Genomic DNA, 72089 nt, shown 5'->3' with positions numbered 1-72089 from the left:
GCGGGAAAACAGGCGGGCGGCAGGGAGCAGGTACGAGGCAGCTGGCGGCCGTGTGGTGGCGTGGGGAGCGAGCTGCCTGCGAGCAGGGTCAGAGTTTTGATACGCTTGAATGGCTCTACCTTTTTTCCATTCTAGGGCGCATGGGATTTAGTCCGCTTTTTTTAACCGCATTAAGTTACTGTACTACGGGCCTACGGCACGTGTGCGGGTGAATGGCTTACTGTCCGAACCATGTTTGATATTGCGAGGCACCAGGTAGGGATGCCCGCTGTCCCCTCTACTTTTTACTATCGCTATGGAGCCTCTGGCTGCCCATGTCTGGCAACATCATACCACACGTGGCATAGGATTCAGCTCTCGTAGCCTGCTCATCTCATTATACGCGGACGATGTAACGCTTTACGTAATGAACCCAGAGGAGAATTTAGACCCATTGCTGAGAGAGTTTATCCGGTTTGGTGGGCTCTCAGGAGTCTTTATAAACTGGACTAAGTCTGTGATTTTTCCGCTGACCGATAGCACCCCTCCATTGATGTTGGAATTCCCTTTGCTATGGGAGGCTGATGAAGTTAAATACTTGAGGATATGGATCAGCCGAGAAACACAGGAGGTTTGACAGGCTAAATTATGGTCGAATGATGACATGGCTAGAAGATAAGGTGTGGGTGTGGGATAAATTGCCACTATCATTGGCCGGTAGGATATCGTTGGCTAAAATGGTTATAATTCCAAAGTTCCTATATCTCTTTGTTAACATCCCAGTCCCTCTAACCAGACATTTCTGACACCTGAGATCTCATTTAATCATGTCGGCATGGGCTGGAAGCAGGCCAGGGCCTTGTGGGATCTATTGACTCTCTCTCTGAGGGAGGGGGGGTTGTGGGCCCCGGATATGTGATTATACGCACTGTGTGCACAGGCACAGTTTTACATTACTGGGTGCATCTGACCCCCTTTCAGCCGCCTGTAGCAGTCGAGACTGATGTTATGGCCTAGTTCCATTGAAGGTTGCTCTATATCAGAAGCCACGTAGACCCCGAGGAGACATTGACTCGGCTGGAACCTTGTGCTGGTCATGGGATGAGTTGCGCAAGAGGGCTGGATACCCGCTGCTGTTTTCCCCCTCAATTCCCCTCTCACAGAATCCAATTACGCCCTGCATACGGGATACTATGAGTAAGTCACTGGCCCAGAAGATGAAGCTCCAAACGTAGAGGACCTGTATCCTGGGGACGAATTCAGAACCCCTCCTGCAGCGTCTGAGGGACAAGAGGTGCTCTTCACTGAACTGTTTTTATATCATACAATCCGTACGGCGTGCCGCTTACTCGGGGAGGATTTCCGAAAGCGCCGCCACCATTACATGCACTATAAAACATGCTAAACTTCCCGTCTCCACGTAAGCTTGTCACGCCACTCTATACTCGAATGCAGGACACTGCCCCGATATTAATACCTCCCTCACGCGCTTGAATGAAGAGCTTGATCCACCGCTGACGGACGCGCAGTGGGACTACTGCTGTGAGCAGCTATCGGAGCTTTCTCCGAATTATGAACTAAGGCTGATTCACTTTAAGTATCTGCATAGATACTATAGGACACAGGTGAGTTTGCATCGAATGGGCCTCCATACTGACAGCAACTGTTGGAGATGTGACTTTACTTCGGCTACTTTTCTACATGTGGCGTGGCACTGCCCCAGGCTTGAGGACTTCTGGGTGAAAGTTTTTGTGTCCATTAACAGTATGTTGGGAATGTCGCTAGAGCCATCCCCCATTCTTGGTATATTGGGATATGTAAAAGACACCCCACCCAAATTGCGTAAGCTGCATGCGCTCCTACTCCCATTTGCGAAATGCCAGGTCGCGGTGCACGGGGGTAGAAGACATGTGCCCTCCTTCAACGACTGGGTTAGAGACATTACCTGTGGGCACACGCAACTCACTACTTTGTGGGAACTGATGCCGCTTACCTCTAGGCCATGGAACATTTGGGAGCCGTTCACAGAGCTCCATGTAGACCTGATGTATGTACATTTCCCATTTGCGTGTTGCCACGGAGAATAGGAGGGGCTATGTTTGAAGTGTTGGTTGGGTGGACGGATGTATTCTTGATACTATCGGAGTTAGTATGTGTAATATTGCAAGCCTCTGTAGTAGAATTGATATAGTATGTGTGCATGAGAATGAAAACTTCACAACTTGTTGCATACTTGGAAGGGGGAAGTGAGGTCAAGTCTGTTAAAGCGAATATCTACTGAAATGCAACTATGACTAATAGCTCATTTTGATGGTTTGTATCAGACTGGCTAGTTGGAATGTTCTGACATTGTTTGTTGAAAAATCAATAAAGAAAAAAAATAAAACTATAACTCTACTTCATATTACATCACTTATACCATATGAAATCATAGCATTCTTCACAACATTTATGACATCTCAAATGACAGCATTTGTGAGAACACTGTGCAGAGTGGAGTGCTGACTTATGTTTAATGTAATCTAGCAAGTTGACAGCACTCTGTACGGAGGTGCACAAGTTATAGTAACTTTAACGTGGTGCGTAAATTATACATTTAAGTTATAACTATAACTTTCGAATTCTGAATGTTTGTGTAGTTAAAGTTGACTTTCTATACAATTTTTTTTAGTTTTCCTAAATATAACTTAGCCTTAAAAATAATAACGTTCCTCTGCAAATTATTACATAAGGCCTGGCAAGTTATGCTGGAAACAGCATTTACAACGCAGGCTTAATCACACGTACCATTTCCATGTAAGCGGAACAACACTTGCCTTAACCACACATATGCCTTAACCACGCATGTGCATTGTTTAGGCAGTTAGTGCTCTAGATGAAGAGCGGATGGGCGGGGAGAGGAACCGGGAGGAATGGGACAGGAAGGACCGGGACACAACTGGGTCCAGGGGCTAGAGGGCGGGGTAGTTTTTAGGGCTTGGGGCAGGTTTTAAGGTTCTGGGTGGGGTTGCGGTTGGGATAGTTTTTAGGGATGCAGGTCGAATTTCTGGGTTCAGGTCGGGGGTAGGGCTAGATTTTAGGGCTGGGGTGGGTAGATTGCAGGGCTGGGGCGGAGTATAGGGCTACAGGGCAGGGGGGATGAGATGTAAACTTTACCACACATGTACCTTTGCCAATCATGCCTTTACAACAACATTTCTTGTAAAGGCATGCCTGGTAAAGGCAGGCTTAGTACAGAAACGGTCATTGGTAAGACCGTGTTGTTAAGGCATGACTGGTTTATGGAGTCTTTGTTCCATCATACAAACAAAGTACGCTCATCCCATAGTCAGCAGAAGCCCTATTTTATAAGCTGTGCAATTCACATCACATCACATCACATCCACATTACCCCACACTCACTACACCAATATACCCCTATTGCCAAGTCGTATCTTGCCATTTTATCTTATCAAACAGATCCACTTAGAGTGGAAGAATGATCTCAGTGTTGAGTGCTCAAGTTATCTTCAAATGGATAATTATTATTTTTTTTAAACGGTAAAGTACTTATAGATCATTGGAACAAGGCTAATTTCCTCATCTCATAGCATCTTAAAATAATTACTGGCACCAATGATAGGCTAGTTCCATTCCCACTAATCAGAATAGTTTAAACAGCGCACTCTCTCATTCTCTACTGTTATAAATATTTAAATAAAAATACAGTAAGGTCAAGACAAAATTAAACTGAGGGCCAGATGTATGACCTTTCTACCAGGGCATCACAATTGCGAGTAATTTGCGATTCGCAGTTTGCAAGGCTCTATTTTGCATGTTTAACACTGTTTGCAATTCCCAATTAACTCTCGAAGTGCGAGGCTCATGAATATTAATGAGCTTCTCGGATTTTGCGAGCCCATTGGGAATGACAGGCCCTCCCAGGAATGGTGGCCTTCTGGGCTCAGCAGACCACCATGTCTGGGACTGCTTTTTTAGCAAAGCAGTTTTTTTTAAATGCAGCTCTTTTTCCTTAAAGGAAAACGGGATGCATTTAAAAAAGAAAAATGAAACGTTTCAGTTTCATTTTTTAAGGGAAGGCAGTGGTCCCTCGTATGTATCTGGATTTGTTTTGTTGACCATAACTCTCTGTGCACTATTCCACTGCATGGCAAGTACTAAAGTGTTCGTACTCATTCCCTAATAATGTGGCGTACACCTTATTGGCATATTTAATTTACTTTTAAATCCCTGGTAAAGTGGTATACCATATGCACAGGATCTGTAAATTAAATGCTACTATTGGACTTGTAGCACTTATTGTGCGAACCGATTGAGTAGCCATTTAAAACATGCCTTAGGCATGCCTGCCTTTGCAGCTTTACAGCAGTTTTAAACTGCCAACTTGACTTGGCAATATAGGCCCATTGCCAAATCTTAAACCTCCTTTTTGTTAAATATTTGTCACCCCTAAGCTAAACCCTAAACAGCCCATTGGGCAGGGTACATTATAATTACAAAGGCGGTCATGTACTTTTAAGCTTACCATGTCTTGGTAGTGAAAAACTCACATATTTGTTGTTCACTAATGTGAGGCCGATCTCTCCCATATGATAACATTGAGTTAACTTTTTACCTTTAATAAGTGCTAACTTTTGATTGACAGCAGATTGATAAGTCATGTTTGGTGCATGAGGAATTGTAATGTATAATTCTCTTTAATGGTAGAATCTTATTTTATGTTGAAATTCTGAAAATTCAGCTTTTAGAAAGTTGGCATTTTCTTGTTAAAACCATTTGGTACCTGCAGTTGTTCCTAGTTCACATGATTAGGTCTAGTTGGCAGTTGGCCTTCGTGTGTTCCTCTCAGACAGGATTGCAATGGAGGGTCGGCATGTTGGTAGGATGAGCTTTCTCTGACTTGATAGCAGGGCGGACCTGTCACTACCACACTTGCACTTCAAAGATACCGGCTCAGCTAACACACAACGGACTTCATACACTTTCAAGGGTAAACTTAAAAAGCGTCTCCCACTTTAAAGTAGGCACCAGGTGTAAATATTATATGCACCGTCCTAACAGCCGAGCATACTACCAGCAGCGCGCATCGTGCAGCGCGACCTTGCTAGCAGCTATTTGGGATTTTAAAACTCCCGTTTTTGGTCATTTTGTTTGAATTTTATTTTCATCTTCTACCCTGCTTTTAATTCTGCCGCCCTCGCATACCTGCATCTCAGCCCCCTCTCCCGCACTTTAATTGGATATTTCACCGCATTTTGCGGGTCCTGCTTCCACGTCTCGTTGGCGGCCACCTTTGTTTGGGGGGTAGCTTGCACGCTCTAGTCCTCTCTCTAGGAGGCGAGCAGGGCATAAATTGGGGCTAATTACGCTAGTTTGCTCCTAACAGCCGAGCATACTACCAGCAGCGCGCATCGTGCAGCGCGACCTTGCTAGCAGCTATTTGGGATTTTAAAACTCCCGTTTTTGGTCATTTTGTTTGAATTTTATTTTCATCTTCTACCCTGCTTTTAATTCTGCCGCCCTCGCATACCTGCATCTCAGCCCCCTCTCCCGCACTTTAATTGGATATTTCACCGCATTTTGCGGGTCCTGCTTCCACGTCTCGTTGGCGGCCATCTTTGTTTGGGGGGTAGCTTGCACGCTCTAGTCCTCTCTCTAGGAGGCGAGCAGGGCATAAATTGGAGCTAATTACGCTAGTTTGCTCCTAACAGCCGAGCATACTACCAGCAGCGCGCATCGTGCAGCGCGACCTTGCTAGCAGCTATTTGGGATTTTAAAACTCCCGTTTTTGGTCATTTTGTTTGAATTTTATTTTCATCTTCTACCCTGCTTTTAATTTTGCCGCCCTCGCATACCTGCATCTCAGCCCCCTCTCCAGCACTTTAATTGGATATTTCACCGCATTTTGCGGGTCCTGCTTCCACGTCTCGTTGGCGGCCATCTTTGTTTGGGGGGTAGCTTGCACGCTCTAGTCCTCTCTCTAGGAGGCGAGCAGGACATAAATTACGGCCATGCTTACGCGCAGCGGTGACGCGCTGCGGGGACGCCAGATTGACGCCGGAGTTACGCCCGTCTGCACCTGTCAGCGTCCCGGAGGCTGTCGGGGCGGCGGGTGGGACTCTGGTACCAGGCATGTGCATATCTGGGGTACCTATGTTGCGATATACTTCTGAGGAGCTCTACTCTCTCCGCAATCTAGATAGCGGCTGTTGCACTGTCTTTCCCGGCCATCACAGAGGTAAGTCATGCTGCCCTTGCTGTGGTTGGCGTCCCACCCGCGCTTTATTATCATCCCCCAACAATACCATCATCTGTGCTGGGTTCCTCTGCATGCTGTTAAATACTAGATCTGCGTGCAGACACGCACAAGACATTTTTGAGCTTCTCGATACGGAGAAGCCACTTTGTCTTATGCTTACTGAGACGTGGTGGGGAGAATTGTCTAATCCGGACGTCACTATGGCAATCCCGCCTGATTATAATATCTTTAGGAAGGATAGAGCTAAGGGAAGGGGCGGCGGAGTGGCACTGGTGGTGAAGAAAGGCACGGCATGTGCTATCTTGCCAGTGGATGATATCCGTGGCTGCGAGACCCTTGCTTTTTCTATCACCTTGGCTCCTCACCAATCAGTTAAAGGAGTATTAGTGTATCGACCACCTGGCCCACCCGGAACGTTTTTTGAAGACTTCAATTCTGTTTTGCTGGGACTGGCCTTGAATGCAGAACACTGTATAGTAGCCGGGGATTTTAACTTCCGGATGGATGATCCGTCGGACCCGGCCGCTATGAAGTTGTTAGAGGCTACTTCCCCGCTGGGCCTTATCCCCTACCTTCAGGGGCCCACGCATGATAAGGGACACACTCTTGACCAGGTCTTCTCGACATCCCCTCTTGAGGTGATAGAGATTATCCCGGTGCTATGGTCAGACCATTGGCTTGCTAAATTCGCGATTAGAGGCACAGCTAAATTGTCTATTTCGGTGCCACAGCAGCAGGGCTGAGTGCCTAGGGCTTATCATCGAGTGACCCTTGCGATGTTGGCCCAGGCTGCCCTGGACCACCCATGCCCCCTCTCAGGCGACCTGGAGAAGGATTTGGAGTCTTTGCAAGCATGGCTTTTAGACAGGCTAAACGATCTTGCCCCGGTGCTGGCCCCCCGCTCGACTTCGAAACGGGTCTCGGCTCCCTGGTTTACCGCAGCACTGTCGGCTACGCGGCAGCAGTGTAAGGTAGCCAAAAGAGCTTGGCGGGCACAATACGATGCTGTGGCTCGGCTGACCTATAAGACGGCGGTGAAAGCCTATCACCGTGACATTCGCCTTGGAAAAAAAGCCTATCTTGCAGGGAGGATAGAAGCTGCCTCCAACTCCTGTAAGGAGATTTTCACCATAGTGAGAGAATTCATGGCTCCACGGTCCACTACATCTGTAGAGATGCCCTCTGAATCCTGGGCTTCGGATCTTGCTGTTTTTTTTACTAGCAAGATCAAACTTATACAGGATTCTTTTCCACCGGGGGCTCCTGCAGGGCCGATCAACCCTGAGGTTGATATGTTCCCTCGGGCCTCGCCAGGTGCGACGTTGGCTGTGTTTCCACCTATTTCGACCCCTGCTTCCTTAGCGCTTATGGACAATCTCAAATCTGGGTCGCCTCTGGATCCGTTCCCGGCCAAATTTTGGGCGAAAATCGCGGAGGTGATTAATCCGCTGGCGAACCCTCTCCTGAATCTCTCACTAAGCCAGGGAGTGGTTCCGCTGGCCTGGAAGCAGGCAATGGTCATCCCTCTGCTTAAGAAGCCCGGTCTTGATCCAAAGGCCCCAGTCAACTATAGGCCTATTTCTCTGTTGCCGGCTCTAACGAAAATTTTGGAGAAGCACGTTCAGGTGGTGCTCTCCAATTTTTTAGAGACACACGAGATTCTACATGCCACCCAGTCTGGCTTCCGCCCAAATCTCAGCACAGAGACCGCGCTCCTAGAGGTTTCAGAAACCATTAAAGGGGTTTTGGATACTGGGGGCAAAGCCATGCTGGTGATGCTGGACTTGTCGGCGGCTTTTGACACCGTCCCCATGATGGCCTTCTCGCAAGACTCTATGCGATTGGCCTGCGGGGGACGGTGCTCAGCTGGTTTTCTTCCTTTCTAGTGGGCCGCCGGCAAACGGTCTGGGCCTCCCCGGATTCCGCCGTGATGCCGCCTTTGGGAGTTGGGGTTCCACAGGGCTCTATATTGAGCCCGACCCTTTTCAACATCTTCATGACCCCTTTGGCGGCGTTGGCGGAGTCTTTTGGGGCCCAGATCGTATCCTACGCAGACGACACCCAGCTCCTCTTCTCTTGTAGGAGTGGAGGAGACTTTGATGGGGAGAGTATCCGGGATTGCCTTGGGGCTGTTTTTAGTTGGTTTCAACTGAACGGCCTCAAGTGCAATTCCGATAAGTCCGAGGTACTCTTCTTTGGGTGCGATACGGAGCCAGACTGGCAGGCTTGGTGGCCCATTAATATGTTCCCCCCGTCTTGTTCATCCCAAACTGTTAAGAACTTGGGGGTCAAGATGGACAAGGGGTTAACGCTGAAAGCCCAGATCCTTGGTGTGACGGGTATGTGTTTCGGCCTCCTAAAGATGCTGCGGAGGTTTTTACCCCTTCTGTCTGAGGAGCATAGGAAGCTGACTGTACAGGCTCTGATCGGCTCTAGGTTAGATTATTCGAACGTTCTTTACCTGGGCCTACCAGAGTATCTGTTACAGCGGCTCCAAGTCGTGCAGAACGCTGCTGCGAGGGCCATTTTTGGTCTGAACAGACGAGCTAGTGCTACGGCTTTGCTTTGCTGCAGACGCTGCACTGGCTTCCCATCCGCAAACGGATTGCTTTTAAGGCATTGACTTTGGCCTATAAGGCTCTCCATGCGGCGGGAGCGAAGTACCTCCAAAAGAGACTGGCCTTTTACCATCCGGCTCGTTCTCTGAGGTCAGAATCTTTGTTCCTGGGAGGTCGCTCCTTTGGATTGCTGGCGCCGCAGATGTGGAACTCACTGCCGCTCACACTCCGGGGAGCCACCAGTCTTCTTGTTTTTAGGAAAGGTCTCAAAACCTGGCTGTTCACCCAGTAGGCCGTCCCATTGTTTGCTCTTTCTGTGTTCTTTTCTTCTTTTTTACCGTGTTGTGTTATGGTGCTGCAGCTCTCTTTGCTCAAAGCGCCGGGACACTCTTTTTGAGTAGCCGTGCGCTATACAAGAATAAATATAACATAACATAACATAACATAACATAACATAACATAACATAACATGCTAAGAACCACTCTTCAGATCACTTATGGACCTGTGGAAGACTCAAAAGTTGGACTGTTCTGCTGCTCTGCTGCAAGAAGTACTCCTCTGATGACCTACTGCCATGGTGCCTGAGTGAGGACTGGACCTTGAGCATAGGAACATCAGAGTGACTCCAAGGGCTAGTTAGCTGGCCTCCTCATCAGATTCACAGCCCTCTCAATTGTTGCCTCCTCATCAGAGTCTCAGCTCTCCCAAGTGGTGCCTCTCCTGTCCTATACACTTGAAAGTGGGGAGAAGGTGCTCTGCCAGCCTAGCTGTGGGCCTCATCTGAACCAATGCAGTGTGACCAAATGAATCCCTAACAGCTCCTCATCGGAACCAATGTAGCAAGGCACAGTTGCATTAAGACCCCCGCAACTCCTCATCAGACCTGTCGCAGTGTGATGCAACTCAATGCAGACCTAACATCACTGGCTTTGCAGCTCCTCATTGAAAACGGAATCACGCAACTCAATGCAGAAAGCCGCATCCCTCCTCAGAACCCTCTCTGCGCGGCACAATGTTCCACATCAAGGACATAAGGTACAATTCTCAGAAGGCCTACCCTAGTCCCTGTGTCTGGCCGACACTCCATTGAGGCTTTGCTGAACTTTGTCCTGATCTGGCACTACCAGGTAACCACAGTTAGAACGTTGTGCTTTTGTGTACTATTTTACAAAAATATATAACATTGTATATCACCAGTTCTACTAACTGGATATTCAGTGTTTTGGTGATAAATGTTTTGTTAAATGTAATCTATTTTCTAAATTAGTGTGTGATTTTCAATACGTTTGTTTTCACTTTAACACTGTTGCTGTGCTACATAAATACTTTACACATTGCCTCTAATTTAAGCCTGGCTGCTTTTGTGCCAAGTTACCAAAGGGTTAAACAGAGGATAATTTAGTGATTTTTGTGGGTCACCCTGACAAGGATAGTGGCTGTTGTTCAACAAGGGCTCCAATCCCCCTCAACCAACAACCAATTTCTCAAGAATTGTAACCATGAGTAACATCGCATCAAAGATTATCATGCCCATATGCCCATTATAAATTATAAGTAATGCACTGAACTACCTTTGTAGTGCCTCATTCCTCATGTACTCTTCTTTGCTGATTAACTATTCTCCTGCCCGTGCTGCTATGTACAGTGAATCTAGTAAAAATTGTATGTTTATAATTAATATACTTTTGAAAAATAAGGCACTGTCAGAACATGAAACAAGTAGCATTATTATTATGGTGTATTCGCTAGTAACCATTTGGGTGTACTGCTGGGAATGATTTAGCAGTGCCTACAAATGGAAAACTAGACTACAACCTGTAAGGACCCATACATAACCCAATGAATCTCAGATCACCAATGCAGAAGAAGAGGATAATCTTTTTGATTCTTGCTCAAAAACATTCCTTCTTTGCACAGTGAAGAAAAACTAGCTGAATTGCCCCTGTCATCAGCCTCTATACCTGTTTTCAAAGACAAGCTTTTGTACTCTTAAAGGATAACCAATCAGAAAAGGACACTACTTACTTAGGCATTTATCTGCTACTGATTGCCTGATTGACTTTTCTTCCTGAGGTGCCAGAACCTCAGGAAGGTCTTCAACCTCTATGAGCCAAAAAATGAGTAGAAAATGTACATATGAATCAATGATTTGCATGACGATGGTTTAGAACTTTACCCATTGTGGGGTGCGCTCACAATATTTTCTGCAAGCTGGTTCATTAAAACAAGTCTAGAATAAACCAATATCAGGAAGTTAACAAAAATCACACTTTAACGTGGAGATATCAATCTGTGTGATAGGTTTGTCGTTTTGTGTGACATATCTGTAACTTCCAGAACACTTGTGTAATTTGAAAAAGTGATAGCTTTCTCGGTAAACAGAAAAGTGTAGTTCTGCCCTTTTTGTTTCTCACAAAAGCCGCTGTCCAAGGCAATCATTAACAGGATATCTAAACAAACACAAGCTACTGACTGAACTAACTCAACTCAAACTCAAAATTACTTTATTCGGTTTCAGTTAGGAACCGAATAAAGTAATTTCGAGTTTGACTAAATGAGACACAAGCTACTGACCCAACCCACAGACTCACATCAAGTTTAAGGAAAAACAAAGAAATATTTTCAATAGAGGAATGATTAAAAGAATATCCGACTGTTAATGGATGGCTTCAGCCATCAATAGCTCCTATGTGTGTTTGTAGGTTTTTAGACCAGATGTATGCAGATCAATGTGTGCTTCCACTCCTTGGGGCTTATGTACAAGGGAATTGCACCACGGAACGTCAGTTTTACCAACGCTCTGGTGGTGCAATTCCCTGCTCCATATTAAAAAAGTGGCATTAACACCGCTTTGCAAATACGGTACCCTTTCATGCAGGCATCTGAGTGAAAGGGGCGTGTAATGAATGTTGCTTTGGGCATTTCACCGTGACACCCATCGCTTTTTGAAGCTGCCTCAGATTTTCAAGGCTCTGCAAATCTGAGGCAGCACCAAACACTTACGCCATACAAAAGCAGGCGTTAGATTGGCGCAGCGAGGATAAATACTGTTATAATCACCATTATTGTTTGTTTATGTGCAGAAAGCGACACCTTTCTGCAAATAAACAATCATCCCTGCAGCGTAGGCACCCTTGCACTATGGAACGAGGGTGTCTGTGTTGGCCCGATGCAGCTATTTTTAGCGCCAGCACCATATCCTTGTTTTAGAAATGGCGCAGTGCAGCCCTGCAAAATTTGCTGCAGCACCTCCTCAATTCTCTGTACATATGCCCCCTTGTGTCTAATGTATGAGAAACCCAACTCTGGCATGACTTCCTTTGCCCCACTGAACTGATATGTGCTCCCTATTTTAATCCAAGTCCAGAAAGGAAACATGCCCTCTCCAAGGTACCCCATTGTATAAAATTACATGTACTTCTTGATCAAGGTTGCAGTTTTAACAGGTTCCAGTAAAATGTTTATTTTAGATTTTCATTGTTAACACATTAATTGATTTTCCATTTACATTTTATTAAATCGATTTCCTTGCCTCATAAATTGTAAATCCATAAGCATGCTGTTACTGTTTGTTATAGTCTCTTTCTATTTTTTGATAACTGGTTTATTTAAAAGTGATTTGAACAGTTATACACTATGGGCCTCATTACTAGTGTTGTGGTATGGCAGCAGTGGCAGTCTTCCGACAGCCACGTTACTACATTGGTGGTCGTGCTGCCTCGGGACTGCAGACTTTGCCAGGAAACTGCCGATCCCCGGCGGTGGCACAGCAGTCAAGAGGCATCAAAATGCTTGGTGGGACTGGCACGATCTCACCAAGCATTTTTTTACATTTCCCACCACCATTGATTTCATGGAGGTGTTTCCTCCATTAAAACATTGGCGATGAGGTACCCCATTATGCCTCTCTGCATTTGGATGCACAAGAAGGGCACATCATGTGCCCTCTTTTGTGCATGCACCCCATGTTCCAGCACGGCATAGACTTCACAGTCCATGCTATTTTGGAACTTTGTTTGATATTCCCATCTATTTTGTAGGCACCACTGTGGAAACACCAAGAATCCCGTCAATAACTAAAAAAAGTAATTATATAGTGGGTGATTCTCATGCTGGTTTGGCGGTGTGGCGGAAGGGTGGTCCCACCGCCGCTCTGTCAAATTTGTAAATTGCCCTTTGTGTACTCAATGATGTTGTTGTTTTGAGGGTTTAAAGACGTTTGCTTTCAGTTAAATTTACCAAAGGCTAGTGAATGTTTTTTTATTAAGGAGTTAACCTTTCTGTTACTTCCGGTTTGGGAATTGTAGAAACTCAGTCAATACTCTCTATGAGATTTGGGTCTTTTTCTTTATAGCCTTTCATTGTGACTGTATACAGCAGGTATCAAACAAACTAAAGTGCAAAAGGGGCTGATTCACAGAACTAATCTGTGAGAAAAAACATCCTAAACGTACTACTTTTGGTATCACAGAAGGCATTTAGTAGTAGTAAAGTTAGTATTTTGTCTTAAGTCAGTATTTTGTCTTAAGTTAGGATTTTGCCTTAGGTTAGTATTTTGTCTTAAGTTAAGATTGTGTCTTAAGTTTTGGTTCTGATGTGCCCAAGTCTGTATTTGGTCCTCTGCAGGAGTTCTTCCCGTGTGGGAAGTGTAAGGCCTGCAAGACGAGCAAGAGGGTCCTAACCTATGAAATTCCAACTGTAGGTATACGCAGGAATATCAGGAAGTTTTTAACTTGCACCACTCCTTACACAGTGTATTGTCACACATGTCCGTGCGGCCTACGTTATGTGGGAAGCACAATCCACCCCACTAAAATGAGGATACTTGAGCACATGCGGGCGATAGTAAAGGGAGATAAAGCTTACCCTGTCGCCCAACACGTTGATAAAAAACATCAGCACAGCAGGGATTTGCTCAGTTACTTCAGCCTGGATCATGTACCCAGCAACCCCAGGGGTGGTAACAGGGATCTAAGGCTTCAAAGACTGGAGTCACAGTATATTATCGATCTCCAGACTAAGACTCCATTAGGGTTCAACAGCAGTGAGGAACTAGCCATACATCTGGGGGAATGATGCCCTAGCTATACCTACACCTAGCTGTATCAGGTGCACAGTATATTTACATTGGTTTGGGGGTCAAGACTGTATATTATCTGACAACCTCCTCCCTTTGTATTGTTCCTCTGGTTCTCCTTCACCTCATGAAATTCCTCTCCTATCCCTTAAAATTATCTAATTAATTATATATATTCTTTTTGACTCTTCCTCCCCCCGTTTTTGATTTCTTTCCTGTCATCTTAATAAGATTTTTGTGAGATTTTTTGAGAATTTGTGTTTTTTACACGTGATGTACCGCAGCATAAGCATGCTTGTATGTATGTATATATTGTAACATGTTTGGGGCCATTGAATAGACATGTAGATATGAAGTGTAAATACATGATGAATAGGATTAAACCTGTTACTTTTGGCCCATACAGGGTGTGATTGAGTGAAAATTAACATTCTGTTTCTAGTGCTGATTAGTTTAAAAATAGCCCATTTACAGGCGTGATGGTATTACTAATTTTGTTAAAATTTTTAATTATGTTGGTTCTGCTTCATTATCCTGCTTTAATAATTTGTTTGTTTGTATTATGGACATTCAAAGATAGCATGAGTGATGTAATATGTGACATCATCAGCAGTGCATTGTGGGTGCGCGAGTTATAGTTAGCTGAACTAACTATAACAGGGGAATTTCAAAGGTTTTGTATGAGTGAAATGTCACGCTAACTATAACATGTGTGAAACCTATGGTTTTTTCAGTGAATTTCTAAGGTTTTTTAAATGCTAATTCCTAACTATACGTGTATGAAACCTATGGTTTTTTCAGTGAATTTCAAAGGTTTTGTAAATGATAATTTTTAAATGTATTGTTATATTTTTTATACTGATTTACTACAATATTTTAAATTATTTATTTTTAGATATTTTATTTTTTAAATTACATTACATATTTTTATATAAATTGAAAATTAAATGTTTTTAAAAATCTTGAAATTGTAATATATATATATTTCTTAATCTTTTTTTAATTTATATATATTTTATATAGCAGGCAATGATATCCTATGGAAGGAAATTCAAGTTACTGTAACTACGATTAGAATTACTTTTAAGGATCAGTAGTGGGCTGAAAGATGCATCACTGAGGTCTCTCCTGATAACAGGTGAGTAAATCAGAATTCGTAGTTCGGCTGATTTTTAAGGTATTTTTAAACTTCCAAAACTCCACACACAGAAAAATTTCCAAGTGAAACCAGTCAATGTTAGCCTAAGAAGGAAATTCAAGTTACTGTAAGTATGGTTAAAATTACTTTTCAGGATTGAGGGGGCGTGGCCGGGTAAGATGGCAGAACAGACGTGATCTGTTGCGGCTCCCGGTCCACGCGCTGCGCCTGTGGTGATATCCTGCATTCTCAGCATTGCTCCTACCATGCGGCGGAAGATGCCCTGCACCTGATCGACCGAAAATGGTGTTTGCCTCCCGCTGTTGTCAGAGGTTCCTGCCTTGGGGCCTGTGGAGCACATGGACGGCCGCGACTGACAGGGCGGCGGAACCCCCGGGGAAGCCTCGGCTGCACTACAACATGCCCCAGCGCCTCGGTCGGGGGACAGATTTTACCTCTTCTATGACGGCACGACTGCGGTGAGGTATGGTGGGGGCTGCAGCGGCAGAAAATAACTGATTTGCTGCTCCCCCCTCCCTGCCTGACTTCAAGATGGCGGCAGCCCCGACCTGTAAAGGCGGCGCACCTGGCGGCCTCTAAACGTGTGCTCAGGTCAGTCCACACCTCGGATTGACCCACTGATGGCCACCAGACACCCGCAGAACTAAAGCCCCTAACGTCCCTGTTTGAGGCCCCTCGCACCGTGCGGCTTGCTCCTGGACTTCGGCGCGTTTCACCGGTAAACATCGTTTACAACGCGGTGTTTACACCGCAGTGCTTTTACAACGATGCCATTACAACGCAAGTCGTTACTACGACTTTCGCTGGATGGCGCTGTTGGGCAAGGAATGTTGTAATTTTATATTCCAACACCTTCCCTACTGTTACATGGACTGGTGTTTGAATATGAAATTATAATATTCCAAAATCCGCGCCCTGCAACGCAAGTCGTTGTATCGACTTGCATTGTAATGCCCGCGTTGTCAAGTACCGCGATCTTTTAGATCGCTTGTACTGACATACATTCCTTTCACCTATTGCGCCCTTCGCAGCTGTGCATCACCATCCAGCGGGCCCGTGAGGCTGCACCGTGGAGGCTCTTTTGGGTGCTGAAGAAGGGCCCGCGCATCGAAGCTCTGCATTGTGTGGCGAGATATACCCCTCCCGATTGCTGTGTGCGTCTTGGTTCTCCTGAGTGACCCCCATGTCTATGGCCCCCCATGGAACCCTTTACGGAGCCCTTAGCCATCCACTAGCTCCTTGGTTCCTGTCAGCCTATCTCTTCGCCTCCTTGACACCTCTGCTGGGGGTTCCCACCTGGCCTTGAGGCCTCCCCCCATAGGGCCTCCTGCCATCGGCATCCTGCAGCTGAGCCGCCCTCGGGTACTATTCAGGAGTGGGGACTGGCTTATCAGGCTCTACTGTGAAGTGAGATCCCAGGGCCCACCTGACCTCGGCTTTATCTACCGGGAGACGCCCTATGCCTCCAAAGAAGTCCACTTCCAAGCCCCCTGCCAAGGTTTCAGTCTTTTTCGCATCTGTTGAAAAATGCGCCTCGCTGAGAGGCGACACCACTCAGGCCACCATGGCTCTCACCAAGACCGAGCTCCTCAATATGTTCAAAGACTTTAAGACGGATCTCCGTAAAGATATCACTCAGGACATCAAGTCTTCTATCGACCAGCTTAGATCTGACCTCTCAGACCGCCTCTCCTTCCTACAATAGACTCGGTGGGCACCAGGGTCCTGGACCTGGAAACACAGCACCAGGAGCAACAACGGCTCACCACAGAGATGCAGGACGATGTCCGCTTGCTTCAAGATCAACTTCTCCAGGCCCAGCTTAAGACAGAAGATCTTGAGAACTGCTCCCGAAGGGAGAATCTACGGGTACGGGATTCGGAGGAAGGAGCAGAGGGGCCCGATATTTGTAGTGGGCCTTTTTTCGGAGATCATATCTCCCCAATCCCTCCAGATCAAACTCGATAGAGTTCATAGAGTGGGACCCATGCAGCGAGGCGAGGGGAAACGTCCACGCGACGTTCTGGCCAAATTCCATTAATTTAAAATCAAGGAAGCAGTTGGGCCAGCAGCGAGGTCTAAGTATTCTGTCTCGTTCCAAAACTACTGCTGCACCATTTTTCAAGACGTCGCCCCGCTACCCTCTCCAGGCGGCAAACGCTCCGGCCTATAACCTCCAAGCTACGAGACGAAAAAAATCAGATACAGATGGACCTATCTCTTCGGGCTTAGCTTTGACTTCAAGAACAAAAGACGCCATATCACAAATCTTCAGGAGGGCCTCGACTTGCTGGGCATCCCTTCAAGCTCAGAAAACTCCGCACCGGGGACAAAGGAGAGGCCCGCCGATACAGAGGCTCCACCAACCTCAGCATGGTCTCAGGGGTCGTGACTCTGATTGTCGCCTCTGGGCTCACCTCAGTAGCCCTTAACTCATGCCGGCTGGAACTGCCATGCTGACTACCACTCACTCATCTGCCACTGTACTGCGGTGGGGGCCTGCATCTACCGGGTGAGCCGGGAATGTTGATTCCTCTAGCCCCACTGCGGCCCCTGCACTGATGACACCGGGGCCCACCCCCGGGTAGAGTACCCCGCTCTTTGCTGGTGATCTTCCTGAGTAAGACTGGGGCGGGTGCCTCCAATTTCTTTTGACTTATATTGATCACTCAGTGTAGTATGGGAATTGCCAGACTGTAAGCATGAGGCATGTGATTTTTCATTGTTAAGCTACCACGCAATGGTCCCTCTTCTGTGCCATGGCGCGGTCTCTAAGGCGCCTACCTAGGGGCCCTCTTTAAACAGAGTGTCATGCACACTTCGACGCTGTTCTGATGCTACGATACTAGCCCGCAGGCTTGGACCGGGCCATCGGACCCGAGCCCCTCCATGGTCTCCGTGCGGTTCTTCTGGCCAAATGACGAGACCACTTTTTTAGTTCGCTTTTTTCTTTTATTTTTTTCTATTCATGTTTTTTCTTGGGGTTGTAGGGTGGTTGGGGGGGTTGTTGGGGTGGTGGGATGGTGGCGGCTTTTTAACTTTTCCAATTGTACTTTTAGGGTTTTATGGGCAGATTCTCAGCATGGATTCCACTGTTGTTACTACGTAGAGAGTGCGGAGGGGGGCCTGGTAGGGAGGGACCCTCTGGCTTCAGAATCAATGGATTTATCTTACCGATAGCCACTTGGAATGTTAAGGGCCTGAACTCCCCACAGAAGCGCCTTAAGGTGTGGGAATATATTGTAGACCACCATTTAGATGTAGTTGCCCTACAGGAGACCCACTTAGCTAGGTTGGATGAACTATGCCTAAAACACAAACAGTTTCCGCTTATCTATAGGTCCTCGGCAACCACCAAACACAGGGGGGTGGCTTTACTCTTTCGAGCAGCAATCCAATTCCAACCACTGGGAGTCCAAGGAGACAGGGATGGGCATTGGATCATGGTCAAGGGGCGTTTGCGAGGGAAGATTTGTACGTTTGTTGCCCTATACGCCCCCAACACAGGACTGACACCCTTCTTACACACTCTGCTGGGGAAAATTGCGGACTTTGATGAGATTTCCCTAATCTTACTGGGAGACTTTAATTTAATATGGCAGAAAGACCTTGACATTACACACTCACGGAGATATGATGCTGGCACCTTCTCTGGGGAAACACAACATTTACGAGACCTAGGCCTCCTGGACACATGGCGCACTCTCTTCCCCCAGACTCGTGATTATACCTTCTTCTCCCATGTCCACCACACTTATTCCCGATTGGACTACATGTTTATCAATCAGTCACTCCAGGGTGCCCTCCAAGGCGCGAAAATCTTCCCCATATCAGTCTCAGATCATAGTCTCTACTCAATCTGCCTTCAGTGGCGCAGTCCAGCCCATACTACGCCCAAGTGGTACTTTCCGCCCTCTCTTGTGCGCCATAAATCCTCCTGCACTAAGCTTCGCACCGCCATTAACGATTTCAATGAAAATAACCCCCCAGACGACACCTCGGAGTTCACCACTTGGGACGCGATGAAGGTGGTTATTAGGGGTGAATGCATTGCCCTCAACGCTGCTCTGAATAAACAGCGGGCTTGTGAGCGCGAGACCCTTGAGGCTGGGCTCACCACTGTTGAATGATCCCATAAATCTAACCCCTCGAGGCAAACGCAGCACCAACTCACAGCCCTTAGAGGCAAACTTTGGGCCATATACTCAAACAGGACGGAACATACCCTCGTTAAACTGCGCCATCTTTCGTATTCGCAGGGCAACACAATTGGTAGACATTTAGCCCGCCAACTGAGAGATAAACGGGAGAAAGAATATATAGGCGGTATCCTAGACTCAGCAGGGAGGGTAACACTCAAACATGAAGAAAAGGCGGCCCTTTTCGGGACCTTTTACAGGGACCTCTATACTGGGGACTCGCTTGATGTGGAATCCCAAAGGGACTACCTCAAAACATTGCCCCTGCCTCAGGTCTCCGAAGCCTGGAATGACCTCCTTACTGCCCACATCACTATCGCAGACGTCACCCTGGCCATTAACTCTATACAAGTCAATAAAGCCCCGGGACCGGACGGCTACACGTCCGTCTTTTATAAAACATTCGCCCCCGAGCTCTCTCCCCATCTAGTTTGGCTGTTTAATAAAATGGCAGAGGAAAGAAGGACCTCAGGCACCATGTCCGAGGCTGTCATATCAGTCATTCCTAAACCGGGGAAAGACCCTCAATGTTGTGGATCTTACAGGCCAATAGCCCTTCTCAAACTGGACGCAAAACTTTATTTCACTATAATTGCCAAGCGACTGAATCGCCTTATACCTCTACTAATCCATCCAGACCAATCAGGCTTTATCACTGAGAGGCAAACTCACGACAACACCCGTAGAATCATCCACCTCATTGAAAAAGCTAACAGATGTCACATACCAGCGATTCTAGTTGGGCTCGACGCCGAGAAGGCCTTCGACAGAGTCAACTGGCCTTTCCTCTTCAACACGTTGGAGGCCTTTGGCTTTTCTCCTAAATTTATTGACATGCTGAGAGCGAACTACCGTCTCCCCAACTCTAGAGTGGTGGTAAACGGGGCACGCTCAGATGCCTTCATGCACTCGAGGGGCACCAGGCAGGGCTGCCTCCTCTCCCCTCTACTTTTTGCACTTAGTATTGAACCCTTGGCCCTGGCAATCTATCACAATCCAGACATCAAGGGGATCCCGTTCACTGAGGAATCCCATAAAATGTCGCTCTTCGCAGATGACGTGTTACTGTCCCTCACAGATCCCGAAAATTCTTTACCACAACTGCAAATTGAACTTGAGCGATACGAACGAATTTCCGGATTTAAAATAAATGCCGGGAAATCCTTTATACTTAACCTCACTCTATCACCAGAAACAGTGGCTAACTTTCGTTCAATCACCCCCCTGGCATGGGCTACATCTGCCATCCAATATCTAGGGGTCTATTTGACATCGACTGTACACGGATTATATAACACTAACTTCCCCCCCATCCTCGCCCGCATCAGGGCGGAACTCACAAAATGGAAACCTCTCTTCCTTTCTTGGCTGGGGCGGATCATGCAATAAAGATGACCCTGCTGCCTAAACTGCTCTATTTATTCCAGGCCCTGCCTATTGAATTAGACCCTGACTTTTTCCGACAAATTAAGTCCATGCTATTGCGCTTTATCTGGCAAGGTGGGCGAGCACATTTCTCCTTCTCCCTGCTCCGCCGCACTAGAGGAGATGGAGGGGAGGGACTTCCTGACATTCACCTTTACTACAAGGCGGCCCAACTAAGAGTAATAGTCGAGTGGACCCAGAAAACCTCTGAAAAGCATTGGTTGCATATGGACCGCAGGTAGGACCATTTGGGATTTGATTTGGCGGCCCCGCTCTGATAGACCCCCTAACGCATACATTAGCACACTGACCCGCACCACGCTTAGAGTCTGGGAGACAATCTAGGGTGACGATCGATGGACTACCTTCCCATCCCCCTTTACCCCAATCCACCACACCTCCCTTTTTTTGCCTGCTCTCATCGAAGGCCCCTTTGAGGCGTGGAAAAAGGGGGGCTGTCTCACATTGAGCCATCTATTCCGGGATGACGCACCCCTCACCTTTGATGAATGCAAAGTATAGTTTGACCTCGGGGACGTAGAGCACTATCATCATGCACAGCTTATGCAATGGGTTCTCCATCCCCAACTCTGAGAGGCAGCCACCCGCCCACTTACCAAATTTGAAGCCTTTCTTTGCAAGAACTCCACTATGAAGGGGGTAATTTCCTTCCTTTATACCCTTCTGCTCACGACTACACACTCCCCGAGGCCCAGATATATGAACATGTGGGAAGACCTGATCCAATGCCCTATTGCAGACGAGGAATGGTCTCATCTCTGGCCTGATATTCACAGATTCAATCACTCCATAGCTCTCAGAGAGGCACACCTTAAGACCATGATGGACTGGTATCTCCACCCCTCTAAGCTGCGACAAATATTCCCCGCAACCTCGGACAGATGCTGGAGGGGCTGCGGGCTCTTGGGTGACTTTCGCCACATATGGTGGTACTGCCGATCTATTAGACCCTTCTGGGAAGAAATCCTGGCCCGTATCAAAGAAATGCTGGGCTATCCTGTCCCGACTACCCTGTCGGAGGTCCTCCTGGGGCTTCGTGACCCCTCCTTAGCACACCAGACCCGAGCGGATAAGGCGATTATGTGGCTCTGTATTGGCGCGGCCAAGGTCAGCCTCTCAGATGCCTGGAAGAAGAAGGAAGCCCCAGCTATTTCCCTATGGCATGCTCGGCTCTGGAAGCTGTTGAGCCTTGGGCGTATGGCCGCTATATTCCAAGATGACTACAAAAATTTTTCAATTTTGATCCATGTATTTGAGCCTAGCACTCTTCTACCCTTTCCCTTATCGGGATGCTGCCGCCATCATGGGTGGGTGGGGGGTGGGTTAGGGTGGGTGGGGACGTTTATTTTGTTTTTCTTTTCAATGATGCTTAACTGTACGCCCCATGTTGGGACGCGATATGTTGTACTCGTGTTATTGTAGGTGACATCCTTCAGCGCCTCTGGTGTGACTTCCGGCTGTTGTACGTTTTTATCATCTCTCGAGCCCCACTGGGCCTACTCGTTTCCCGATTAGAACACATGAACTGGCATATTCCTCAGCCGCACTTGGACGTTGGGACTTGCTCCGTACATTCAACAGCTGTACCTCTCCATTAGCTAGTGGACTCTACGAAGGAGCTTCCCCCTTTGCCCATTTGACACCCCTTCTTAGGCGATATGTCAAACTTTTTGCTGTATCTTTTCAGGATCAGTACTGGGCTCAAAGATGCAGCACTGAGGTCTCTCCTGATAACAGGTGAATAAATCGGAATTCGTAGTTCGGCTGATTTTTAAGGAATTTTTTAAACTTCCAAAACTCCACACTTAGAAACATTTCCAAGTGAAACCAGTCAATGTTAGCCTATGGAACAAATCTCAAGTGCCTGTAACTACGATTAGAATTACTTTTCAGGATCAGTAGTGGGCTGAAAGATACAGCACTGAGGTCTCTCCTGATAACAGGTGAGTAAATCGGAATTCGTAGTTCGGCAGATTTTTGAGGAATTTTTTAAATTTCCAAAACTCTACACTTAGAAACATTTCCAAGTGAAACCAGTCAATGTTAGCCTATGGAAGGAAATTCAACTTTCTGTAACTACGATTAGAATCTTTTTTCAGGATCAGTAGTGGGCTGAAAGATGCAGCACTGAGGTCTCTCCTGATAACAGGTGAGTAAATCGCAATTCGTAGTTCGACTGATTGTATAGGAATTTTTTAAAGTTCCAAAACTCCACACTTTGAAGAATTTCCAAGTAAAACATGTCAATGTTAGCCCATGGAAGCAAATTCAAGTTACTGTAACTACGATTAGAATTAGTTTTCAGGATCAGTAGCGTGTTGAAAGATGCAGCACTGAGGTGTCTCGTGATAATAGGTGAGTAAATCGGAATTCGTAGTTCGGCTGATTTTACAAGAATTTTTTTAACTTTCAAAACTCCACACTTTTTTTCCATGTGAAACCAGTCAATGTTTGCCTATGGAAGGAAATTCAAGTTACTGTAAGCATGGTTACATTTACTTTTCAGGGTCGGTCCTGGGCTCAAAGATGCAGCACTGACGTCTCTTGTGATAACAGGTGAGTAAATCGGAATTCGTACTTCGGCTGATTTTAGAGGAATATTTTGCTCAATAGTGAAGGAAGGTGGCGGGGCCTGACGAGACATGTGTGCAAACACGCCCTGTGGCGCGTTTTAGGTTGGGGAATATATTACTCTTCAGTCCTGAGGTCACCTGTGAGCCAACTAGCCCATCAGGTACCTCCAGTTTGCGCCAGGGAGCTGCATTGCAGAGAGGTGTTCAGAGGGCACGCCCCCTTTTTACAACACTCTACAACGCAGCTCCGTGGCACTTACTAGAGGTACCCGTTGGACTAGTTGGCCCCTAGGGGACCTCTGGATTGAAGAGGAATAAATTCACCAACCTAAAACGCGCCACAGGGCGTGTTTGCACACATGTCACCTCAAGCCCCGCCCCCCTACCTTCACCACTGTGCAAACATGCCCCGTAACGCATTCTAAGTCGGGGGATTAAGTCCCCTTGCATACTGGGGGTCCCTGGGGGCCAACTAGCACACCAGGAATCTCCAGTGTGCACCAGGGGGCTGCATTGCAGAGAGGTGTAAAAAGGGGCATGGCCTTATTACACCTCTCTGCAACGCAGCCCCCTGGTGCGTTTGCAGAGGGGGAACTAATTCAATCAATCAATGCATTTCTAAAGCGCGCTATATATGCGTGAGGGTCTCAAGGCGCTAGGGGGGAGAGGGGGAGGGGAGGGGGGCCGCTACTGATCGAAGAGCCAGGTTTTGAGAAGTCTCCTGAAGGCCATCAGGTCCTGAGTCTGTCGTAGGCTGGTGGGGAGAGTGTTCCAGGTCTTGGCGGTGAGGTAGGAGAAGGATCTGCCGCCGGCGGTGGTCTTCTGGATACGGGGGACCATGGCGAGGGCGAGGTTGGCTGAGCGGAGGCTTCAGGTGGGGTTGTAGCAGCTGAGTCGGTTGTTGAGGTATGTGGGTCCGGTGTTGTATAGTGCCTAGTGTGGAGCTTGAAGGTGATCTTCTTGTTGACGGGGAGCCAGTGCAGGCTTCTCAGGTGGGGTGTGATGTGGCTGCGTCGGGGGACATCAAGGATTAGTGGTGCCGAGGCGTTCTGGATTTGTTGTAGTCATCTCAGGAGATTGGATGTTGTTCCTGCGTAGAGGGCGTTCCCGTAGTCGAGTCTGCTGGTGACGAGGGCCTGGGTGATGGTTTTTCTCATGTTGGGAGGGATCCATTTGAAGATCCTGCAGAGCATTCGGAGGGTGTTAAAGCAGGATGCGAAGACGGCGTTGACTTGCCTGGTCATGGAGAGGGTGGAGTCGAGGATGACCCCCAGGTTGCGAGCGTGGTTTGTGGGTTCAGTAGCTGTGCCTAGCGATGTGGGCCACCAGGTGTCATCCCAGGCTGATGGGGTGGGTCCGAGGATGAGGACCTCCTTCTTTTCTGAGTTCAGCTTCAGTCTGCTGTCCTTCATCCAGTCGGCTACGGCCTTCATTCCTCTGTGGAGGTAAGCTTTGGTGGTGTGGGGGCCTCCAGTGAGGGATATGATCAGCTGGGTGTCGTCGGCATAGGAGATGATGTTGAGGTTGTGTTGTCGTGCGACGTGAACGAGCGGTGCCATGTAGATGTTGAACAGCATCAGGCTGAGAGAGGATCCCTGTGGGACGCCGCCAATGATCTCTGTGGTCTTCGAGCAGAACGGTGAGAGGCGGACGCTCTGGGTTCTGCGGGAGAGGAAGGATGTGGTCCAGGCCAGGGCTTTCTCTTGGATTCCGGCGTCGTGGAGTTGTGCTGATAGGGTGCGGTGGCAGAGTGTGTCGAAGGCTGCTGATAGGTCCAGGAGGATGAGGGAGGATGTTTCTCCTTTGTCCATCAGGATCCTAATGTCGTCGGTGGCGGCGATGAGGGGGTCACGGTGCTGTGGTTTCTGCGGAAGCCGGATTTGGAGGGGTCCAGGATGTTGTTATCTTCAAGGTAGCGGGTTAGCTGTTTGTTGACAATCTTCTCTGTCACTTTGGCCGGGAACGGGAGCAGGGAGATGGGCCGGAAGTTCTTGAGGTCCTTGGGGTCCACCTTGGGTTTCTTCAGTAGGGCGTTGATCTCGGCGTGCTTCCAGCTTTCCGGGAAGGCTGCTGTCTTGAAGGAACTGTTGATTGTTTTCCGGAGGTGGGGCGCAATGGTTGTGTTGGCTTTGTTGAGACGTGCTGAGGGCAGGGGTCGGATGGGGATCCGGAGTGGATGGAGTTCATGGTTTTGATGGTGTCTTTGTCGCTGACTTTGGACCAGGTGGTCAGGCATCTGGTCTGGATGGTGGTCGCAGGGGTGGTGGACTAGGTGGTGGATGTGAGGTTGTCGGAGTTGAAGCTGTCGTGGATGTCGGTGATCTTACGGTGGAAGAAGGTGGCCAGGGAGTCTCACAGGTCCTGTGATGGAGGGATGTCGTTGGTGTTGGAGGTGGGGTTGGAGAGTTCTTTCACGATGCTGAAGAGCTCCTTGGTGTTGTGTGCGTTGTTGTCTAGGCGGTCCTTTTGGCTGTCCTGATGAGTTGGTGGTGTCTGCGGGTGGCGCTCTTGTGGGCTGTGTGGCTGTCTGGTGTTCGGTCGTGGAGCCATTTCTTTTCCAGCTTCCGACAGGTGTTCTTGAAGATCCGGAGGTCTTCGGTGAACCAGGCGGCTTTCTTGTTGGTGTGGTTGGTTGTGCAGGTCTTGAGAGGGGCGAGGGTGTTGACGCAGTCATTGATCCACTGATTGAGGTTGGCGAGGTTGGCGATCAGGGTGGTGGAGTTTGCTTCGTTGTTGTTCTCGAGGTGGAAGTTCAGGTCTCTGAGGAGGATGTAGTCTATGGAGGCGAGGGCGTGGGTGCTGACGAGGTCGGAGATGGTGTCGCTGAACTGTGTTCGTGGTCCGGGTGGTCTGTAGACGAGTGTTCCTCTGAGGGTGGTGTTGGGGTCGGTGTGGATTTGGAAGTGCATGTGCTCTGCGGTCGTGAGGGTGTCGTCGGTGTTGCTCGAGACACTGAGGGTGTCCTTGTGGATGATGGCGATTCCCCCTCCAGTTCCATTGGTGCGGTCTCTGCGGGAGATCTTGTAGCCCTGTGGGATGGCTATGGGGATGTCTGGTACTGAGGTGGCGTTCAGCTAGGTCTCCGTAAGGAAGGCGACGTCGGGGGTGGTAGAGTCCAGGAGGTCCCAGAGTTCAGTGGCGTGCTTGCGAGCGAAGCGGGTGTTGAGGAGGATGCAGCGGAGGTGGTTGGGTTCTCTGGTTGGTGGTTTGGTTGGCTGGAGGCTGGTGTATCTGCAGTTTCGGCAGGTGAAGGAACCTTGGGTGCGCTTTGGGGTGGCCCGGTAGCAGGGGTGGTCTCGTCCGATTTTGAGGGCATGGAGGGTGCTGGAGTTGTAGAGCAGTCTGGCGTTGCGGGGTGCGCAGGGTTCAGGGGTTCTGGTGCTGGGCGCGGTCCAGGCGCAGTCGGGCGCAGACGGGCTTGCCTTTGGCGTGCCTTCGGTGTGCCAGCGGCCTCCATATGTGGGGAAGAGTGAGGGCGGAGCAGCTGGGAGGCAGGAGCGGGGGTAGCGAATGGGAGCAGTGGGGGGCGGGGCCACAGGGACGCAGCGGCGGGAGGTGGTAGCGAGGGAAGCCGGGGGGAGGGCAGGGAGAGGGCTCAGGGGCACTGCGGGCAGAGAAGGCGTATGATGGAGGGACACAAACAGAAGAAAAAACTGGCACAAAACAATCTTATCACTAGGGGATACAATCAGAAAAATGGGCAAAAAGCAAAAGGACACAAAACCAGGGCTGAAGCCGGGTGGCGAGATCAGGGAGGCTCACGCCACACCAGGCAATGGCAAGGCGACCGTGAGGGCACAGGAGCGGCATCACAGGATGACCGTGCGGCAGCTGGGGGGTGACCTGCCTGAGAACAGGGTCAAAGGTCGCTCCCTTCACCACTGTGCGGCCTCCATATGTGGGGAATTAGGAGGGCGGAGCATATGGGAGGCGAGAGCAAGGGTAGCAAATGGGAGCAGCAGGGGGCGGGGCCGCAGGGACGCAGCGGCGGAAGGTGGTAGCGAGATAAGCTGGGGGGAGGGCGGGGAGAAGGCTCAGGGGCACTGCGGGCACAGAAGGCGTATGATGGAGGGACACAAACAGAAGAAAAAACAGGCACAAAACGTTATCACTGGGGGATACAATCAGAAAAACTGGCATGTTAGAACTGGGGGTCTCTAGTTGGCAGAGGTAGGTACCACTGTCCAAATAGGGACCCTTGCTTCTAGTCAGGGTCAGGAGGAAACCCACCGAGATAACCTCTGCTCACCCTCTAGGTAGCTTGGCACGAGCAGTCAAGGCTAATTAGAACGCAATGTGTAAAGTATTTGTACCAACACTCACAGTAACACAGTGAAAACACCACAAACTGACTCCCCAACAGTTTAGAAAAATAAAGGTATTTTAATCTAAACTACACAAGACCAAAACGACAAAATCCAACATACACAGTTCAAGAATATGGTTTCAAAAGAGTTCTTAAGGTTGTGATAAAGTTCTTTAGGTTGCGATAAAAATAATCCACAGTTATGTGAAAAGTTCACCGTTGCGTCACGTTTAGCTCACAGTTCCTTTAGTTTGCGACAAAGTTCCAAAAGCAGAAGCTGGTGCGGTGGAAAACAAGTGATGCGTTGCTCCTGAGATCCTGGGGAGGTAAGTAAGTAAGTAAGTTTTTTCATAATTTCGAATGTTTTTACTACTGTTCTTTTTTGTATTCTTGCATATTGCAATGATTTTAAATAATTGTGCAATAAAAACTTTACTTACTTACTGGGGAGGCGTTTGCGACAGCCCCGCTGCAGCAGCGGGCGTGTTGCGACGAATCCGGTCTGTATGGGGAGGAAGGCCACTTGTCTGGGTACCGGTGCGAAGGTTCCGTAGGAAGTTTGATCTCGCAAAGGTACGATGCGACGATCTTTGGAGGTCCGCAAGCAGGCGGTGCGGCGATCTCACCCAGCAACGACAGGCTCTGCGACGACACTCGCAGCGATGTTAGGCTTCCCGCACCGATCGGGTGCGACCCACAAGCCAAGGATGCGACGACTCTGACAGAGGCAACAGGCGCTGCGACGATCTCGACCTTCGTAGCGGCGGGAATTTCTGCGCACTGTCGGGGATGCGTTCCGCAGCAAGTAATGTGATAACTTTTCTGTAGCAAAGTCTCTCAAGCTTAGTTTCCAGCTTCCCAACACAGGTACAACTTCCAGAGGCACCACACATGGGCCAAGCACTCCAGGAAGGACAGAACATTCTCAGTAGAACTCAGCGGAAGCTGGGGGTGAAGTCCTTTTGTTCCTGGAACTTCAGAACAGGGAGCCAGCTCTTCTCATGCCCTTGGAGATTCCTTCAAGCAAGGGGACACAGCACAAAGCAAAGTCCTTCCCCTCTCCTTGGCAGCCAAGCAACAGCAGGGCAATCCAGCAGAGCAACAGCTTGACAATCTTCCTTCTTCAGTTTCAGCTTTCTCCTTGGCAGAGGTTCCTTCTTGATTCCAGGATCATCTAATTTTCTGTTGTCAGGGGTCCTGTACTTATACCCCTAAAAGTCTTTGTTCTCTTTGTGCAAGTGGGCCCTGAACCCGTCTGAACCAGTTCTGGGTGTTTCTTGTGCACTTTGTTTTCCTGGCTTCTCCTTTCCTTTCAGAGTGAGGGGCAGGTTCATCAGCCGCCCAGCAGGAGGTGGAGCCAGCATTGTGGAAGGCAGGCACAGCCCTATTCAGGCCCAGGTGCTATCTCCTCCAACCACTCAAGTTGCAAATGCAGTCATTCAGCCTAGGGCTGACTCAGCCAGCCTCCTGGGAAATCCCCAGCTCCTGTCACTCTCAAACCAGACAGTCAATACACAAACAGGCCAAGGCTCACAGGAAGGTCAGACAAGAGAACAGCAACTTTCTAAATGTGCTGTTCTCAAACACAGGATTTAAAAACAACCTTTCCTAAAAGTTGTGTTATTAAATTCCGAGTTCAGGGGTACTAGACTCTTATGTCCTATCTTGTTCTTATGGGAAGAAATGCTGGTAGCCACTGTAGCCAGCATCCCCCATGTTAACCTATGGAGCAAGATAGCCTTACAATAGTGAAAAACGAAAATGGCTGTAATTCACTACCAGAGCATGTCACCTGCACCAGTACATGCTCTACCTTTCACATACACTGCACCCTGCCCAGGGGGGTACCTTGGGCCTTCCATAGGGGTGACCAATGTGCACAAAAAGGGAAGGGTTAGGCCTGGCCAGTGGGGACACTGACCAGGAGGACATGGCAGTTCACAGACTGCACACAGGCACTGCGGTGGCAGGCTAGAGACACCATTTTAGGGCTACTCATGTGGGTGGCACAATCAGTGCTGCAGGCCCACTAGTAGCATTTGTCATCACCAGCCCTGGCACACCCAGTGCACTTTACTAGGGACTTCATGGTGATACAAATATGCCAATCATGTATATCCAATCACAATAAAAATTTACACAGAGAGCATATGCACTTTAGCACTGATCAGCAGTGGTAAAGTGCGCAGAGTCCTATTGCCAACAGCCACGGGTCAGGAAAAATAAGGGAGGAAGAAGCAAAAAGTTTGGGGATAACCCTGCAAAAAGGGCCAGTTCCAACAGGGCACAAAGCAAAAGGACACAAAACCAGGGCTTAAGCCGGGTGGCGAGATCAGGGAGGCTCTTTCCGCACCAGGCAGCGGCAAGGCGACGGCAAGGGCACAGGAGCGGCGTCACAGCAGGACAGTGCGGTGGCTGGGGGGCAACCTGCCTGAGAACAGGGTCAAAGGTTCCCCTTGCATACTGGAGGTCCCTGGGGCCAACTAGCTCACCAGGAACCTACCATATGCCCCAGGGGGCTGCGTTGCAGAGAGGTGTAATAAGGCCACGCCCCTTTTTACACCTCTCTGCAACGCAGCCTCCTGACGCATACTGAAGGTTCCTGGTGTACTAGTTGAGGTACAGGGAGGGGGCGTGGCCTCCTCCCGATCCCGTTTTTAAAAAATATATACTTTTAAGAAGGGCGGCTGTGTAGTCCCACTTCTTCTTTTTCTTTTTTGTTTGGCCCTGAGGACCCCATCCCCCAGGGCCTGCCCCCAATTCTTTTTTTTTTCCCGGGTTGGGGGCCCGTGGCCCCCCTCCCCTGGCCAATTCCAGCCCCGGGGCCCCCAACTTTTCTTTTTTTTTAAGGGGGCATTTAACTCCTATGCCCCCTTAAGGCCCCGGGGACCCCATTCTCCGGGGCCTGGCCTTCCTCGTTGGGGGCCGTGGGGATCCCCAATCCCCCCATGGTCCCTGCCGGCTCCCCGATTCCTGAGAGAGCCGACTTTGCTTTTCGCCTTGGGGAGCAGCTAACATGCTGCTCCCCTTGCAGAAAAGCAATCAGCTTTGATTGTTGAAAGAGAGAGCAGGTTTCTTGCTCTCTCTTTCAAAAATCAAAGCAGTTTGCTGTGGTAGGGTGGGAGCTGCGAGGCTCCCGCCCTACCATAGCAAACAGCAGTGTCCCAGGGGTGGGCTCCCCTGGACACTGCAGGATCCAGCCCTGGGGGGTGGCGGTCCCAGGGACATCGAGGGCTCCAGGAGGGGGGCCACGCGGCCCCCCTCCCAATATCTACAAAGCCCGGGGGGTGGTGGTCCCCAGGACTGGGGGGTGTCTTGAGCCCTCCACACAGGTTTTTTTATTTTTTATTTAAATAATGAAGCCCCGGGCGGTGGCGGTCCCCAGGGCTGCACGGGGCCATGAACCACCCCGCGCACTTAGTAACAAAGCGCCGGGGGTGGCAGTCCCCGGGGATCGGGGGGACTTAGAGGCCCCCCATCATTAATGTCATTGCCCCAGGGGTGGCGGTCCCTGGGGCTGCGGGGGGGTGTGTGCCCCCGCTGACATAATTACTTTGCCCCGGGGGTGGAGGTCCCCGGCCAGTGTGGAGGGGGGGCCCACATTGCCCCGGGGACCTCCGGTGGATTTGGTTCCCCCGGGGGCTCATTTTTAAAAAAGCAGACCAGGTCTTTTTTTTTTTTGTACAGTGTTCACGTCCTTGTGGGACCCCCTGAGCAGGCCTAGGTGGTCAGGGTGTTTGCGTGTTTTGAGCATTTGTTTTCTGCTTTCTTGTGCCTCGGTTCTACCGAGGCACAAGACGGCTGCCAACACTTCCAGGTTTGGAGTGTTGACAGACAGTTGACATCCAATCAGCATGCAGCTCATGCTCGGTAAGGTACGCGTACTGTACAGAGTACAGTACAGAGTACGGTAAGCTCCTCTAGCTATACTTATGATTTTACTTATGATTTTCTCAGGAACTACTGAACGGATGTACACCATTCAACAAAAAGCGTTATTTGCGAACAGAACGCTACCTTTTTGCCTAATTTGGTGTAATTCCATTCAGCCGTTCGGGCTGCAGCCCTCGCTAAAGGTCCTATGTTGTATTTACTTTATTCGATATAAAATATCATAAAAGTATAAACAAGAGATATTTTGGAAAAAGAAATCCAGCAATTCATACGATAATGGCCCGATAAATTAATACAACAATTACAGGATAAAAGCATCTAAAAGACTGTTAAAAATAATTTTTACACTATTTACAATAAAAACAAATGCATAAAGAGTTGGCATGTGGACAGCATAGGGAGCCTATAGGTGCTAGTTCTTGCTATTTTTTAACATCTTTGAGCGTGACAGCCAAGCGTTACCCATGTACTTTGCTACCGCACAGATCATACTGAGAGAGGAAGTATCAGATTTGAATATGCGTACTGCTGCCCTATAGTCGGTGAACCCAAGATTTTTGCATATAGGCTTCAACCATTTCCTCCTTGCAACCCTGTAGGCGGGGCATGCAAAGAGGAAATGTGGGAGCGATTCAGATGGTGCATGGCAACCTGGGCAGCTCACAGAAGCTAAGCTATGCTTCCGCCAACCTGCTACCAAAACATTAAGTGGGAGCGTTCCTATCCTAAGCTTCATGTACAACAATCTATCGCAGGAGATTGTATAAAATCGAGATAATGCTCGAATTTAACAGCTGGCTTATGTTCTAGAAACTGAGCAGTAAGGTTCCCTCATTTAGGATTTCGTGCCTCCAACCCTTTTACCCATTCCCAATATGCCTTCTTTACAATTTGCTTGGCAGGCACGTTCTGGGTTACCCAAGCTTCTTCCAGCCCTATTTCTTTTGCCAACTTTCTTAGATTGCAAATCTACTTGATCTTGTTTCCTGTGTCTAGGTTAATGATCTCACTCAGTGCGGCCGCGTAGTTTGCCAGTTCAGGGGTCCTTCTTAGGCACACCCAGAACAATCAGGGACGTAGTCTAGCAATGTTTGTAAAGGACTGTCTTCCCAAATCGCTACGAAGCGGGGTCAGAGGGGTGAAGAGCGGCAAAGATACCAAGCCCCTAAAGAACTTATTTTCAGATTTCTCAAGCTCACAGACATCTTCGAAACCCCATAGCTCCGACCCATAGAAAGCCGAAGGTAGTGCCTTGCCCTCGTAGACCATGAGGGCCGGGCCTACTGGTCTGCTAACTGAGAGGCGCTGTTCCCTTAATATAGCTCCCGCTACCCTTCTGTGGTTATGGAGCATTTTTGCTAGGTGAGTGTTCCATTTCATTTGGTTGTTCATCCTAATCCCCAAATAATCAAACGACTCTACGGTTTCCAAAGGGGTACCATTCAGGTTAATACTAATCTTCAAGCGTTTGCAAGGGGAAAGTGCCATCAATTTCGTTTTGTCAGTATTAATCGATAGGCCCCGTAAGTTTCAGAAAAGGCTAAACCTATCTAAAAGATTTTGTAGGCCTGCAGGTGTTTTTGAGACCAAGAGCGTATCATCTGCGAATAGGAGGGTGGGGGTTTTCTCCCCGGCCAGGGTTGGGGCATCAGATGGAACCTCTCTCAAATGGTCCACCACCCCATTTACAAAGAGAGAGAACAAAGTTGGAGCTAAAACACAACCCTGGCGTACCCCCCTATTCACTGCCACCCTTCCTGTTAGCTTGCCTTGGTTACCCCACCTAATTTTAGCACAATTCCCCTCGTGTAGACGCTTGACAAAGTCAAGAATCATGGGGGTAATCCCTAGATCATACAGGACTTGCCATAGCTTGGCCCGGGGAACTAGATCGAATGCGGTCTTAAGATCGATGAAAGCCAGATATAGGCTTCCCTTCCCAATGGATACCACTTTCCAGTGTAGAGTACAGAATCTGAATACTTGGTCAATCGTCCCTACTTTCTTCCTGAATCCCGCTTGAAAATGCAAGAAGACATTAGCATCATCCATCCACGACCTTACTCTCGTCAGGAGGACCCTGCCAACCACTTTTTGTATTACATCAATCAAACTGATTGGCCTGTAGTTGGCAGGATCCTCCCGGTTGCCCTTTTTGTATATCGTGACCACCTCTGCCCCTTTCCAGGAGTCCGGGACAGGGTGGCCTCTGGCTATCAGGTTCATTATGAGGAGGATGAAGTCTGCCCTCACTTTAACTTCGTGTAGGAGTAGATCACCAGGGAGGCCGTCAGGACCAGCTGCCTTTCCAGGTGCCAGCCCAGCTATGGCAAGAGAAACCTCACTGAGCTCAAAAGGTTCATCTAAATTAGCCCCCTCTATTCGGTATTCAAGGCTAGGAGCCCTGTCAGATACTAGGATAGGTCCATTAAACTCTACCGTAGCTGTTTCAGCATTGCAGTACAGGGCGAGAAAATGGGCATGCCATTCGTGTTCCGCAATTTGGTTCGGAATCGGGTCAGTCCCCTTTCGGCTACCTTTGTTGAGTATTTCCCAGAATACTGCAGGGTCTTTTAATAGAGAAGCAGCTTTAAGTTCTTGCCAATGGTCTTCTTCCCAGTTACATTTGGCTTGCTTGACTGCCCTAGCGTACTCCCTTCTTGCTAGTCTTATCAGGAGGTGATTGTTCCCTTTTAAAGCCAGGGACAGACTACGCCTCTTTTCCCTGCAAAAGTCTGAGTACCACAGGTTAGAAGACCTGGAATGCTGTTTCCTGTTGGTACTCTGATTGCTAGGGTCCGGAACGGTGAAGAACTCCCCCAACCCATCAATTGTCCTTTGATAAAAATCAGGAAGGGGAGAGGGCACGATGATCTCTGAAGCAGCAGTAATCGCCCCAAGATCCAATGATTTCTGCTCGACAAGTTCGCGACAGTTCTCCTGAGTGTCCTGGCGCTGTACTCATACGGCTAGGGAACCCTTCCTGGTTTTTCCCCGTGAAATGTCCACTCCTGGGCCTCCCCAGGGTGCAACCCTGCATCCCTAGCGCTGTAGGGGGCCGTTGTGGAGACTAAGCAAGCTATTGCCCAGAGTTGCACCGTGGGACCCTTGCTTAGAGTAGGCACCGAGGCGAGAAATCAGGTCCCAGGAATTATGAGCCCAAGATCCGCCGAGACCAGCCAAGGCAGGAATTGAACCCTGGTCCCGGGCCAGACTTCTGCATCAGGGTCTGCCGCTCTAACCATTGAGCCACACTTCTAAGCAATGGAATGGCAAATTTACTATCCTGCTCCCCGGTACCCAGCACATCCTCCTCGCTAAGCGGCTCGAATGTGCAGTTGAAATCTCCTGCCACTATAATGACTGAGTTAGGGGATAAGATGGACGGGTCAGATTCAAGAGCTGCAATAATAGCCGAATGGGTATCCCCGGTGACCCTCTGGCATATACATTAAATATCTCCAAGTTGGGGCTATTTGGTGGACCTTTCACTGTCAGATGTAAGAAATCATTAGATGGGGTAGTATGCACAGCTATACACCAATTTAGAGCGATGTCAAGCCAGATATGGAGACCCCCAGAGGGTCGGCCCCTTCCTGTGCGTAGCGCTGGAATAGAGTATGTTGCAAATCCTGATTTTTAAAGAGGGACAAGGCTCCAGGTCTCTTGGAACAAACTAATATCTTGTTCCTGAATAAAGTTATTCCATTCTGGTAGAAGCATTTTTTTTTTCTAGCCCTGCAATGTTTCACGAAAGGAGTCGGATTGTGCCTATGGTACTTCCATCCCCTCTGTGTATGTCTTCCGTGCCCCCCCCCGCAGATCTACCCATCTCTAGAACACTGGGGCAGGCAAGCTCGTCCTCGCTTGACCTATCATCTGCTTCCTGGGTGGGAACCATAATGCAGGGCTCAACTAGTCAATCAACCAATCCTAGGGCAGAATCTATTCCCTTCCCCCCTGTTGACCATTGGGGGGAGCAGCAAAACTGGATTGGAGAATGGCCTGGATGGAGGGTGCGAAATTCTAGTTCCACTAGATTTTTAGCAATGACGGCACTGAATAACTGTATCTCAATACAGTACGTCTTTGAGTTCCCCAGGCTGACCTTCTTACCCTTGCCAGATCCTCTCTAATCACCCACCTGCATCCCCTAACATGTCTCATCCAATGTATCACTTTGTTTTTGGGGGAATCACAACTCTCATAGTTGTTGTTACTTACTTTCCTTGGAACCTGAGTCATATATATCTTGGGAAGAGGGTTCTCTATAGGTGTAGTTCCCATGCGTAGGCCTGGTCTCGGATGGCTGCCCTGACCTTCCCTTATCGGGGCACTACTATGGGCGTTACCTGTAGGGGTATCTTTTTCTGGTACTGATCGCCTAATTCCTAGAGATAAATCTCTGGTGTTCCAAGGAATGGCGCCAGATTTACCGGGGCAGTTAGGTCTATCCTGATATGCCTGTGCTTTGATCTTGTGCCCTGGTGCTGACCTCAGCCCGCTCCCTAAAGGTCCTATGGAAAATTGCATGAGGAAAACACGTTTTGGGACCCCCTTTTTTCTCAGACCCTGCTTCACGAATTACCCACAAACTTTCAGGGAAGGAGCGGAGCAGGCCATTTTCTTGGAGAAATTCGCGAAGATTCGTCCACCAGCGTAAAAGTTATTCCGAATAGAATGTTGCGGATTTCCTATGGAAACTAGGTCCTAACTATAACTACCTACTGGTGATTGCCAGTAGGTAATTTATATATATATATATATTTATATATATATATAATATATTGTTTTGGTTGGGGAGCAAGTATTTGGGAGAGGGGCGGAGCGGATTCCCACCAATGGGAAAGTAGCTGGACAGTTATATTCAGGTTTTTCAAGTGCCTCCTGAAATCTATAGGCATCCAAAGAAGGCCCTCAGAGGCCGAAATGCATTATGCCGTTTCCATTTAATAAAGGGTCTCCAACTTGTCCCCCGTGTTGCCTCCGCTCTTTTCTTCAGAGGAGGTGTTTGGATATTTTTCACGCTCGCCAGCAACATGACACGGAGGCCCCCGCTTTGCAAGTTGGCCACGGACTCTGCTGGCTGCTGCCTAGACAGGTTCTGTTGTTTCTCCGAGGGATCTTAATCTCCGTGGCCCGCCACTTCAATCCAGGATACCCGCAGGCAGTGAAACGTGGGGCGGGATGTATTCACACTCCTGCCTCTGCCTTTAGTGGTGCCCGGAGCGAGCGGCTGAAGCGGTGTTTGGGGACTCAAGGAGACGCGGGGAGTCCATTCAACGCAGGCTACTGGCAATTTGAAACACTATTGTGTGACCAGCTTTTCGCATTTCCGCTAGGACAGAATATCCCCCCTGCAGCACCTACTCAACTATAGGTGCATTCTGGGACCTGGAGTTCCTACGAACTTTTGGTTGGTGAGCAAGTATTTGGGAGAGGGGGCAGAGCGGATTCCCACCAATGGGAAAGTAGCTGGACAGTTATATTCAGGTGTTTCAAGTGCCTCCTGAAATCTACAGGCATCCGAAGAAGGCCCTCAGAGGCCGAAATGCATTATGCCGTTTCCATTTAATAAAAAGTCTCCAACTTGTCCCCCGTGTGGCCTCCGCTCTTTCCTTCAGAGGAGGTGTTTGGATATATATATATATTTATATATCCAACAACACAGGTAGCCCCAAAGAGAGAAGCCGCAGACAGATGGTGAGTTCTTCGTTTTATTGGGTAGCTCGCAAACAGGCTCAGAACAGAAATGGCAGCCAGCAGGTAAAAACACTGCGCCTGACGCTTTTCAGGAATGGTATTCCCTTCATCAGTGGCAGTGTGGCAGCAAATGACAGGGCAAAAGTTCTCACGCTCATTTGATTCAAAAGAACCTGCCACAGTGGGCGTGGCCATCACCATGGCTCCCTGGTACATGTAGTGCGTTGAGGTCCTCCCTGGTGGGTATGGTCCGTAATTGTGTCAATAACGCAAAATTAAAACCACAGTGGGTTGGTGCTTTAAGACTGTGCTGAAAACTGACACGCTTTATAGCCGCCAAATACAAACTTCATGATAGCAGCTCACCTGCATAGGCGCTGTCATGCTGCCTCCTTCATGCCAAAACCCCGACAGGCTTCGGCCAGGATCCGCACCACAGTAGTGGGACCCTCTCCGTGGCGGGCAAGGCCGCAATATATCCAACAACACAGGTAGCCCCAAGGAGAGAAGCTGCATGTGGTAAATAAATAAATAATACCCTATTTTTGACTAGACATATATCATAACAGATAGCTCAATAAATAAGAGTCAAGATTCGAGGTAGTAGGAGTTTTGCAGGTTTAATACAGCATAAGGACAGGAACAGGACAACCTGCATAGGAATAGGATGACAGGGCCCAGCAGCTGCTGGGGCTCGATCTAGGATGAGCGCGCTAACTTTTAATAACAATACATGAGCATATATACATAACGCAAACACATAGCATTACATTGCAGTAGGCGTAGCAGTGGGTGGAGCAGAAGGCGTGACGCGTAGCAGTCGCGAAAGATAAGGGGGGAAAGAGGTGTAACAGGGCGTATACATAGACATGTGATGCAAACGTAACAGAATATGTCATGAATGGGGCGGAAACCATGGAGGGGGCTACCTAAGGAGCCGGGACCTCTAACCTGGTGGTGCGCGCAAACTAGCAATGACGTATCACTAGGAGAAGCTGGGGGCTATGAACTCTGTGCTAGGAGCAGAGACTGAAGTCTGGAGGGTCGGAGCGACATGTACCTAAACAGTATCTAGTATCTGATGTTTAGAGAACATGTTGATATAAACTAGAAGTCAAGAGGGGAAAGGCTAACAGACTCTAAGACTGGACCATGCATTATTCTACATGTAGTGCGTGATGAAGAATATTAAATGACCATTAAATGCAGTATTTCTCTAACGTGGAGACGTGAAGGCTAGACAATGACGGAAACTATTGATGCAGTTCAGTAGCTTAGGAATGCAGAGAAGGAGGACTGAACTGATAACTGGAACTATAATATATTCTTGGCAGACTCAGAGACTGAGCCAGGCTGGACCGGGCACTGCGAGGCAGGAAGTAAGTGAAGGGTCGGGGATACAGGTGGGGGCTGTATCGCTCCTCAGCGAGGCTTCAGGAGACAGGAGCTGAATCTGGTGTCCGGGCCCTTTTGAGGCCTAGAAACGGGGACTTTATAATAGAATAACGTGCACACTGAGAAACGTGGCAACGTGGCTTTACATAGGCCTGATATTCGTAGTATTCACGAGGACTGGAAACTAGCATACTAGAGGGGGACACAACTGTAATTGCGTCATTAATCAGACATGGGGAATGCATATGCATATTTAATCATGCACACAACATATGATGGATGACACGTAGGGACACAGAACATGGCAAAATTTACTTTTCCACATACCCTCCTTGTCACTACGTTTCCATCAGGAAACATCAATATTCATGATACCATCTATCATTTCATACAGTATCATTTGCTCGTCTCGAATTATCCTGGAACGGGATTTAGAACTGGGCTTGGGACTAGGAATTATACTAGGAATACAGGATGTAGCACACATGCCGCAAATCGCAGGGCCACATTGTATACAGAGGCAGCAGCTGAATATGATCGCTACTGCTATACCTAGAAAGGACAAGACTTTCCATCCCCATGCGGAAATTATATTCCAGAACCAACCGGACCATGTCCAGGTGCCTGGATCTTGGTGTATCAGATGGGCAATTTTATGGAGTCTAGTTATAGCTGAATAGACAGACGGCGCGTTATTTGGAATGAAAATGCAGCAACTAGATCCGATGACTCTACAGGCCCCGCCCCTATCGGCCAGTATGACGTCAAGGACGAGACGATTCTGTAAAACGACAAATCTCATAGCAGATTGCTCTTCGGTTAGGTTACCTAGAGCAGAGGCAGTCTCATTTACTACAGCTTCAAGGGTTCTTGTTAATCTACGGATTAACTTACTATTCTGGACAGGGCCTATAAAGAAGAAGAAACCTTTATTGAAATCGGTATATTGTTCTAGAGTAGTTTCAGTATAATCGACAATTGGGGACTCCCTTCTATGTCTAATGTGTACTAGATGTGTGTTTCTATGATAATCAGGTGGGGCTAGGAAAACTGGTGGCAGTAGGAAGGCAATGTAACAGGTTCCCTCCCAATCGAGGGGCAGACGAACATATGCGGTTTGACCACAAATAAAATATGAATGACGTGAAGCTTTGAAAATAGATTTCCCACTGTCACTATACTTGACAATAGTAGTACAATCACTATGTCCTACATGTATGGAACCATTATTTCGGACACATAATTCGCCTTTGACTGGTAGTACTGAAATAGCAGGTAAGTCTGGAGTAGTATCAGACTGAACATTCAGAGCCATGAAATTCGACGAATAATTACCTAAATTATACACTTCATTTTCTAGATCTAAACCTGTTCGGTGAGGGAGACCTTGCTTGTCTGGGAAACATGTACTGTTAAGAAAAGACATATCTGTTGAGGATGACGTTAACGTGGACCATGCTCCACACGAACCATTATGTGAAAATGGATAAGGAAAGAGTGGCAGAACTCCCTTCGGTGTCTGGAAAGGGGGGAGTCGACCACATACCCAACAATTAGTGGCATTGCTGGACTGGTGTGAGTAATGTAACATGCGGATAAATGAGTTATTACGCATGGCGAGGCGGTAAGAGAGTTCATGAGGGGGCAGATCACTAAACGTGTGCTCTGCTGTAACATTAGAAGACTTATTTACATGTGAAACTGGGAAACATAGGTAAAATGCATAACTGGTGCAGGAAATCATAATGCTGAGAAACAATATGAAACATAGAAAAACGATACATCGGATTGAGTTTTGACTAACTCTCTCACTATGGGGGTCTATTTTATACATGTCAGAAACAGTCTAACCGTTTCGCCTAGGGGAGGACTTAGACAATCAAACTGACTGACTTATTTTACTAGACCTTAATTTCTGTTTATACTCCTGCTGCGGAGTTTTCTCTAACAGGGGAGGGGTTGTAGCAATGTCTTTTGCGGGACAGTCCTTGAGAACAATATTCTGGCAATCCTTCAAATCCTGGGAAATGTTCTTAAAGACGGGTTTCAGTCCATTAAAAAGTTTAACATGAGAAAGGTGCACCCAGCCCTTGCGTCCTTCCAACTTCACGGCTGTACGGGTGGTGAGGAGGACCTGTCGGGGCTCTTTCCATCGAGGCTCCAGCGGACTTGATCTGTCAAAGTTGCGGACCATCACCATGGATCCTGGGACGATTTCATGCGGTGCCACCTCGGTATTGTCTGGAAATGCGGCGGCAACCTGTGAACGACATGAGTTGAGGGCAGACATCAAGGAAGCTAGGTAATCTGTCAGCATATTACTTGAAACATCGGTAATACTTCGGGGTCTAGGAGTACCCCACATGTTAGGGGGGCGGCCGAAAACGACCTCATACGGGGACAGACCTGATCTGGAATGTGCGACCATGCGCATATAAAATAAAGCGACTGGCAGAGCTACTAGCCAGTCCACACCTTTTTCTTGACAGACTTTGGCGATGCGGATTTTCAGGGTTTGATTATGTCTCTCAACGAGACCGGCTGCTTCAGGATGGCGTACACAATGGAACTTCCACTGGTACCCTAACAAAAGGGAAACATGCTTCATGAGTTCAGATGAGAATGGCTGGCCGTTATCAGAATATACGACTCTAGGGAGTCCATAACGAGGGAAGAATTCACGAACCAACTGCTTGGCAGTGGTCGCGGCTGTGTAATCTGGGACTGGATATGCTTCTGTCCACCTGGACAAAGCGCATACAACTACAAGGACATACTTGAAACCTCGACATCGCTCCATCTGAATATAATCCATCTGGAGGACTTCAAAAGGGTGGTCAGGGGGCTGGAAACCACCTTGTTCCACCGGGACACTTTTACCTGGATTAAACTGACAACATATCATACAGATACGGACTTTCTGCTTGGCTGCAGCTCGTAAATGCTTGTTGAACCAAATGTTCTGGATACTATCTAACATGGCTTTTTCTCCTAAATGTGCTGGACTATGTGCGGTATTGATAATGACTTGAACCATAGAGTCGGGGAGAAACCATGTGGTTCTACCCTTCGTTAACCATCCTTGATCTGTCTGGACCCCTCCTTGTTCGGACCATATCTTGATTTCTTCGGGAGTAGCATGTAACTGTATATCTATGACATCTTGTGTAGGGTCCTTAACTGTCATACATGTAATCGGATCTGGAGTGTGTGTCTGTGTCGGATTAACTTGAATGTCTGGAGTCTGTGCTGTAAGCTTGGCTGTGCGGTCTGCTAGATTGTTACCCTGGGAAATAATGTCAGTAACTTTCGTATGTGCTTTGCACTTCATGATAGCGATAGATGTCGGTAAATGTATGGCATCTAACAGAGCTTGAATAAGGAGACCATGCTGAATCTTGGTTCCATGAGAAGTCATGAAACCTCTCTCCTGCCAGAGCACTCCGAAGTCGTGTACAACTCCAAATGCGTAGCGTGAATCTGTGTAAACATTAACTTTCAGGTTCTTGGCGTGTATGCAGGCTTGTGTCAGAGCAACTAGCTCTGCTGCTTGAGCGGACAGGGTATCAATACGGTGTGTTTTAATAACGTCAGTGTCAGTAGTCACTGCATACGCGGCGACTAGTTCTCCTGTACTAGTTCTCATACATGAACCATCCACATAAAGTGTCAGGTCGGGGTCTGGTAATGGAATATCTGTCAGATCTTGTCTTGGCTTTGTCGTAATGTTAACTACTTCCACACAGTCATGTGGGTCAGGATTTGATTTAGCTGACGGTAACAGTGTAGCAGGATTTAGAACGTTGCAGCGTCTGATTTCTATGTGTGGCTGGAACAGTGTCAATTCATAACCTGTTAGACGTGCAATTGTCAAGTGCTGAGTCTGTGTTCGGTTCAAAAGAACTTCCACGGAGTGTGGAACTTGTACTGTCAGGGAGTGTCCTAAAACTATGGAATCACTTTGCCTAATAGCTAGTGCTGTGGCTGCAACTGACTTGAGGCACGCAGGCAACGCCTGGGCGACTGGATCTAATGTGCTCGAAAAATAAGCACAGGGCTTGTTTTGTCCTGCTTGATCTTGTGTGAGAACAGATAATGCTGTACCTTCACGTTCTGTGACGAAAAGTGTAAAAGGCTTACTGTAGTTCGGTGTCGCTAGAACCGGAGCTTGGCATAAAGCTTTCTTTAACTCGTTGAAACTAAGTGTATGTTCAGATGTCCAAGGGAGAACAGTCGATAGGGCTGCCTCCTGTGTCGTTAACTGTATCAGTGGCTTGGCTAGAAATGCATACTGAGGAATCCATTGTCTACAATAAGAAGTAAGGCCGATAAAAGCACGTACCTCCTTCTGGGTCTTGGGCTGAGGAAGACTCGCTATTAACTGGATACGGTCTGGTGTCAACTGCCTACCCCTCTTGGACAGTAAGTGTCCTAAGTAGACCACTTGCTGGACACAGAATTGAAGCTTCGAAGGGGACACCTTGTGCCCCATCTCGGCCAGGAAATACAGAACCGTTAGTGACGCTCGCTCGCAATCACGTTTGGAACGGGCTGTGATCAGTAGATCATCGACATACTGGAGCAGGGCAGTGTCAGTTGGCATGTGAACATTATCAAGTTGTCTCTTAAGTGCTTGACTATAAATACTAGGACTTTCTGTGAAACCTTGAGGAGCGCGTGTGAACATATAGCTCCTTCCATTTAAACAGAATCCGAAAAGAAACTGGCTGTCTGGATGAATTGGAACACTAAAAAATGCATTCTTGAGGTCGATTACTGTAAAGAACGTGGCTTCGGAATCAATGGCTGTCAATAGGGAAGAGATATCTGGGACAACTGGGTACTGCGGAATAATACATTTATTAAGCTCTCGTAGGTCGATCACTAATCGATAAACTGGGGGTGCATTTGGATCAGTACGTTTCATGACTGGAATGATCGGAGAATTGCATACGTTGGAGTCAGTTTCTACAACTACTCCTTGAGCGATGAGCTCGTCAATAATTTTGGATAAGGCTGCTACAGCCTCGGGTGGCAATCTGTACTGTCTGATTCGTGGTAACACTACACCTGGCTTGAGAGTCACACGATAGGGTGTGATTTGCATATAACCTACATCAGTTGGACCTTGCGCCCATAAATGCTGTGGAACATTGGACAGTCTTGAATCAAAATCTCGTAATACATAGTGACCCTTAAAGTCACGTAGGAACAATCGTATTCCCTCTGGGGAACAGCATATAACTGCACCTAACTCTTTCAGTGTTTTAATGCCTAATAGATTTTCTGGACATGACTTAGTAAGTAACAGATCAGTAGTACGGGACAATGGACCTACTTCTAGAGTAACTGGCTTTGAAATCTCATTTACGATAGGTTTTCCTGAAAATCCAAGGGAAACATTTCTTGAGCCTGAGAGCGGAGCCCCTGGAACTTCGGCGTGACTAATTGTGGTCCTACTTGCCCCTGTATCAATCAAAAACTTTCTGTCTTTCCCTAATACTTGACTGTGAACATAGGGACCTTCTTGATCTACAGGTATCTCGATGAGAGGCAAGCCTACCTCCCTCTCTAGGCTGTTTCATGAATACTGCTGGTACTCTGGATACTCAGACTGTGCATACTGGTACATCTGCTGTGTGACATGCTGGGTTGCAGCAATAGGCTGCGGTACTGTAACTGTCTGTTGTGCATTCTGTGGCTGAGGAGTCTGTGAAACTTGCTCTTGTCTAGGCGGACGTGGTCTTTCCTTAGTCTTACCAGTAGCTATGTTGTGTTTCAGAACTGCACACTCATTTATAAAATGACCTGGCTGTTTACAATAATTGCAATTCCCTTTAACGGGAGCTGCAGGATGACTGGCTTGATTCGGACCCCTCTTCTGACTGTCTTGAGGAACAGATTGTGCAACTAGTACTTTCATTTTCGTGTCTTTCATACGTTTTCTCTCGTGTTCTTGCTCTTCCCTGATTCTATTCTGGTGGTACTGGAGCATCTGGAGCATCTGGGACGGGGTATTAGCTTGCCAGGTACTCTCGACTTTCAGAACTCGATTTTTAACTTGTGGGCTTGAATTCTCGACTAATTTAGTAACAAAAAGGTGAGGGTATGACTCACTACTTGTCTTGAGGCCACTATTGATACTAAAACATTTTTCAAATCTAGAATAAAAATCACTAATGTCTTCTTCTTGTTTCTGTTTACAGGCTGAGATTGCATCCCAGTCTTCTTTTCTAGTTGTCAATAATCTGGGTAAAACTTGAATCAATAATTCTGGTAATTCTTTACATTTCTCTCCTAGACCGGTACCTGGTACTCGTGCCTTGTCTTCAGCTTCTAGAACTGCCCAATCGATCTTTTTCTCTCCCACCTCCCATTCTTTTTCCTTTAGCTTTTCATACACCCCTGCGGGCAACAGGACCTTTAACATTTTAATTATATCTGGGTATGTGTATTCTCCCATACGGAGCATGTCTTTTAATTCTCTATGGAACCCTGCTGGATCTTTGTCATGACAGGGAATTAATTTCTTCATTTCGAGGAGTTCCATCTTTGTAATCGGAGTGTAAACAAACACTCGTTGCATTTCACCGTCCTCTGTCTTAACTGGATGCACTTCTCGTAACGGGTTCTGTCTTTCTATGTAAAAGGGTTTACTTTCTGGGGGTGAGACATGAACAAAATGCGGGTTCAGAAACGTTCTATATTTGTGGCGTTGTTCTAGAATGACACTAATTAAATCGGTACCTAGACCTCTCCATCTATACTGGAGTAACTCGTTCAGGATATCATGTAACGGGCCTGGATCAGAGTGCTGACCCTCATACAATGTAATGAGGTGCTGAATCATATACATACCCACCAGTCGTTGCTCGGCTGGGGGCAATTTCAGAAACATTTGTGCCACTATTTCGTCTGGAAAAGTGGTAGAATCAGTAATCCATCGGACTGCTGATCGGGCTAGTTCTTGTTCATGCATGGTACTTAACTCACTGTAACCGATTCGTGATTTCAGAATGTGATCGGTAGCTTGGAACACTTGTTCTAGGGAACCTTGTTCTGGTACTGAATGGAAAATTGACTTGTGTTCTAGGCGTAAATGGCGATCTGGAAATCTAGATTTTCCTACATACGCTATCCTGGCGGTATTCTCGTCGTCTTCCTCTTCAGGATCAGAGTTACTTTCTTTCTCGCTTACTTGTGCTGCTTTACGTTGTTCGTGTATCTTTATTATTTCTCTACGGATTTTCTTGTACATACTCTCCATGGCACTAATGGTATTGTGCTTACCCTCGGCTATATTATCACTCCACTTTGTCAGGATTTTCATTTCGGCCTGATCTTTAGACGGGTAATCTTGTTCTCTTATAAGACAGTTAATTAAAAACTTTAATATCATACGCTGGATCTCAGCTTTCCTTTGAGACATGGCATCACTAATACTTTCTGGATCATCCCCTGTACGGATGAAACGATATATTCTGTCTAGATCTTCTTTCATATTGGGTAGGGTGACTAGATACTCGGTCACCCTCCTTACGCGTACTGAATATAAAACCATATTATTCTCGCCTGGGACTGGGTCATAGGCACATTCGCCAAGGGCTTGCCTGATTTCTGCAACAGACTTATTACTCTTGGGAGTACGCTGTGATGCTTGAGCATGTAATTCGAGTGCTGATAAACGCTTGCGTGGCGGCGGGGTTTGAGGAGGACCTCCTCCTGCGGCCCCTAGACTAGAATCGTCGATTGATATTCTTCGTGGTGGAGCGGGAAATTGAAATGCTGGCTGGACCGGGGGTACCGTAGCAGGTACTGCATGGGGTGCCCCGGTGTCTGGAAGAGCAGGATGTGCCTGATTTACAGGGACTGGCGGAGCGCGAACAGGATCTGCATATTCAGGGACTGTGTCGTCCAGATAGGACGAAATAAAAATATCAGCTGCGGTCGGTTTGTGACGTAGCTTGGTCGGAACTAATGGTGGCGGGAAATTACTGGATGCCTCTGGGGTCGCTTTTGGCAAGCCCTCGGCAAGAAGAGGATACATACCCTTAATAAGGGCATGCCTCTGTCTGTCTGACTGTTCGGCTTTGACTTGTTCACCTATCTCGATTAGTTCTTTTTCTTGTGCTCGTTCTAAGGATTCTCTACTTAATTCTGACTTTCTGATTTCTTTTTCAGTTCTTTTATGAGATTCTTTACACCATAACTCGATGGCATCTTTCTGTGACTGTCTGGCTTTCTTTTTCCATAATGCTTCTTCTACTCGCATGATGCACTCGGCATCCCATGTACCCGATACGGGCCATCTATACTTTTCTTCTAACTGTTTGGTATACTCTACCCATAAATCTAGATACAATATGGCACTTATGCCATGTTTCTGATACATAAAGTGACCTGGACTGTCCCTGGGCGGGACGGGAACTGCTGCTTCCAGCAGACCCTTTCTAGTTTTTAACTGACGTAACTTGGAAAATATGGGCATGACTGAACTGTAATCTAGACACAATACAATACACAATGAACACGATACTTATTCCCCATTCATACCACGACATTAAAATACATGAAAAACATTTAAAATAACAGTTCGAACAGAATACTACCTGGAAATATTGAGAACAGAACACATAAATTTTCTCGAGAACAGAAACTGGCTAGAACAGAAACTAGATGCACTGCTGAAACAGTACGAAACTTACCGGTCTCGTAAAGAGACACGTCAGGACCCGCATCCACCGACGTGGACACTTCGTTTGTGGGACTGTGTACCACCAACCCACAGACCAGAGTCAATTAAATTGACCCTGTCTAGATACCACCCCAGTAACGGTACTCACCGGGCAGCAAGAACGGAAGGCCTCAGACTGGACTGGACTGGACTGCTACGACAACGGACGACGAACTTCGGACTTCGGACTTCAGTTACGGGTGGACCTCCGGATACCTCGGACCTTGGACTCTTGGCTTGGGCTCTGGTCGGGACTCGCCGCGTTCCTCCACGTCTCGTCTGGATGCTGGACCGCCTCCTCCGTCTCCTCTGAGGGATACTTGAGCAGAAATATCTGCCACTGCGCAGAAGAGTTCCGTCACGACTGCAGAGGGTCAGGGGGTCGGCGTGGCTTCACCGACGCGTGGGGAAAGGGCAAGTACCTGTTCGGGCGCCATTATGTGGTAAATAAATAAATAATACCCTATTTTTGACTAGACATATATCATAACAGATAGCTCAATAAATAAGAGTCAAGATTCGAGGTAGTAGGAGTTTTGCAGGTTTAATACAGCATAAGGACAGGAACAGGACAACCTGCATAGGAATAGGATGACAGGGCCCAGCAGCTGCTGGGGCTCGATCTAGGATGAGCGCGCTAACTTTTAATAACAATACATGAGCATATATACATAACGCAAACACATAGCATTACATTGCAGTAGGCGTAGCAGTGGGTGGAGCAGAAGGCGTGACGCGTAGCAGTCGCGAAAGATAAGGGGGGAAAGAGGTGTAACAGGGCGTATACATAGACATGTGATGCAAACGTAACAGAATATGTCATGAATGGGGCGGAAACCATGGAGGGGGCTACCTAAGGAGCCGGGACCTCTAACCTGGTGGTGCGCGCAAACTAGCAATGACGTATCACTAGGAGAAGCTGGGGGCTATGAACTCTGTGCTAGGAGCAGAGACTGAAGTCTGGAGGGTCGGAGCGACATGTACCTAAACAGTATCTAGTATCTGATGTTTAGAGAACATGTTGATATAAACTAGAAGTCAAGAGGGGAAAGGCTAACAGACTCTAAGACTGGACCATGCATTATTCTACATGTAGTGCGTGATGAAGAATATTAAATGACCATTAAATGCAGTATTTCTCTAACGTGGAGACGTGAAGGCTAGACAATGACGGAAACTATTGATGCAGTTCAGTAGCTTAGGAATGCAGAGAAGGAGGACTGAACTGATAACTGGAACTATAACATATTCTTGGCAGACTCAGAGACTGAGCCAGGCTGGACCGGGCACTGCGAGGCAGGAAGTAAGTGAAGGGTCGGGGATACAGGTGGGGGCTGTATCGCTCCTCAGCGAGGCTTCAGGAGACAGGAGCTGAATCTGGTGTCCGGGCCCTTTTGAGGCCTAGAAACGGGGACTTTATAATAGAATAACGTGCACACTGAGAAACGTGGCAACGTGGCTTTACATAGGCCTGATATTCGTAGTATTCACGAGGACTGGAAACTAGCATACTAGAGGGGGACACAACTGTAATTGCGTCATTAATCAGACATGGGGAATGCATATGCATATTTAATCATGCACACATAACATATGATGGATGACACGTAGGGACACAGAACATGGCAAAATTTACTTTTCCACATGCAGACAGATGGTGAGTGGTAGGGCCACGCCCACTGAGGCGGGTTGTTTTAATTGGACAGGTGTGTGATTAACTCTGCTTGTCTACTCGAGTAAACGCCACTGAGGAAGGGATTGAGAATCCTGAAACGTGTATGGTGTTATACTGACTCTGATGTTTTTTCCTGTCAGCTGCCTGCAGCCAAGACGTCAATCAACCCTGTGAGCAATTCTTCGCGCCTGAGACCTAACTCCATTTGTGGGCTACCTGCGTGTTGGATGTTAAACGGCTGTTGCCCAGCCACGGAGTAAGCTCCATTACGGTTCAGCGGGTCCGCTGTGGCTCCACGAGGTGCCGTCATTCACAGAAGACATGCAGGTTTGGTGCCATTACTGGGTGGTGCCGCCTTGGGGCTCACATTGGCGCCTGTAAAGCGGAGCTGGGAGCTGGCAGGCTCTGACATCAACCCACATGGGTAGCTAACTGTACATTATTTTTCTTGAAGATGAGCATGCCCACCGGGCAAATTGAATATCCGGACCACAATGACCAGAAGGCCGTGGGAGGGCCACGCCCACTGAGGCGGGTTGTTTTAATTGGACAGGTGTGTGATTAACTCTGCTTGTTTACTCAAGTACACGTCACTGAGGAAGGGATTGAGAATCCTGAAACGCGTATGCCGTTATACTGACTCTGATAATTTTTCCTATCAACTGCCTACATGCAAGACGTCAATAAACCCTGCGAGCAATTCTTCGTGCCTGAGACCTGACTCCATTTGTGGGCTACCTGTGTGTTGGATGTTAAACGGGTGTTGCCCAGCCACGGAGTAAGGTCCACTGCGGTTCAGCGGGTCAGCGATGGCTCCACGAGGTGCCGTCATTCACGGAAGACACGCAAGTTTGGTGCCATTACAGGGTGGTGCCGCCTTGGGGCTCACATTGGCGCCTGTAAAGCGGAGCTGGGAGCTGGCAGCTGGCAGGCTCTGACATCAACCCACATGGGTAATTAACTGTACATTATTTTTCTTGAAGATGAGCATGCCCACCGTGGACATTGAATATCCACACCACAACGACCAGAAGGGCGTGGGAGGGCCCCGCCCTCTGAGGCGGGTTGTTTTAATTGGACAGGTGTGTGATTAACTCTGCTTTCCTACTCGAGTATACGCCACTGAGGAAGGGATTGAGAATCCTGAAACGTGTATGGCGTTATACTGACTCTGATGTTTTTTCCTGTCAGCTGCCTGCATGCAAGACGTCAATAAACCCTGTGAGCAATTCTTCGTGCCTGAGACCTGAATCCATTTGTGGGCTACCTGTGTGTTGGATGTATATATCTATATATATATATTACCTACTGGCGGTCGCCAGTAGGTATATATAGTTAGGATTTTTTCTCTATGGGATTTTTGAAAATTCTATGTCTAATAACTTTGGCGTTTGTGGACGGAATTGGCTGAAATTTTCAGGAAAATGGCACATTTTGTTTCTGAGCAGCCCCTGAAAATTGGGGGGGGGGGTTCGTCCAGGGGGGGTCGAGAAAAAAGGGGGGTCCCAAAACGTGTTTTTAACATTGAGTTTTCCATAGGGCGGTTGGCCTCACTTTTAGCCCGAACGGCTGAATGGATTTGCACGAAACTTGGCAAAATTGTAGGGACTGGTAGCCCGATGTGCCTTTTGTAGGTCTCAATATATGTGCTCCAGTGGATTTTGAGAAATTAACGTTTAAAAAAAGATATATATCTGTAACAGCGGACCGGGCAGCGCTCCGGTTCGCGTACTTTTGGCGCAACGGAGCTTTGTGAAGCGAAGCTGATTGGTTCTCCGGCGTCTGTAAACATTCCAAACAGTCCGTAGCGGCCGCCATCTTGTCTCTCGGTAGGATCGAGAGACAAGAGGAGGCCAAAGCGAAGGGGCAAATGACCATAAGGGGGCATAGTAGATTCTCGCTGACCCCCTAGGTTTGATGTGGAGGTTTTAAAAGGGCCCAGCGGGGCAAAAAAAATAAAATAATAATAATCGAACGGCTGAATGGATTTGCACGAAACTTGGCAAAATTGTAGGACTGGTAGCCCGATGTGCCTTTGCTAGGTCTCAATATATGTGCTCCAGTGGATTTTGAGAAATTAACGTTCAAAAAAAGATATATATCTGTAACAGCGCTCCGCTTCGCGTACTTTTCGCGTTACGGAGGTTTGCGAAGCTGATTGGTTCTTCAGCGTCTGTAAACATTCCGAACAGTCCGTAGCGGCCGCCATCTTGTCTCTCGGTAGGATCGAGAGACAAGAGGAGGCCAAAGCGAAGGGGCAAATGACCATAAGGGGGCATAGTAGATCATCCCTGACCCCCTAGGTTTGATGTGGAGGCTTTAAAAGGGTCTCGCAGGGCAAAAAAAAAATATACCGTTTTTTTAGTTTTTTTGCGTGGAGTGCGCCCGGTTCGCGAACCGGGAAGCGTTCTGGGGAGCGTACTTTCTTGAAAATTAGTGAAAAAAGTTAGAGTAAAATAATAATTGTGAGTGATCAGATGTAGGGTAGCTCTGAGAAGAGCTTTTGGGTTTATGGTACATTTAGGTACTTATAAGTAGGTACCAATGCACAGTCTTAAATTCAGAGTGAAAATTCTGTTGCCCTCATCTGAGAAGTGAACTCCATCTCCTCTGTAGATATCTTGCATGTAGTAACGCAAGTTATTGTTGTACAGGGAGCCCATTCCATGGTCTCTCATGTAAGCTGAAACAGATTTGTTTACATGCTTCCTCGATTTCTCAATTTGTGGACAAAATTGGTTCGACCACCTCCATTTTTGTCTTTGGCATATATTTGAATATACCAAGGCAGTCTGAGGAAAAAGTGCCATCAATTGCTCAAAGGTGTCCTTTAAAAGCATTTCCAGACCTACCCCAGTCAAAGTGCCCAAATCATTACCTCCACAGTGCACAATTAATAGGTCAGGTTTTGGCAAATGCATAAAGGTTTTCACCAATGGTATCAATTGGTGACATTTTAATCCTCTGTGGCCAAACCACTTAATTTCCACATCTTGTAAATTGAGGTTAGGTAAATTCCTGTTTTCAGCGTACCTCTGAGCCCAATAGATGTAACTATGTCCAACAATCCAGACAGAAAACATGGCGAGAGAAGGTTCTCCTGCAGTCAGATGGAGTGTGGCAATGAAATGGCAGTTGAAAAAATGAGAGTGTAAAATGAAAAAAACTGAGGAGTTTCTGTGTTAATGAAGCAGTAAGAGTGATTGGTGGATTTTGATTGCTGAAAACAGAAAGTTAGGGTGCATGGATGAGTTCGTTGAAAGATGTATTTTGAGTGGCGAAGAAAAAATCATTAAATGAAAGATTGCACTGGATATGCAGGTGCACTGAGAGTTCAGAGTTCAATTGCAACTTTGTTGTGTGAACTTGGAAACACCAGAGGTCTTGCAAGAGGTGGTTGCTATGCAGAAAAAGCAGAGAGGGGGCAGAGGGGGGAAGGGTTTTGCTTTGAAAAAAAGTGAGGGAAGAGTTTTGATTGGGTGACATGAGAGATATGTGTGAGGAATTACAGCATTTCTGTGCTTTTGATAGCTGCAGACTCTGGAGTGCATACCTTTTGCTCTGCTGAAGACAAATTGGTGTGTTTCTGAGACTGTTTTGAAACTCAAAGTATTTGCTAAGGTGAGAAAAGATTTCTTTAATTTAGATAGAAAATAGTGTGCTTTAAGGAGAAAATTATGAAGAAAGTTGTGTTTTTCAAATGTTGCTTTGTCTCAAGTGTTTTACAAATAGATTTTGTTTCTTTGAGAAATTGTAATTGGAGAAAATGTGAAGTATTAGTACTGACAGGGTTTTTATGTGCATAGGAGCTGTGTAGTGTTTTCAAATTATGACTTGTAAATCGTTTTTGAGAAAAAGCAATGGTTTTAATATTGATGAGAAGGACATAATGGTGTCTGCTTCTTTATAAGGTAATTGAGAGTCTCTGATGTTATTTTTCCCATTTCAATGTAAGAAGTTTGTGTGTGGAGCAAATTGCTTGTAAATATGCTCCCACCTGTGCATGGCAAATTTAGATTTTGAATGTTTGCGTTACATAGGCATGTTAAAGGTGACTGAAACATGCTGCAAAGGCAATCAAAAACGCTTTTATGTGTCTTAAGGACATTTTAAGTCCTTTCCCCATGTGCAGTGTTTTCAAATTATGAGTTGAAAATCGTTTTTGAGGTAAAGGAATGTTTTCAAAATTTATGTGCGCCATATGCCCCCAAATTTCTTTTTCAGGGGTGCAGCAGGGTGTTCTTGAGACACTCCTGCACCCTCGGAAAAATTCGTAATTTGCGATGAGGTAATTGCTAATCGCAAATTGCACCTTCATTCCTATGGGCCTCCTGCTGCATGGAAATGAATGGGTAATTTGTAATTAGCAAATAGCTCATCGCAAACTAGGAATGGTAAAGAATCGCTATTTATTCCTTAAAGTTCGCTATTTAGGAAATGCAAAAAACTTTGATGATACATATGGCGGTTCAGCTCTAACAAGATAAGAAGCATAGGGATAGATTTATGATGACTGGCGCATCACCAGGGATGTGTTAATCATTCTGTGCCGCTGTTCCGTCACCTATGGTGTGCTGCATTTACAATGCGACGCATCATGGGGCAAAAACAGCACAGATGCGTGACGTATCTGTGCCGTAAAGGTGGCGCATTGCTGGAGTTGTATCGCAAGTGTGATGAAGCTCCAGCAAGGCTCAGGGGTGCCCCTGTCGCAGGGTTTCTGTTCTCACACAGAACTGTGGACAGAGGATTGGAACCTCGGCGAATTAGGGTGCCCCAAAACTCACCTTAGTAATCAAAAACCCCTTAGCAAGCTAGGTACAGTGTCACATTGGATATAACAAACTCTCAATGTTTAGACAATCCAGAATATGAACTTATAGTACCTCAGGATACGTGGAACTCATGAACAGTCGGTCGTTATATATTTCTTAGAAACCAGAACATGGAGTTAAGAAGAACACATGTGTATTTGAAATGTTTATTTACTAATGCCGTCTTCTCAGGCGTAGTATCTTAGATAATACAAGTACACATATTATCAGTAGCAAAATTACCAGCATAGTTACTAGTACATAAAAAGCGAATGGTGACAGTATGTTAACATGCTGTAAATGAATAAGAGTTAGCAACACTTATAAGCAGCCGCGGGCCGTGGAGGGAGTTACGGTGGGGCAGGGAGGCGGGGAGGGGGAGGGGCAGGGTGGAGAGGGCTCCACCCTGCCCCTCCCCCTCCCCGCCTCCCTGCCCCACCGTAACTCCCTCCACGGCCCGCGGCTGCTTATATCTCACCCTCCCTAATACACATATTATATTATTTGCTAAGAAGGTCTCTTTGTGTTGGTTTAGGGCGTGCCCATACTTTAGTGTCTTAGATTTGAAGGAATCACATCAGCATACACCAGCTCTCTCTTCATGTGAACCGCATCAAGTGTTGTGTATGTGTGTTCGGCAAAGCAATATAAAACCCGCCTCATGCCCAGAATTGGCAGAAGCTGCACTTATGTTATGAGTATGAAGTCGTGGAGATCAGACCTCATAACAATTCTGTATCGTGTTGTTCTTGAAACTTCAGCACTCGCTGTACAGATATAGTTTAACAAGTAAAGCAGATAGTAGAGCAATAACATATTATTCTCATGTAAATCACGATGAACTATTAGGTTGAAAGCTAAAGCAACAACTAAGTGTCGTGTGCAGAAGTTGCAAAAAAGGAAAAATGGCGTTTAAACCGGTAATGAGTCCATGCTAACTTAACACGGTGTAAAGATATATAGGATCTACATGACACCTCCCCATGATCCGGAAACGAACTGAATAAGATAATAGAAGTGCCATCTCATGAGAGCAGATTGCAACTTTATATGTGGACGGTCCGCAAGGTAAAACATTAAAAACTAGGAAAATTTAATGCTAAAGAAAAATAAAACAGCCAAGTACTTTATCGAGGCTTAAGCCAATAGGCAAGCTAAATAATAAAAACTTGACAAATAAGTCAATGAATTGTCAATGAAATGCTAGTACTCAGCATATCAAACATGAAAAAGGTCTATGACATAACTGTGTATGCAAAATAAGCTGCAACAGCCTCTAATAGGAAGTCACCGTCTTCATCCGAAAAGAGTTCAGCCATCCAATTTAAAAGCGGAAAAGAACATACGTGCTCTCCCAGCACCGGATCCTCTATCACCATCAGAGGACAGCTCGGTGGGTTTTCAAGAAAGCTCTGTTCCAAGAAAGACTGTGTTGCCGCCAGTAAATTCCAGGGACCAATTAGTCCATGGATCAATGCCACAGCCATAATCCTTTCGCCAGGACAAACCAACTCGTGAGTAATGATAGGACTCATCAGCTGATTAAAGTCGACGTCAGGAGAAACCGGTCCGCAGAGACACAAATCAATGGCCCAATCGAAATCACAGGTCAGGCAGTGAAATACAGGCTGGACACAGGTGAAGTAGGAGAATCGAAAAGATAATCCATATGCCGTGCTTAATATCGCCAACGGCATTGTGCCATAATATTCAAGCATGCGATTGCGGAACAGCGTGAGCAGCTGCAGGGCGGGAGCTTGCACAGGAGGGACATCCATATTTAAACATGTAAAAAAGCACAAGAGCGTCCGCTGGTAATGCAAGTAAAAATGGGAATCCACCAAGCACAGTGGAAAAAATAGAATGAAAGAAAGCAGGGATGATTCCAAAGATTTTCTCAAATGAAGTCACGAGACCACTGGTAACAACTTTAAAAAAGTGCGCCAGGCCCTTTGTAGAGGACGCGTTAGAGATAGTCCGAACCATCTTGCTGAAATGAAAAGGCGAATCTGTATTTAAAAGGGTCTGCACCTCTGTACGGGTGTTCGCTATGTGAAGCACGAAAGTTTCACGGGCCGAAGTCAAGGCCACCTCTCTCTGAGACAAAAGAGCTCTTATTCTTGCCATGCCGTTGAAATGTGCTCCCAAGGTTGGTATTTGTGGCCAGATTGAAAACTCCCTATGTTCATGTGTGGGAGGAAATAGAACATTTCTGCAGCAAATAACCCGTTCACTTACTGTTACGATAAAAGGAATACTTTTAATTAACCCAGAACAATCTTCATTATTGAGCATCAAATAACTACCATTTTCCAACAACTTGAACGTGGGGATGATAGCAGGAACTGGCGTGCCTTGCAACACGCAAGCCATATTTGGTCGGTGTTTGTTGCATGAACCGTGTAACTGTATGTGCCTACACATTAGTGAATGATCTGGCGTCTCAGTGCATTCCTCTCCATTCAGATAAACTTCTTGATCATCTTTGAAAATCTGTATGTGTATGGAAGCGACCAGACCTCATGAAGAAAACCACTACCTAAAGGTTAATAACGACCTATTGGTATATATTTCATACAATTTGAAAACTTATATAAAGCAAAAGGCAGCGTTATTAAACCGTGGATAAGGCACGTTGCCAAAGCAGTCAACCTTTTGGATTTATACTGGAAATGTTAAAGGAAGAATTACGGAGTAGGGCCTGTAAATCTTTAATGGACAACGAGTAAAATTACTCCAAGCATCATATTCCTGTAACTCCGGGATAGTAGGGGTGTTTAATTTTTTAGAAGTAGCCAATCCAAAGCATTTGGTCTGGGAAATTGTTTCATTCACAAACAACATATGATTTGGGATGAGACATGCACGGTGCACAGCCTCAGTGCCTTGTACCTGCCAGGTTCGTGAACCCCAAACTGATGTAGATCCTGGATATCTTTACTCTGTGTTAAGTTAGCATGGGCTCATTACTGGTTTAAACGCCATTTTTCCTTTTTTGCAACTTCTGCACACGACACTTAGTTGTTGCTTTAGCTTTCAGCCTACCTGCGTCAAGATCTATGCCTGCTTGAAGCAGGCGCAGGGTTTTGATGTAGCTTTGTCCTATCTGATTGTAAATGCGGCACACCGTGGGTGGCAGAGCAGCGGTGCATGTTAACTGGTGCATCCCTGGGGATGTGCTAGTTAATATAAATCTGCCCCTTTACATTTAATTATGTGCAGGGGACACAGAGTCGGTGAGGTTTATCCAAGGTTAAGAAGAGATGAGTCCTGTTCAGTGAAAAATTGGAGATAGGCTTCACCTCCTCTGCTCCTCAGCATCGTTGGACATGGTTAAATAATAGCTGCAAAATGTTACTCTTGTTAAACAATTTTACTATTATAATCTCTGAGATTTGTCTCTTACTGTGCAACATCTCATTGTTGTTATCTTTCTTTAACCCCTTTAGAGCTTGTAAACAAACCTCCCCAGTGCTGCGCTGTCCATTATCCAGTGCTGAACTGGACGTCCAACGGTCGTGCGCAGCACTGGGGAGGTAGTGGCCGTGACGACCGTTGGCCGACGGCAGCAATTAAGGGGTTAAAGATAAAGACAACATCAACATGAGCGACAATCAGCAATCAGTTGATTTCGACCTCATCATTGAACTCGTAATTGAAACATCAGTGGATGTTGATCCCTTGGATGATTTCAATCCTGAGGATGTAGAAGAACGTGATGAGGATGCAGATTTGTCCGAATTGTATGACATAGGATGGGAAGCTGACTTGCTTGAGCCTATGGAACTATAAACATTTATTTTATAAATAAATAAAAAGTAAATATGTAAACCGTTTAATTTAAAAATAAAGACACCTTCAAAAACAGGTTATGTGTAGTGTCTTCAATAAAATATTAAAATATGGTCATAAAATTAGATCAGATTCATATATAAAACAGGACAGGTAAAATGAATATAAATTCCATTTCTTTTCTGCTATTTCTGTATTCTAAATTTGCCATGTACAAAAAAATCTTCTATGTAAAAATGTTAAGTAGTGTGTTAAGTTTTTGATGACTGTTATTAATTTACTGTTGGGTAATAGTGGTTAATATCATTTTTTATTATATTTTACCACAGATTCAACTGCAGATTATTTCAAGATTTTAGGATGCCAAGCAAAGAAAGAGTGAGAAAGGCTGCAAAACGTCAAAGACAGCAGGTGAATGAAAAAAAGCAGCAGTCCTCTAACAAAAAGATTTGTCAAGTCACCAAGAAAGCACCGGGTAAGAGTACAAAAACATTCATAAGAAATATCTCTAGTAAAAAAAATATTACTACAGAAAATGTTTCAGTCCAGAAAAGGAGAAGCAATTCAAACGGTAAGGAAAGGCCAATGAGAAATGTTACTGCTAGAGTAAGAGATAACTCTATGCATGAAAGTAGAAGGAAACAACAGTTTAGGGACATTCGTAAACGAATGTTCCGCAACAGGATAATTGGCAATTTGTTAAAAAATATTAAGAAAGGTCAACAGAAAGTGGTTTTTAATAAGAGAAAAAAAATAGTTGAGAAAGTTATTGATCAGGCATTTGAAATTAAACGTAAGTTATTTATTTTGACAATCAATAGAATTAGGAAGCTAAACAAGGCAATTTATGATTTCAAAAGAAATAGTAGATGGAAGAGAATAGTTAATTGTAGTAATTTTTGTGAAGTTTTTTCTGGAGAATGGATGCATAGTTCAAGCTCTGAGGCATTTTTTAATGAGGAGAGTTATTTCCAGGATAATGATTTGGTGCATGCAGTTGACACCAGTGGTCGAGGTTATGAAGTGAAAGATGGTTGTCCAGTTGAAAAAGAAAAACTTGTGACAACAGAGATAGAAGAGGTGTTAGGTAATGAGGTTTTAGGAAGACGTCCTAAGGGTCCTGTGTACACCTGGAAGTGTAGTAGTATTTGCAGTGTACGACAGGATTCCATCAATTTGCTTTGTGATTTTATACGCTCATTTAATAAGAAAAGTTTGAAGCAGAAAATGAAGTTGTTGCAAGAATTAGATCCTTGCAGAGTGAGAGAAGTGATAGGTTTGCATGGTCATTCACTGGCTTGTCTTTCCAGGAGAGTATGCCAGAGTGTTTTTCATCATTTCAGGATGCTAGCAGTGCATCATGATAAAGTGAGGAAATTAGTTAGAATGTTGTATTATGCTAAGAGTCCAGCAATTATGCTTAAACAATTATGCGCTGCTCTTTTGCATGGTTCTGAAATAGATGTGAAGAATATATGTGAAGAAATTGAGTTTTGTTACTTTGGAAGTAAAGAGGAGAATGTTGAAATTGACCAAGAAGAAGGTAATGTGGAAGATAGTGTACAGGTTTCCAGTACAGATAATTTCCAGAGGGAAATTGCGACGTTTGAGGTGAAATCAAGTGAGAGGCCAAATTTCACTTGTGTGTGTTGTCGACGCACTTATTATAAGAATCAGACTAAGTTAGTGGATTTATATGCAAAAAGTGAAAGGGAAAATAATAGTGAATGGAAGGATTTTACAACATACTTGATGGTAGAAAATTGTTTTGATTTGGGATTGGATCAACGTGTGTGTACTTATTGTTGTAACACATTAAATCAAAACCAGATGCCTGCTAGAGCAGTTCATAATAATCTGGAATTGGTTGAGATTCCTTCTGAATTGAAGGATTTAAATACTTATGAATCTATTTTGATTCAAAGTATCCATACCTTTCAGGCTATTGTAAGAATGGAGCCAAAGACAGGGAAATTGCCTCCATCAGATTTACAGAGAGGATTAAAGGGAAGAGTTGTTTATTTGCCTCTAGATTTGAAGAAAAACATTAACACAATTGGAGTAGAAAAAGTGGAAGAGGAACCTCTTGTTATCTTAGTTAATGGGGTTCCGACAAAGAATAAGAAAATATGGCAAGATTTAGTAGATGTTAGGAAAGTCAAAAGGGCAACATTGTATTTGAAAAAATATAATAAATACTATAAAAATGTATATGTTGCAGAAGAGGAAGTAAGTGAGGAAGAGGATAGCGATTTGTGTGCTGGTCAAATTGAGAAAGTAGAACCCTGTACTAGTGAAGAAATATATGAACATTATAGTGTTCATCCTTTGCATTCCAAGGAAGTCATGGGGAATGCTATTGAGTTGTTTCAAATGAAACAAGCGAAAGGGAGTCCCATTAGTGTTTGGGAGGAAAGTTTGGAAGCTCGGTGTTTCCCACAGCTTTTTCCAACAGGTCAGGGAGGAAGATATGATGAGCGACCTCATCAAATTCCTGCTTCTGAATACCGGACTTTGCGATTGTATGCAGGAGATCCTAGGTTTCGACAATGCATTCCTTATTTGTTTCATCTCCTGTTTGAAAGCGATCTGTCTGGACTGTCATATGCAGTAAACCACATCTTGAAAAGTGGTATACACATGCAAAACATCTCGGCAAGAGACTTTATGGAGAAAGTCAATGTCCAAGACAGTATTTTGGATTCTCACTTGATTAATCTCATGGCGTGTCAGCGTGGTACTAATGAGTACTGGTACCGTCGTCATGGTGATTTAAAATGTATGCTGAGGAACTTAGGAACTCCCACATGGTTCCTCACTTTGAGCTGTGCTGAGTATGGCTGGGAAGACTTACTTGAATTTCTACGAGAGGCAAATGCTAACGTAGAAAACATCGAATTCAAGACACCCGGAGAACTGTGCTCTTTGGATCCAGTCAATGTATGTAGGTACTTCAATCATAGATTTGAAGGTATGATGTCTTTCATCATGAATAAGAAGAATCCACCTCTTGGAGAGGTGTTGGATTTCTTCTGGAGGAAGGAGTACCAAGCAAGAGGTGCTCCTCATATACATATGTTGCTGTGGATCAAGGATGCACCTAAATTTGGAACGGATGCAGAAGACTCAGTGATGAGTTTCATAGAACAGTATTCTACGTGTGCTGTTCCAAACGCAAAGGAGAAAAAAAGCCTAAGAGAAAAAGTTCTACGTTTCCAAAGCCATCGATGTGGAAAGTACTGTCGTCGTAAATTCCGGAACAAAGACAAGTTCTACACCAAATGTCGTTTCGGCTTTCCACGACCGGTGATTTCTAAAGGAAGAGTGAACAGTTTGATGTCTTCGCTGCGACATAATGTGATGAAGAAATCACCTAAAAACACATACAATTTGAAGAGGAACGAAGAGTCTAAGTACATCAACGACTACAACCCGGTGATTTTGTCCATGTGGAATGCTAACATGGATATACAGTTTGTGGCTGATAACTGTATGGCTGTGGCTCGGTATGTGACATCTTACATCACCAAAAAAGAGAAGACAGAATTGAAGGATATGTGGGAGGACATTTCCCATGAAAAGAGCCTCAGCAAGAAGTTGTACAGTTTCAGTCTGAAGATGTTGTCGCATCGAGAAATCGGAGCTTACGAATGTTCTGACCGGTTGTCTTCAGCAAGTCTCTATGCCAAGTCCAGGAGTATCGTTTGGGCGAGTGTTGGTCTTGCTGCAACGCGTAATCGAGTTCTGAAACCTGTGCGGGAAATTGAGTATTTGGCGGAAAAGGAGCCAAACAGTACCGACATTTTGAAGAGCAACATGTTGGATACATATTATCCAAATCGAAGCAGTCACCTCGAGAATGTTTGTCTGTGTGAGGTTCTGCAAAATTACATATTCAAGAGGAACATCAAAGAAGATACTGAGAAAGGAGTGTATGCTGTAATAGGAAGTGAGGGATGTCTGGTCAAGCAAAGAAAATGCCACTTGATAAACCATCGAAAATTGAGTGGCGAATCTCCTGAAAAAAAGGAGTTTTTCTATTTAGCACTTTTGCAACTTTTTAAGCCTTGGCGTGCAGAAGAGGAACTGCTTGGAGATTTCCTTTGTTATGAAGACTCATTCAATGCTGCCAGGGAGACCATAGAATGTCCTGCTTTTCCCAAATATGTAGAAATGTTGAATGTGGAAATTGAGCAGGAAGCAACGATTGCAGCCGAGATTGCCAGAGACAGTTCTCAGGACAGTCAGAGTTCTGCTTCATTGAGTCAGGATCCACTAGGAGGACCTCTTATCGAAAATGACGCTGCCACTGCTATGAATGAAGTGGAAAGAGCCATGGCACATGCTCAGGAGGATGCGGTTAACTTAGAAGAGTTGGAAAGACAACTCAACGTTGAGCAGAGGAAAATATATGACGAGATTACCATGCAAATTGATCATGGATTAAGTCATGACAAGAAAGAGTGCTCATGTACGTCGTTGAAGCCTGTCCGACTGTACGTGAGTGGAGAAGCGGGAACTGGAAAAAGTTTCCTTATTAAAGCAATTTCATGTTATTTGCAGGAAAGGACAGAGTCACCGCTCCAACTGGACTGGCAGCACATAACATTAAAGGGATTACTTTACATCGTTTTCTGATGCTGCCAGTGGAGCATGACAACAAATTAGAATATCACAAGCTATCTGGAGATGCTTGTTTTGAAGTTTCAAGAATCTTGAGGAAAATGAAACTTCTTATCATTGACGAAGTAAGTATGGTTTCCAATGTCATGCTTGCCTTTGTGCATTTGAGAATGCAAGAAGTTCTCAAAACAGAGTATGATGTGTTATTTGGTGGCAAACACATCATTGTTTTCGGAGATCTTCTGCAGCTGACACCAGTGAAAGGGCAACCTGTGTTCAAAATGCTCACGCATGAAGATACCAGGAAGTGCTTAGGGAGCATTGGCAACGTCAATATATGGTTAAACTTCAATTATGCTGAACTGCATGAAAATATGCGTCAGGCAAAGGATGAAGTTTACAAGACTATTCTACAAGATGTTAGAAATGGAAAAGTGACCGAGCATGGGAAAGAAGCTTTACATGCACGATTACTGTCAAATTTATATCCAGAACAAGATGTTGTGCCTGAGAATATTTTTCAGAAAATTACTGAGAAGAAATCTGGAATATGTTTGATGCCAACTCTTGCAGAATGTGCCAAATTCAATAACAAAATGTTGCATTTAGAAAAGCAAGAGATTGTGAAACTGGAAGCTATTGACAGAGTAGAGCATATGGGATCAACAATTATTTTGTCTGAGAATCTGAAAACAAAATTGGATTCATTAGAGAAGAGTATATCTAAAACTGCGGGTTTTGAAAAGACTCTGAATGTGTGCTTGAACTGCCGTATAATTTTAAGAAGGAATTTACATGTTGAAAGAGGTCTGGTAAATGGATCAATGGGTAATGTTGTTGATTTTGTGAAATACAGAAATAGAGATGGAATTGAATTTTTAAAAATTAAATTTGATGGCATTGAGGAAGTACAGCTAATTGGTCGTTGTTCTGCTAGATTTTTGCTTGTAAAAGACTTATATGTTCGTCGTAAGCAGTTTCCTATTTGCTTGGCATATGCAGTGACAATCCATAAATCGCAAGGTTTAAGTGTAGACTGTGCATTGGTGAATATTGGCAGTTCTGTGTTCAAGGAGGGTATGGCATATGTGGCATTGTCACGAGTTAGAACTTTATCGGGATTGTACTTGATTGAGTGTGATGTCACAAACATTTGTGCGGATCTAGATTGTGTTAAGGAATACAATAGGTTAAGAAGAGAGTATGCGCCACATTTGCCTCAGTATCCTTTGTTTGAGAAACGTGTGGTAGGCCGGAAACGAAGAAATGTGACCAATACTGGGGAGGTTGTAGCAAAAAGACGAAAAGTTGATGAACCTGAAATTATAAGCAGAAACAAAAAGGATTCTGTTGAAGATGTTGTTGGTTTTCAATTTGAAAACAGTTCTGGTGTCAACTGCTATGCTAATGTAGTGGTTAATGTTTTGTTTTCTCTAGAAAATGTAAAAGAAGAGATTGTGGTCAATTCTGATCAAAGATTTTGCAGTTTGTTAAATTCTGTGTTAGAGAAATGTAGCACTGATAGAACAAACATAGAAAGTGTGTCTGAAATTCGAAATCTGTTAGACAGATGTTCAGGCCAAACACAATTCTCTCAAAATAGTCAGCAAGATTGTCAGGAGTTTTTAATGTATATGCTTGATGTATTGCATGATGAAGGTGTAGATGTAGATCACCTGTTTGGGCTTTCTTATCAATGGCAGCATGACTGCGAGAACTGTAGGGTATCAAGTACTACTAGTGTAGACTCAGAAATATTTATATATTTAACTTTGCCAGACAGTAAATCAGTCTCTTTTAATAAGCTAGTAAAAGCAGCTGATCACAACATGGAGTGTAGCCAATGTAAATCTGAAATGATGTCCACATTATTTATACGAACATATGGCCAGTATGTCATTTTAATGTTCCAACGATGTAGGCCTGATGGAACAAAATTGACAACTTTAATTAAAAATTTTGTGGCTTCACAGTTGTCAATATCAGGAAGGACTTTTGTAACTGTAGCAATTATATATCATGATGGTCCTTCAATAACATCAGGACATTATACAGCTTATTTAAAGTGTAGAAATGGCTGGTCATTCTGCAATGATTCTGTTTTAATTTTCAAAAAAAAATTGCCGTATGACCTTAAAAACTCTTACCTGGTTGTTTTAAAAGCAACATTTTAGGGAAAGAATCTCGGGATGTGCTCTGAGGAATTTCAAGAAGTTCTAATGGCTCCTACACGATTTGGCCTTGAGGATAAGTGTAGTATAGAGACATAACTTCTTATCATAACACTGGACGTCATGGAGAAATACGTGCACTTTGAATGAGTTCAGAAAAACTGTTTCTTTTTATAAGCTAATTGAAGCAGCCAATCAAAACATGGAGTAGAGGGAATGTAAGTCTGCAATGCTGTCTACTGTTTTACATTGCTTTGTGATTAAAAGTGATGTAGAGAATTAAATAATTGTACTAGTCATAAAGGTAGTGTAAGTCTGCTTCATAGTAAGCAATATCAGTGTGATAGGAAATGTAGAACATGATTGAGCAAGAAGGGGAAGATATTACTAGTCCAGGATTGTGAAAATGATCTTCAACATTTTAATTGTGAAAGTTGCGGAAATACAACATGACGGGATTGGTTTAAAAGAATTCTAAGAGTTATAAATGGCTCAGACACGATTTGGCCTTGTGGAAACGTGTGGTAGAGAGCGAGAAGTCATTTATTGTATGTAACATGTTTTTGAAAACGATGGAGGTTTTCTTTCAGAAAGTGGCGGGTTGAAAGTAATAACAGCACAACAGAGTGTAAGCTGTTCATAGGACATCCTTGGCCGTCATGGAAAGTAAGTTAACTTTAAGGAGTTCTGAATTCTGATTTGTTATGTTGTATGGGTTTTTTAAACACAATCATTTTGATTGTGTTTTTTTTCCCCGCTGTTATATGATGAATACCTTCAAGTCACTGTTTTAGTGAAATTTGATACATTCTGAGAACAGCAAAAATAAACCATTTAACATGTATAATTAATTCTGTTCTGTTTGCATTTATGATGTACATGTAGAACTGTGTAGGAGGCATGGAGAAGGTGAGGCTTCTGTAAGTGTCAAAGTTGTTGCATACAGTGCTTATATTGTACGTAGTCTTTTATATTTCATTACTTTCACTGTTTCTGACTGATCTAAAAAAAATTTTTTCAAAAAGAACAGTAAGTATAAGGGAAGGAAACAGACAGTTATGTTAAAAGAAACACAGCTATAGGGAATAAACTAGGGATACTGTTACCCGCAATCCTCTGCTGATGATGTCATTGAGCATGTCATGAATGATGTAATATGTGACATCATCAGCAGTGGATTACGGGTAATAGTATCTCTAGTTTACTCCCCTATAGCTGTCTTTCTTTTAACATAACTGTCTGTTTCCTTCCCTTATACTTACTGTTCTTTTTTTTTTAAAAAAATTTTGGGTTCGCTTCCGGTTCGCGTACCGGGGAGCGAACTGGGAAGCGAACTAAGAGAAATAGAGGTTGGCACAGTTCCAAATATTGTACCAATTTTTTAATAACGGGGAGGTAGTTCTGAAAAGAACTTTTTTTTATTGTTTTTGTTGTTTTATATTTTTTTTATTATTTTTCTGAACATTTTTTTACTTTTTTTGAATTTTTCTGAACAGTTTTATATTTTTTTTGGGTTTTTTTCGGAGGGGGCAACGAAAACAGTTCATTGTAAAGGGCTCAACAGGAGCAACAAAACAAAAAAAAGAATTTATTATTTGGGGCGTTTCGTACAAACTTGCATATGATAGTCAATAGCTCTGTTGATCAGAGTGATGCTTCTTTCTCCGTAGCAAATGAATCCACTGCAATGTACGCAGACTTGTTTTACTTCACGAAATCTTGTTTGTATATTTGGCACCATCTCCCTGCCCTCTGGTCCAGTTACTTCCGGTACAACAGATCTTCTGGCCATAATAGGGAGATTATCTAGGTCGTTACGAAACTGTGCAGCACTGTAGTTGTTAGGATGCCACCTAGTCATATGGCGATGCATTGTGTAGTTTCCGAAACTGTATTTTTTGTCGGTCCCTCTGGACAGTCTATCTTGACATATAAGGCAAGTTACGTATCTTGCATTTACTTTTTTCTGACCTTTGGGAATTTTAAAAAATTGCCAAATGAAGTTTTCTTTCCGGTGAGACGTCCTGGGCTCCTCAGGCAAAAAGTGCCTCTCTTCGTGCTCGTCGTCCTGTTCCTCTTCTTCCTCTTCTTGCTGAATTATAACTTGAGCAGGTGGTCCACTCTTCCTTGGATGTGGTGGAGGTGGTGGGGAAGCACCAGCTGAAGCTACTAAAGAAGCCATTGCTCACTGGTAACAAAGGGTCTTTCTCTCACAATGATGAAAGTCAGAGTGAGGAAAGAAGGAGGGATTTTCATCATTTGGGAAAAACAATAGTTCTCAACCAATGAAAAGTGTTCATTTTATATTATATGACCTAGTCTTACATCATTAGGAAACCAAAAGTGAAATGAACCAATGAAAAGTGTTATTACCAAGTCACATGACCTGCTGTGTTTACGTTACGCGCTTTGCAGGGCCTCCCGGTTTGCTTCCAGAAACCTGTGCTTTGCGACTCGGTAAGCGTACCAGTTCGCTAACGTAGCACGTCATATGACGTATCACGCGACAGCGCGAAACGTCATGCGGACGGGAGGCGTGATGATGTTGTTTTCAAACGCGGCAGTTGCGGTAAAGAAACGTTTACCGGCTCGCGGTCTATTTCGCGGCATCAAGGTCAGCTAACGGGAAGCTTCCCGATTCGCGAAGCGGGAACGAAGAAAAAAAAATATAAAAAAAAAAAGTTATTAATAAACATATAAAATATATTTTTGGATTTAAAGAAGAATACATTTTACAGCTATAGATATTATCTGTTAAAAAACCAATGAAATTCACTGAAAAAACCATAGGTTATAGACCATATATAGTTAGGAATTAGCATTTACAAAACCTTGAAAATTCACTGAAAAAAACCATAGGTTATAGACCATATAAAGTTAGGAATTAGCATTTAGAAAACCTTATTTTACTCACACAAAACCATTGAAATTCCATATATAGTTAGTTGCACTAACTATATATCGCGCACCCGCAATCCACTGCTGATGATGTCACATATTACATCATTCATGACATGGTCAGTGACATCACTGATGACATCACTGATGACATCTCAAATGACATCACTGATGACATCACTGATGACATCTCAAATGACATCACTGATAACATCTCAAATGACATCACTGATGACATCTCAAATGACATCACTGATGACATCACTGATGACATCTCATTTGACATCAATGACCACATCACTGATGATATCATTCATGTGACAATACAATGCATCTCCTCACACTTTAATATAACCTCTGTTACACCCAGTGTTAAATACAGAGTATAATTTTTGAAACCATTGACACACCAATACTAGTTACTACATACGCACTCAGTGATTCCTATGTTTACACACACATTCACTGATTTATCCATACAATCATTCATACATACAATCACTCATCTTTACAACACTATCATATGCACTCATACACCTATACAGACTCTCACACTCTGTCACTCATCCATGGAGTTACTCACACACCTAGTCAGTCCTGTAAATAATCAATCACACTTCCATTTTCTAATCTATACAGTTAAACATAGAGCACCTTACATTTTGAAACATATACTAACACATACTTACTCTCTTATACAATCATTGATACAAGTACACATTGATCTGCACAGAGTCACACACCTCCCAGCCAGCCACACACACACTCAGTCTCCCATACAAATACTTGGGCAATCAATCAATAACCCATATAGTTACTCATATAGCTACTGACCAACACATGCAGCAGTTTACAGAACAACAGACATAATGATGCACAAATTAAGACAGTTTAGTCACTAACCCATGCACTCAGTGAGACACATTTAATCACTCACTCATACAGTCAGTCACTCACCTAATAAATCCTTCATCCAGACACTTCTACATCTACTCATTCTTCAATATGTAAAACATATTTAAACTTTTCAGAAACACACAGTCACTGGATGATGTCATCAGTGATGTCATTTGAGATGTCATCAGTGATGTCATCAGTGATGTCACTGACCATGTCATGAATGATGTAATATGTGACATCATCAGCAGTGGATTGCGGGTGCGCGATATATAGTTAGTGCAACTAACTATATATGGAATTTCAATGGTTTTGTGTGAGTAAAATAAGGTTTTCTAAATGCTAATTCCTAACTATATATGGTCTATAACCTATGGTTTTTTCAGTGAATATATATATATATATATATATATATATATATATATATATATATATATATATATATATATATATATATATATATATATCCAACGAAGCGTTGCCTGCAATGAGGAGCCCACACAGGTGTGTTTGAATTCGCCAACTTATTTAATTGAGAAATGGCCTCACAAACAGCAGAAGAGCCTCGCTGATTCAATGTCCTGCCCGAGCCGTTTCGTGCGTTACCACTTCCTCATGGGCTATGGACTCTCCTACCAGTGCAAGTCACAGCAGTTTTTACAGCCTTCTTTTGAACACAGTCACACCGCCCATGTGGGCGTGGACATACCTGTGGCCTGATGGTAGTTGAAGTTCTGCAGTTTTACACAAGTGAGTCCCTGTGCATTGCCTGTTATCGTGGTAAAATAATCCCAAGTGGCTTGCGTTGGTTCACTCCACCTTGCTTGTGGCACCCAGTAATATTTCACCATAGGGCATACCTGTCCTTTGTACCGTCACTTCGTTTGGCATAACAGCAGGACTGTACAAGTACAGTGGGGCTTCCTCGCGGCACAGGCTGTGCCGCTTAAACATCCAACGAAGTGTTGCCTCAAATGAGGAGCCCACACAGGTAGGTTTGAATTCGCCAACTTATTTAATGGAGAAATGGCCTCACAAACAGCAGAAGAGCCTCGCTGATTCAATGTCCTGCCCGACGTGTTTCGTGCGTTAGCACTTCCTCATGGGCTATGGACTCTCCTTCCAGTGCAAGTCACAGCAGTTTTTACAGCCTTCTTTTGAACACAGTCACACCGCCCATGTGGGCATGGCCATACCTGTGGACTGATGGTAGTTGAAGTTTTGTTGTTTTACACAAGTGAGTCGCTGTGCATTGCCTGTTATCGCGGTAAAATAATCCCAAGTGGGTTGCATTGGTTCACTTCTCCTTGCTTGTGGCACCCAGTAATATTTCACCATAGGGCATACCTGTCCTTTGTGCCGTCACGTTGTTTGGCATACCAGCAGGACTGTACAAGTACAGCGGGGCTTCCTCACGGCTCAGGCTGCGCCGCTTAAAAATCCAACGAAGAGTTGCCTGCAATGAGGAGCCCACACAGGTAGGTTTGAATTCGCCAACCTATTTAATGGAGAAATGGCCTCACAAACAGCAGAAGAGGCTCTCTGATTCAATGTCCTGCCCGACGGGCGAAGGCTGTAAAAACTGCTGTGACTTGCACTGGAAGGAGAGTCCATAGCCCATGAGGAAGTGCTAACGCACGAAATGCATCGGGCAGGACAATTACGCATACAGATATTAAGACATGTCCACTCATCTATATAGTCACTGACACAAGCACACACTCACTGATGAAGCCACTCACATTCACTCACCAATACAGTCACTCGTATACCCCATTCACTCACCTATACTGAATTTACACACCCAGTTACTCACTCATATACCAGTGACACAACCACTTACTCACCCACACAGCCACAGACACACTCATCTCACCCATACAGCCCCCTCACACATGTATTCACTAACCAATACAACCACCAACTCACCTACTCAGTCATTCATAGATGCAGTCACTCCCTCCTCGCCCACCCACTCAGACACTAAGACAACCATACATATACTCAGGCAACCAATTACTTACCAATGTAGCCACTTACCTACCCACTCACACACTAATACAGCCACTAAGACACCTACCGACACACTGATACATTCACACAACTAGTCACTAATCCATACATTCACTGTGACACCTAATCACTCGCTAATACAGTCTGTGACGCTCACACTGAATCATCCATACAGGCACTCATACACCCACTGATTCACTAATACACTATGGTGTGTATATATATATATATATATATTTAACAGTCCTAAACTTTTTAAAGACACTCACAGTCACTGGTTGATGCCATAAGTAATGCACCCAGGGCACCCAGTAGTCTCTGGTGGGGACCCCAGGAGTGCCTCAACACCCCTGCAGTCCTTGCAGGCTACATGCCCCTGGCAGGAGCTGACATTGCTCTGACAGACAGGGGGCTACTGAAAGGCAGCTTTCTCTCTGTCAGAGCAAATGTTTTCATCTGTTTCATTCACACATATGTGTGTGCAGGGAAACAAATGAAAACTTCTCTTTCTGCAAGCTGATGCGCTCTTCACAGCTCCAGCTCGCAGAAAGTGGCGTTCTGTTTTCTAATGCTTGGTGGTAGCCATCAGCTCCCGCTAAGCAAAAGCAAATAGTTACCTCCCAAAGGTGGGCAGCTCGGGAGGTACCAGAAGATGATCCTGGGGGTGATGTTCCTAAGGGCCATGCTCGCTGCAGATGGGGGGGTGCACATCCCTCCTCCAATGCGTATTTAAGATTCAGCAAGGTAGTGGTTTCTGAGGCTGGGGTTCTGCAACGGAGCCCCCTTTATTATTCTCTTTGAGCCTTGGTGATATGGGGGTCCAGGGGCAGTGTGGGGGGGGGTCCCCAGCATTTAGTTTACATTCTTTTATTTGGAAGGTGACGTCCCAGGGGTGTGGGCAGGCTCAGTTGGCCCCCCTCATTTATTTTATATTCTTTACCCCAAGGGGTGGCAGACACCGGACAGGGCTGGGTTCAGCGTGGTCACCTGCCTACATACTGTACAGTGCCCCAGGAAGGTGGCAGATCCTGGGGCTTCTTTCATAAGCCCTAGGAGGGGAGCCCCATGAGCCCCGTCTGTAAAATATTTACCCATGTCAATGGGATCTGCCTCACCCGGGGGCTACACATTAGAGAAGAGCAGAGCCTGTACTTCTTTTATTTCCATTTTTCATTGGGAGCCACAGATCCAGGGCAGCTTGTGACAAAAGGTTTTAAAAAAATTTTTTTTGCCTTATTGGGGTCCCTATGGAACTGCATCATCACATCATAGGGTAGTCAGGGTATTCCTGCCCTGCCCTCTTATCTTTTTTTATGTTCAGCTGAAGCAGAGTCCCAAGATGGCTGCCAACGCTTCCTGGTTTGAAGTGTTGGCAGCCAATCAGATTTGTACACAGGGACTGTTGGATCCCCTTAGGTTCCAAGTCCCTATATTTACAAATGTATTTCTTATAATAGCTCCACAATTACTGAACAGATTTAATTCAAATAACAAAAAGGCACTTCTCTAAACCAACAACTACCTTTGTGCCACATTTTTGTTTAATTCCGTTAAGTGGTTGGGGCTGTAGATGAGTCTAAATTCCCTATCTGGAAAGGCTGGTGTCCTTTCTACAGGGACTCTCCCGTAGTAGGAATAAGCACATCTCAACATATTACAGCCCTTATTCGCTTAAAGAATATCATGATTTCTTCCTTTAAATTCAAATTAACCTTATTTCCAACTGTTTTGCTTCTGTATTATTTTTTGAACTTCCAATCACCACTTGATTTCACCACCCGATCCGAGCGCAGCTCCCCAACTACCGTCCTATATCAGCACAGCACTTTTATGACATCAGCCTAACACCGCACAGCGACTCACCCTCCCTTTACAAGTCTTGTCTTCTCTTCTACACAAAACAACTCTTGTCTTCTCCACCTA

This window comes from Lissotriton helveticus, chromosome 3_2 (genome assembly GCF_964261635.1).
Source record: "Lissotriton helveticus chromosome 3_2, aLisHel1.1, whole genome shotgun sequence".
NCBI classification, from domain to species: domain Eukaryota; kingdom Metazoa; phylum Chordata; class Amphibia; order Caudata; family Salamandridae; genus Lissotriton; species Lissotriton helveticus.
Note: the sequence above shows the minus strand (reverse complement) of the source record.